This window comes from Scomber japonicus, chromosome 14 (assembly GCF_027409825.1).
Source record: "Scomber japonicus isolate fScoJap1 chromosome 14, fScoJap1.pri, whole genome shotgun sequence".
In the NCBI taxonomy this organism is placed as follows: domain Eukaryota; kingdom Metazoa; phylum Chordata; class Actinopteri; order Scombriformes; family Scombridae; genus Scomber; species Scomber japonicus.
This window is the reverse complement of record NC_070591.1, coordinates 29,233,007-29,305,095: the sequence shown is the minus strand read 5'-3', so window position 1 is coordinate 29,305,095 and position 72,089 is coordinate 29,233,007. Positions and strand designations below refer to the sequence as shown.

Sequence of the window (72,089 nt, the reverse complement as noted above, 5' to 3'; positions counted from 1 at the left end):
TGTGTGTGTGTGTGTGTGTGTGTGTGTGTGTGTGTGAATGTGTGTCTCTTTACCAGTGTGTTTTGAGCATATGTCTATGTGTTTCTACGGTTGCACGTGTATGAGTGTGTGTGTGTGTGTTTGTTAGAGAGAGAAGTGTGCTGCTCTCCACCAGCAATAATATCGCATACATTTTAAAGGACCGTCATTATCGCCGTGGGTTACCCCGCGGCCCCCCATCACAAACCCCACAAACCATTTTCATTCCAAACTTATTAATATGCAAACTTATTCAAATGAGATTGTAATTAAGCATCTACTGAGTGGGAACCCTTTTCATGATAATTTATGATAAACTCCTCGCCACCTTTGATTGAGATTGATTTTTGGCGCAGGCAAGCCGACCTGAATACAAAGCTACACCTGAGAGACCTGGAGGGAGAATAACACTTTTAAAACAGCAAACTTATTTCATGGCTGATTGTGCCATAATCATCTTGGAGGAGTAACAAAGATCTATTTGAATAATGCATTCCCACTGTGCTGGCGATGTGCTCAGCCTAAAAAGAAAAAAAAAAGAAAAAAAATACTTGGGTATATCTGTTCTTGGCATCAAGGTGACAAAGTGATGTGTGTGTATGTGTGTGTGTGTGTGTGCATGTGTGTGTGTGTGTGTTTTATAATGGAAGGTAAATCAAGCATAACTCAGTTTACCCAGCATCTCATTGGAAGTGTTACAACCTTTTCAAACTCAAAGTGACACCTTGTGAAAACATCAGTTTAAAGTCATATATGTGGTTTGTTGGACTTGGCGCGATCATCTGAACAAATGTATTGTATTTACAGTGACATCACTAATTATATTTTCCTTCAGGTACATGGAATAAAATGTTGATCCAGCACAAAAACCCAGAGAAATCAGTTTTCCCACCATGAAAGGATTATAAGTCGGAGATACACCTCCATAATAAAGTGGTGATGAAGGCGCCACATCAGTGTTATTGACTGTTGTATCTCCAACAGTTTAGTAATACAGTTCCATAGAGTTGGGGGGGATTGGGGGGGGATTTTGACCATTTCTCACAAGAGAAATGGTCAAAATCAGACGGTCAGAGGCTGAGATGTCCACACTTCAAGCTCCAAAAAACAATGTCAGGGTTATCCCGGCTCTTCTTTCAGACTTGACAAAGCTTCCCAAGAGCCACAGGAGACATTATCCAACAGTTTTTCACATGCTGAGTAGCACACTTTGTGTCGAATCAGTTGATTTCAATGTGTAAAGTTGGTGGAATGCCCCTTTAACAACCAATTGTGTGTTCTTTTTTTGTGTGTGTGTGTGGATGAATTTAGATCTGCTATTCCAGGTATCCATTGGCTACCGTTTCTTAAACAAACAAACTCTTGCTGCAGATGTGTAATCCAAACATCACCTTTGCTTTCATTTTTGTAAATATCTTCACTGCTTAGCAATGCAGGATAAGTACAGAAACTCTGTCACCTCATGAGAATACATTAATAACTTTAACAATAGAGAATGAAGACTTGATGTTCACTATACTGCACAGCTCAAGCAAGCATTGAAATGACTGGGGCTGAAAGTGTTTAGCTGTGCGTAAACTTTACATGATCTGTTGTGAATAGACTACAACACATTTTAATAATAGGAAACAGGTGCTACTAATAAGATTAACAATGGTTCTGTTCTGTTTAAGTGAACAGTGAACCAGCATGTGTAATAGCAGGACTCTGAAGACTGAAGCAGGTAAAATGGAATTCAGCCATCATTCATTTTATTATTGACACCTGTGCTTTTGCTACAATGACGTGTCCAAATGTCTTTATTGAAAAAGGCTTACTGCGTTTGGTTCTTTAAGGGTGTGGATAGTCCAACACATTTACACTCAAAGGTGTCACTTGTAGTAATAAGGCCTGTGTGACCCAATGCTGCAGTTATGCTGTATTTTGTGAGTGTGTTTAGCTCCCTGTTTTGGTTTTTTGACTTCGACACTCATGATACTGTTTCCAGCAGCAGTTTTCAGTCAAAAAGCTCAGATAAAACCACTGAACCCTACTTGCATAGTTCCAAACAGCAGGCACGCAAAGTTATCAACTAGTTGGTAAAGACAGTAGAGCATTCAACAGCTAAAGAGCCTAAATGTTCCCTGGTGGAGACAAAAACTGAGCTAAAAGGAAAGTGATTATTGGACGTCCACTCTTCAGTTGACCAGAAACACAACTCCAAATGAATTCTAATGTTCTAATGTTGCTCTGTATCTGCTGGATGTGTGAATATACAACTACTAGCTCACAAATTCACCACCTTTAGTACGTTATGTCAAAATATCTTCGGTGAATAAGCCTGTTGTGTTTACAGCTTGTTCTGCTGCTCCCAAAGTTAATTAGTCAATGCCTGTTTAACTTTGTTCAGACATGTGCCCCAACTGTTGCTTTCCAAATAACAAACGGGAGTAAATTAAAAGAATTCATGTCCACTTTCTTTTTTTTATGCTAGTTTCACAGCTTTGTTCTTCACTGTTTGTTTTTTATTTAGCTCTGAATGCAACCTTGAGCAGAACCCAGTTTATCATCTGACATGATAATCCACTCTCTACCTAACTTACAGTCCTCCTCGGAGCATCACGCGACCCACATCAGCATCCTAGCCCCACCGTTTGGGAAGCGGTGTTTTGGATGCAGATGGTAATCGCCTTGGTAATTAACACTCTCTGAGTACCGGTGGGGGATGAAGAGAAGGAAGGCATTGTTGTTTGAGGAACAACATCAAAGACAAAGGTAGTCTCTAGCAAATGATAGTTGTGTAATTGCCCTGCGGTACCTGCGAGCCGTATGACCGCATACTCTCAGAGCTAGTTAAGAGCCCCAGGTGAGAGAAGAGAAGGGGCTGGATCTCTGCATCCCCCCGGTAGTCTGCACACACACACATATATATACACCTGCACAAATTGAATAGAAACTTTGGGATCAACATCAGAGATGCTTTTGTATTTTCAAAAGTATATTGTTTATTGGGGTCAGAATGATTTAGGGGCGGTTCTTGAGATGAAACAAAAGAAAAACAAAGTGCTGTTTGTTTGTGCAACTACAAACTGTAGTTAGCATAGAGAATAAATCAATAAATTCTTCTCTGCCAGCAGTGTTGCTTTGTTGTTCTTTCTTTTCTTTTTCCAAAGGCAGGTTTCTGTTGGACGGAGAGTGTTGCTGTGAGGAGGTGTGCATGGCTCAAAGGCTCCTGTCGGTGAGGTGTGTAGAGTAGTTTCAGCTGTTCCCATCCTATGTACGGGCCTGTCCATCCATTTGGTGTGTTCTTATGTGGAAAACCTGAAAACAAGCTCTCTATGTGCACTTTCTTTTGTTCTCACATTTCCAAAACTTAATTTATGCTGAACATCCCAATACTGATGTCCTCCATGCTCCATCCCTTTTGTATACTCATGTCTACATCCCTACTTCACAGATTAGAGGAAGAAAAGAGAATGTTACCTTGAATGTGCACAGACTATGGAGATGCGAGAGTTACGCCAACGTGACTTTGACTTGTTGAACTTTCCTATCTTATACATGCATCTTGTACTTGAGTATTCCGCATGCTGAATTGTCTGCGGCTTATAAGTGCTCATCTTTCCTTTATTTGAAAGTAGGGAAGGTAATCTTATGTTGCTTGACTTCTCATACACATGGAAGAAACAAACTGGAGCTTTGATTTCTTGCACAAAAAATATCTTCCTCAACACCTTACTGCACATTGAAATATGTTGACACAATTCATCGTTTAGGCTCAAAAATGTACTTGTTAAAAACTCTATTGTTTCTAGTACCGAATCCAGTACCCAAATCTAATCTCCAAAAACTCAAAAAGACTGAAAACCACTCAAGTATGTTTAGTGTATTTTTATATATGCTGCATTATGTCTGGATATTCTACACTACCACCTACATTGGCACTTAGCCTTGACATTGGATGTATACAGACATAATTTCTATGGATACTTGACTTGGATGTAACATTGCAACCACATGTAGATTTATTATTGTGTATGTTTGCATGTGTTTGGTGGTTGTATTGGTGCAGAGTGCATGTTATACAAGGCTATGACTTCCATGGCCCTATCTTGTCTTCTGGCTTACTTATAGGCATGTTAGCCCAGAAGTATAATTATTAATTTATTATAATCTATGTTACATGTTTTTCTGATGGTATTTTTTAGCTAGCAGGATGGGGTCGCATATTTGTTAAAGACCGTGTAAAGTGAATTCAGACATTTTCTTCTAAACACATTAAATGGGTTATAAATGTAATTCTAAAAAAGATGTAAAAAGCATTTCAACCATTTAGATTTGAATTGTGGAGCTACGCTTCACAAACTGTGTTTCAAGATTTCTGTGTTCAGGATTTAGTGGGCGGGTCTGAAAATCACCTCCCCATTACATAATGCGGCAGTGATAAGCATAAACCCGCCCCTGCTGCTGTAGCGGTATAAATGAATTCAGCACACACTACTACTACTACAGTCTACAGTTAGCCGAGTTAGCCGCCGAGCTAGCAGCCGAGTTAGCCGCCGAGCTAGCAGCTGACGTTCATGTTTCTGGTAGAGGTGGTGAGGAAATAGACACTGGGCAAAGGTGGAGAAGGGGGGAAATAGGATTTATAGTTGCTTCTTGATTCTTTTTCCAGTTAGTCATCTTGAGAAAAACTTGTTTTTTATGTCCTTATCACTGAGTGGTTTTGCTAGCTGGTCTTTTTAGCTGGTCATGCTGGCCATGTGGTTTGAAGAATGGCAATGTCTGTTGATTGGTCATTTCACAATTTCGATCCAGACAATGCTTTGACATTTGTTGATTTGCCATACAAGTTAGTTCAGGTATTCATGTCCCCGTCAGTATGAATTTCAGTAACTTGATGAACCTCTGACTTTTCACTTATTAGCATGATTGTCGGGTCACACTTTTTTGTAGAATTATAGAATTCATAATTATGATTAAGTTGCACACAAATTTCTAATAGCAAAAAAAGATTAGACAATTGTGTGAAACTCTGTCATAATCAGAATAGCCTATTAGATAATGAATCTGGACAGACATGGATGTAATCTGCAACTTGACAGGTTGGCGGAAGCACAATTGTTCTGGTTTACTATGTTGGTACAATTGTTTTACCATACTTTCAGTGCAGTAATAACCAGGACATTACAAAACATTTTAACAATAGCACAATTTAGGATATATAGAAATATTTAGGATATTGTGTTAATATAACACTGGTAAAAGTTTCCTCTTTTTTTTAAGGTAAACTAGGTTATTTCAGTTACTGCACAAAGAAGTGGAATCTATTTGCAGTTTATCAGCCTAACCTGCTTTGTGCTGAATAACATCTGAATCATGTATTCTCTGAACCCCTCAGGAGCAATTAGAACACAAGCAGTGACACATTGTGAAAATTACTTAAAGACAAAATTAGCATTGCTGTGTGCTGTTTGCCGCCTGATTTATGGCTTTCAAAATCCCTTAGGACCAATAAAAGATTATGTAAATAAGCTTCCTTTCATGCACGACGAAAACATATCAAGTTCTGTTTTGCAACAACAGATAAAATATTTCAATATTTTTTTTGTTCTAAACAAGTCAACAAAAGGTAAGCATCATAATACTCAGACCACCAATAACCACCATCTCTGAATGAATAATTAATGCCATAAGACACAAGACAAATAATATGTGCCATAAAAAGTGAATTTCATGGACCAATCCAATTCTGACTGAGTGTCTGAAATAACACACAGATGCTTCTTTCAGTGTGTTTTTGGTTTGCCCTCCATTAACTGCTCTGCTGTAAGGGGTTAGTCCATTGAGCTAAATAATTATTAACCAATTTCTAAACTGTCATGTCTACCTAAAGAGAAAGTTGTAAACAATCAGGTGAGAACATTTTTTATTGCAACACTGTATTTTAAAATTGTATTCAGGATTTAGACCTGAGCATAGTACTGTGATGTTGTCATTGAAAGTCTTGAATGATGTTGCCACTGCATTAGATAATAAGTATGATTGTGTTGCCATTTTGAAATATTCTCTTGAAACACCTGGAATCTATTAGATTTGTTGAAATATCATGTAATTTATTTGCAAATTATCTTAATTGTAGCTAATTCAATTTTCAAAATCGTTATCAAGGTCACAGCTAATTGGGGGTCCATGTCACAAAAACATAGAGAAGAATAAGAATATACAAGAGAAAAAAAAGAGGTGATGATGATCAGTCCAGCTTTATGAGTGTTAACAAAGGTGTGCCACATGGTTCTATTCTAGGACCACTTTTAGTTTTTAGAATGACTTGAGAGAAAATGTTAAAAACAGTTCAGTTTATCAATATGTAGATTACACTCCTCTCACACTGATAAAATGCACACTGCTTTCTAGAAAATTGAATTGAAAAGTTGCACTGAAGTGAATGTCTTTATCCTTTCTTTCTTTTCTTTACGTTTCTTTCATGACGACAAGCTGTCCTTCAGAAACATATTCATGAAGTGGCTAAACCCTTAAAGGCAAAACAGTCATTTGTTCATAAAAATATTCTATGCACACTCCTGCCTAGACTCTCAAGCCTGGGGATGGCTTTAGAACACGTCTTTGTGTACTAAATGAGAAAGTTGAGTGCGAGTCATTGCCAGTGAGTAGAGAGTGATAATGAATTCCCAGACTATTTGGTCCTCAAAAATCACCATGTTAATACTGAGATTGGGAAACTGGCTTTTAAATACTATTCCCCACACAAATGGGACGGTATGCAGAAGCTTGTAATATTAGACAAGTTAATTCTTTTCATTTGACTGACATGGAGTGGTGGTGTAGTGGTTAGCACTGTTGACTTACAGCAAGAGGGTTCTGGTTTCAAATCCACCGACTTGCTGGGGTCCTTCTGTGTAGAGTTTGCATGTTCTGTGCCTGCATGTAATCTAGCTTCCTCAGACAGACCACAAAACATGCAGTTTAGGTTAATTGGTCACTCTAAATTGCCCATATGTAAGAATAGTTGTTCGTCAACTATATGTTAGACCTGTGATGTACTGTTGACCTGTTCAGGACGCCCAATGTCAGCTGGGATCCAACCCCCCTGTGACCCTCTAGACTTTAAAGGATATGTGGTTTGGAGAATTAACTATGCACATTTTTGAATTAATGTTGTCCCTTATGCTAAGTTCTTGTACTGTATATGTTGATAGTGTAATGTTTGTGTGCTTTTATTGTTTTTCTATTTATACTTTTATTGTTCCTGTTGTTTTGTCGTTAATGTATACTGTAACTTTCATGTGCTTTTACTGACTGTAATTAGGGTGTCCTTGTAAAAGATACCTTGCTCTTAATGACCCTCCCTGTTTAAAAAAACGTTATAATAATTTGTTGTGGTAATATTTCCAGTATGTGTCAGCTTATATGAGACTTATTTTTTAGGTAAGAAATGTTATCATTGATTCTTCACATTCTTAGAAACCTAAAAAGATTCACCTTGAGATTCCTTTGAAATTTCATAGAAATTTAATGATCTCACATTTAGACACTCAAGTAGCAAAAAAACACAGTGAGCACAAGTCTTGAAAACATCTTAGTACTGCGTGTGGTGTCCTGTCCTGGTCAGGCCCTTCTTTCAAAACTGCAGTTTTTAATAAGTAACACATGAAATAGTATAGAAAAGTCAGAACACCGACATTTTTATAAACGGATGACTTTTTTTCACACTCAGTTGAGACTCTAAAGGTACAAAGGACCTGATGTGATGTGTAACTTCTTTGTTGAATGAAATACAGCAGTGAGGGCAGTCCATGAACTGCCAGACAAAGCCACATAGAAGACTAAGGAGTGAAGGGAGACATGGTCAAGCCTGTATGCAATCAAGCTGCTCAAGGTGTTTGAGGGCAGAGATCAATAGCAAATATTTGAATGGTTCTTGCATATTTTCTTCACCTTCTCTCTTTACGTTTGTCATTCTTACTCCTCTGGTTAACACTGGACTTGGTGTTTTCTTGGCCAAGGTCAACCGAGTGAAAACATCGAGCTGTGAATGGGTCAAGTGCAAAAGCATTTTGTACTGGGGACTAGGGCTGGGTATCGTTTAAAAAAATGACGATACCAGTACCAATCCATGTACCCTTAAAGTGATACTGATACCAACTGAGTACTTCATTAGATACCCATCACACATTTAGGTCTCTGTCTTTTATCCAGTGTAACAGGCGTGTATTTTAGACACACTTTAAAGCGTTTAGGTGGCATCTTGGCACGCTAACTCAAATTCACCACCACAGACGGGTTGTAGCTGCTGTGGCAGTGGACAAATCACATGTCGCATTAAATCCAAGAACACTTTGATTGGCTCTGAGCAAGTCCATACAAATAGTCATATTTTCTAGCTCTGGGTGTAAAAAGGATGGATTGCAGGTATCGTTTGACAGGAGACATTTAGATACTACTTGGTATCAATTTATTTCGGTCAATACCTTAAAGGTATTGAGTACCGATACCCAGCCCTACTGGGGACGCTGCTTTTTATGACACGTCATAAAGGCAGTTGAGCAAGGGCTCCAACCTTTCTACCACCTGATAAGAAAAACTTTGTCTTTTCACTTTATCTTCACATGTGCAAGAAGACTGAAGAGCTTCCAGTGGTATTGTATTGATAATTGTCCGGAGAGGTAATTCATATTGGGTGTTTAGCTTTTGGAAGTTATGGCTATTGCCAGCTTGAGCAAATACAGTGAAGCTGTGAAGGTAGTTGAAGTAGAAGTTTGTTTCTGTTTTCAACTGTGAGGTTAGATTATGTGATAAAATTATGGCTTTTTTTAAAGGATGGGTTCACAATTTTTCAATTTTGTCTCAAAACAGCAGTCAGGTACCCAAATGAACACTGAAGATGTCCAAATGAGTCAAATGAAGTCTTCTATGTGTCAATGTTACAGTGTTACAGTGTTTTTAGTGCCAAAGTCCCTCTTCTTGTTACTATACTTCCACTACAGCTCAACAGGGAAACACTGTCCGAGGAAAGTTCATGCCAAAAGGACTGTAAATGTGTCAGATATCCACTTTGATATGACTAACTCACACTGCTGAAGCTTTTAGATGCATTTTTGCAGATATTTTAATAATCAACATGAACAGAAGGAATGATTACAGTAGAGCTGTCAAAATTGTTCAATTGAATTGAAAAATGTTTGATTGTTCCCTCTAAAAAAACACTTGTACAAACCAATCAAATATCTATGTTTGCACATTATATCCATAAGAAGGCAAACATATTTTTTAAGAGATCACATACATACCTAGATATTACAACATAAACAAATATAATAATGACCTATACCATAATATTGAGTTTAAAAACTGTGAACCTCTGTCTTTCTCTGTGCCATGGTTGGTGCGATAATGACAACATGCTGTGTCTTGGAGCAATATCAAATCAATGATTCATAATTAATGTGTTATTTGATAGTCTCATTTTTATACAGATTAGATAATATTTATTCCAAAGTATTTCCAAATGGGGCTTTTTAGAATACTCAGAGTACAAATCACCCTCTCTGTGGCTGAACTCTCTGCCAGTATAACCACACAGTTGTTGTTGAATTATTTGTACTTAAGTTCTTTTACTTGTTTATGAAGCTTTAAATAACTTTGCTCCTCTCTACATCAGAGATCTTCTTTCATTTTATGTCCCAGCCAGATCATTGAGGTCCTCCACCATTTCTCTTTTAAATGTTCCTTATGTGTCCTATAAAAGTACTGACTAGGCTGCCTCCCGTTTTTATACCCCTAAACTGTGGAACGCACTGCCTCTGGATATTAAAATGGCTCTTTCTGTATCTTTAAAAGGAAGTTAAAGATCCATTTTTTAATCTGGCTTTTAATTTTAATTTACTGTAATGTTATATCTTTAGTTATTTGGCTTTAATCATTGTTGTTTTTATATCATTCTATCACTAGTGCTTATTTTATAGATCCTATCCTATTATATACAAATATATGAAGCTAATATAAACAAAAACAAACATTACATTCTATGTAAAGCCTATTCTAGATCAATTTATAAATCAGAAGCTCAGACTCACCTTATAGTCCACAGTGAACAGCAGCAGCTCAGGTGTTAAGAGAAGAATGAGAGAAAAGAAGGAAAACAGGTTAATTAGGCAAACTTTAATAACTAGATCAGTTCTATTAAATGAATAAACTGGTGTGTTTGTGAGTCAGAAGCTCAGACTCTTTTCATCCACAGTGAACAGCAACAGCAAGTATCATAATAAGATAAGAGCAGAGAATTAAACATAAAGGTAAGAAAATGATTCAAACTATTAAATAAGTGATATTATACTGATAAACAGGTGTAGCACACAGTATGTAGTTAGTTTACACAGTAATTAACACATATACTGTAGTAGCACATTCAAAAAGGTCACTTTTTCAGCTCAGCTGCTAAGAGAAGGATGAGAGAAGAAAGGATAAAAATTGTTTATGAGACAAACTGAAATGATGAAATCAGTTCTATTAAATGAATAAACAGGTCCTCGTTACTCTCATCAGACAACCTTGGCCTTTTTTTTACTGGCCTCCTCCTCATGCCTCTTCTCCCTGTTCCTTCTTCTGGAGGAACCAAGACCAGATGTTGAGCTGGCTTCTACCAAACAGCTGTCACAACTGCATATATCATGGTCCTCAATAGACACCAGTAAGAAGAGTGTGGTCCAATGTTCTTCACATAACCACAATACTAAACACCTCCAGTTCAGAGATCTCAATGCCATCCTCTTCATCCAAACCCACAATGTCAAGTTCAGGCTCCTTGTCCTAATCAAGTCTCTCTTGCTGGTGCAACTGGCTGCTCGGGAGCAGCAGGAGGAGCAGCAGGAGGAGGGGCATGAAAGAAAGGGTGCAGAAAAGGGAGAGGTCCAGGAAGAGTGATGGAAGGGTCAAGGAAAGGGTGGGTGAAAAGAACATCCTGTTTCATTCTATTTTTGAAACTTTATTGTTTTAATTTGGAATTTTAAGTCTTGCAAACTGTATTCATTGTTGTCTATTTGCTATTAATGTTGCTCCACCTGTTAAGCTTTCCAATCTAACACTGCATGTACACAGTTTATAATGATAACCGTGGCAGATTTACCAGCCAAAATCTCAAAATAATGTAGTTCGCTAATGATATGCTACCCATTGGCCTTGGAATTAACACCGGGTTACTACTGCAGGTAATAAGCCAATTAGATAGGTAGATAAGCGCACTGCTGAAATCATCCCTCACATGATTTTGCAAAGGCAATGAAAACACCACGAACCTCCAAACTCTTTCCAAACATTGCTCTAAAGGAAACCTTAGAGAGTGACTTGGCGGCCTGCACTAGTTTGAACTGTGATCAACCAACATATTGATTCACTGATCTGTCAATGATATCAGGTCCAGTCTGAGTTGTACACCTCTGATATGATGGACATGATGCAGTATGATTTTATTGCAGAATTGATCAATACTTGCTTGTATGTGGAAAGCCTCTGAGCTGAATTGATTGCAATGCAACATTTCAAATATCTTTCTACTACCAAATACTATTACCAATGTAATAGTAAAAATAATTATATAAGAGTGAGATGATAAATGAAACTATCATTATATAATAGGTTAATCCAAATGGTACCAGCCTTTAAAAATCCTGTATTGTCTGGACCTTCTTCTATATTGTATGTTTATTCTGACTGCTGCTTAGTGTGCTAATACACACCAGAGGAAAAAATTCATAAGTGCTTTAAAGGGTTGAATTGATTGGGAGGAAGCTGCCGAGCAAATGCAAATGAACAAAAACCCAACCCCGTTATAGAGTCTCAATGCAAATCCGGATGTGCATCAAATTCAATGCAATGTTTGCATGAAACAAAGCAAATTACAGTTAAACAGCTACATGTCTCCAATTTCCACTTGCTGGGCCACATCAAGTAACGTGAAGGACTAAATGATGTTTGGTTTGGGGTTTTACATTTCAATTTAGCCCCAGGCCTGGAAGCCATTAAGGCCTAATCTGAATCCTGGTCAGTGCTTGCTCCCTGGAGCAGAAAGTATGGTTTTATTAGCATCAAATCATACACAGCATTGAGAATGCGCACACGCACAAACACATACACACACGCTCACACATGCATAGACCCAGCCCACGTCCAATAATGGCGAAACAGCATCTCATTACTGGCCATTAGATTTGTATTACTTTAATTTGAACTGGCAATACATCTCATATTCATAAACGGAACAAAGTCACAACATGAAATAGTGACACAGCTGCATGATGGGAGCTGAGAGACAAGGCTAGGAACAAATGATTCATAACATTAAAGCATTTGAAAATGTCATTTATGATTCTGGGGCAGAATGTCCGTAATTACTGACAAACTGTAACGCCCACTGGTGTGCTGACAGGTATATCTACTGCAAGGTAATTAAGCACATAAAATACATCAGGTTTATGAGTGAATTTTGTCTCATTTATCATCAAGCCAAAAATGTAAATTCATCTGTATGAGTGAGCAAGACAGAGAGAGTAGAAGTAGAACAGAGGGCAAAGAGAGTAAAACCTCCTCCTTCTCTTTGGCACCACGTCCACAATGAGTATCTCTTACTGATGGACACAGCACATTAACTGGCTCATTATCAGACTCCCACCATATGGACTTGGGCCGGGGTGGGTCATAGCTGTGGCCGCCCCGATCCGCGCCCCCCTAATTAGGACAATTATGCCATCTCTATCACGAGGGCCAGTTACACAAAATGGTGTCGCGCCCTCGCCGAGATTGATGTCACCGGGCCAGACTATGAGAGGCGGCGAGAGGGAAACGCCGAGTCGTTTCGGCAGGCGCCGCCGAGCTCGCAGAGCAATTACCCCAGGTGAGAGGTGGCAGAGTCAGAAGGGGAGGAAAGGGAGAAAGGAGAGCAAAGAGAGGTAGAGGGCAAGTGAGAGGAGAAAAGACAACAGCTAGAGAGATAGAGGAAGGCGAGGGTTAGAACCTGGGGCCACAGCCTGAGGTTACAGTATCAATGAAGTTAACATGGGGGACTTTTGGATCAATAGGTTGTGAGGCTGTACAGCAGTTTCCTTCTGGACAAGGACAATGGCTTTATTCAGCTGTTTAACCTCTCTTGGTCCCATTGAAGTGAAGAGTCATTTTCAGTGGATAACTGGTTAGAAGCCTCAAGTTCGAGGTTACCTTGCAGGAAGCTGTTAAATCCAACTTTCACTGTAACTGGCTAGTAAAATTATTGAGAGTGCACTATTCATTGCATTACACCCACTTGTAACACTTCTCATAAGCATCTCAATAAGTCGCACTGCAACCATATTCATACAGAGGACACCTTGATATTAATACACTGTATTTGTGCACAGTGCTGAGATAAGGCATACCTCTAATGCATTGGAATGGAGGCATTAACCTACTAAGAGGGGACACTCGCAAGCCAATGAATTTAGATGGATATGTGAATTGATGGAGTTATGGACTGATGGAATTAGGGATTAATATAGTTATGACATTCCATACAAACTGTTGGAACCGCACAGGCATAGATGATAGGTCAACCTATCTGGCAGACTACCAGTTTACACCAATGAAAGAACTTAAAATCTGTTCAAAATCACACATTACAAAATACAGATGCATTCAGAATCACATAAGAGAAGAAGCAGGTGTGTCACTGCAGTTGCATATGATATAAAAATATGGTTCTACTTATTGCTCTTGAGGGAACATACAGACCACAAGGACTTACAGCAGTTCTCTTTAGTAATTTACCATTGTAGGAATCTTGGTGTTATTTTGGACATATTAAATCAATAGCTTGGGCTCAAGAACATCCATAAAGTGAAAAGATTTGTCTTAAAATCTGTGGCAATGTGTCGACACTGGCATCCAGTTGCCTTAGAATTATAAGAGTACTCTACTAATCCAGCATTGCACTTCTCTAACACTGTCAGATTCATGATGGATACTTAGAAAAATCCCCCAAAAAACAAAATCGATGCTGCAGAATAAGTGATATCATGGGATATCATGGGAAGTGGGCCTACGATTTGGTGACCTCATATCTACCTCAGATTTTTCTCACTTTCATTCTTGTAGTCTTCGGCCCCACTTGACGCTGACTCAAGACATCAATCAATGACATCATTTGAGGCTATTAATCAGATTTAACACAGCTCTCTTCAGAGCCTCAAAGGGTCTTATACAATTTCTTTCATACAGCAGTAACCCCCAAAACCTTGAAACACACTTTGGTGTGGTAAATTGATGTACCATAAAAAACTGATGTATGAGATACAAATTTTTTTCATTTAATAGTGGGGTGTGGGAGCACCCTAGTGGTTGAGTGGTTAGAGCGCATGAAATATAATCACAGCGTCCCTGGTTCGAATCCGGCTAGGGACTTTTACTCCAAGTCATTCCCCTCTCTGTCTTCCCTGTCGGCCTCTCTGCCAGACTGTCTGAATAAAGACACACAAATTGGGGTGTGTTTTATACACTGGTGTCCTATACACCAGTACACTGCAGAGAGAGGTTGGATCTGGATTTGGTTACCGGTCTGTAAAGGGTCGTCCACACTAACAGCAATAACTATAACAATAACTATAAAGGTAAAGATGTGAGCACTTATTAATTATATCATCCTTCAAACTAATGAAATAGATATTGATGATGCTTCCAAAGTTTGTTGTATGGAGTAATACCAGAAAACCACTTACAACGACTTTGGTGCAATATGTGTGCACAGTGACAGCTTGTTGAAGAGTTTTTGGGACTTGAATGAGCATAAAGCTATAGACTGTACATATGTAAAGTTACTATGTTCTTTTAAAAGGTTTAATTGAAACTCATAGTCTAACCTGAACCCGGTCCAACTTAATATACTGGTCCAGTTCAGTTAATATACATTTTTTTTTTCATTTTTCCCATCATGAAACCCACCAAAATAGACTGCCTCCTATACATCGGTGTGACTTATCTACTGGTTTTTACAGTAGTTCCTCTTTGATTTTACAATTGTATGGATGACTTCCCCTTGGTCGTTCCAATTTAAGCGCAAAGTTGATTGTACCTTTACTGTGAGAGCCCCAAAACTCTAAAAATGACCTACCTATAGATATCAGAACAGTGTCCTCCTTTGAATCTCTTTTACAAATGTTCTTTTGAGTTATTTATCAGTCTTTTTACTGTGTTACCTGATCATTTTTTGCTTTTCAGATGGAATGGTTTTTTGGCAGGGGAAAAAGGAAGCAGGTTTACTTGGGCAACAATTGAGGAAGGACTAGGCAATTAAAAGCTTTCCTAAGCCAATTAGATATAAACCCAGTTACCAGCAAGTATTCAGATACACCATAGGCTCTATGGTGGAATAATTAGGCCTCATTCATTGTAAGTGTTCCATTGATCTTTGCACAAACAGCACACATGACTTGGAGCTCGTCTTCAATCCAAAGCGGACCCAGCTTCCACCAGTTTTCCTCATGACTACCTGATGTTCAACCAGTGATGTTTTATTTTCCCCCTTTCATAGCAGAATCCTCGAGTCTTAAATTAGGCCCTAAGGGTGCCTGTAGATCGATAGGCTCACTGCAGGTGCACGCCGACAGGAACAACACGAGTAGGCATTTTCCTTCTCCTTTCATCGGAATAAAACAAGCTTGATTGGGAGCGATGAGTGGAGAAATATGTGAGTTTGTGTCCACCAGTGGTTCTGGCGTTTGCATTTGTTCCAGCAGCCTGTGTTCATTAGCCAAGCGTGGTATTGACCATGTTGTACAGCAAAACGGAGATCAAGCTGGGTTACAACGGGGACGCTTGAATTCCCGAAAACAAACTGTTATTGATTTGTGTAAGTAAGTTGAATAAGCAGTATACAAGAGGCTGCTTTGAAGGCCCAATCCCATGTCAGAATCCAGCACCACCTCTGCTTCCATTTTACTGTATGTTGCTGATAACACTGACTGCCCTTATTGACTATTTGGAGTATTTATGCATAGGTAGAGTCCACTTGAGCACCAAGTGTAACAAGGGCAAACTAAGCTCTGTGTGAAACCTTCATTTAAGGATGACACATTTTCACAAGGCTGATACACAGAGAACTGAAGTCACCTATAATTCTCAATATAATTTAACCAGTGGAAAGTCCTCGAAATTGCATTTAGACCATAGCAACACACTAATGTCTGAAGTCATTTATTTATTTCATGGGAATGATGTTCTGATGACACACAGCTAGTCACTGGCAGGAACAACGCTGCCATAATCAGGCCTTTTAAATGAAACATTTAATTTGGATATTACTGAATAATTACATGAATGAATTAAATGTTTAATGGAGTGTTTTGTAGTGAACTACTGAAGGACACTAGTAGTAAACAGTACTTGTTCTATTCACAGAATGAAGTAAAAGCACTATTAATTGATATTCAAATGGGGGATTTCTTCAAATAATTTATTAATATGCCTTTGATATATCCGGGAATTAATGTTTGAATGAAAATGAATTCATAGTAACATGTTTAATGGTCATTTTCTTTTCAGACCTGCCTTTTATGCTAAGTTATTACTATGCCATTCAAAATAGACATGACTGAATTAAGGGATTATGAACCATCATGGTGATTAATGTTAGTAATGATGGTTTTGATGGTATGATGCATGACAAATACTCTGCGTTTAATAAGCATTTGTGTCTGACATGTTTTTTCACAACGGTAGAACAATTGCATTGCTAAAAATTACATTTATACCTTCTTCCTCGTCTTTCAGTATCTTAGAATATGGAGACATTGCTCATTTCAAAAGTTTAACTTATGGACTAAACATGTCTCCTACTTACAGTAAATGAACATATAGACATATTTGACCTTCTCATAGCCACATTCATAGCAAAGCCAATCCAAATACTTTTTATTCAGTTGTTTGTTTATCTATTTTATGGTGTTAAAAGTATACCGCTTTTAATCTGCTGATTCTCAAAATACTGGAATCAGTTAACAAACTCAACAAAGTTTTATTTAATTTTTAACTTGTAGAACAGCAATACCCCTCAGGTCACTAAAGCCTTAAAACTTCAATTAGAAATACCAAGGACATGAAACTTATATTTGATTTAACTTCATTCAAACACCAAATCAGAACATGTACAACCTTAGAAACACAACTGGATGCAGTTTATTTGCATTTGCTACACAATTCTAACATAGTTCTCAATCTCAGTGGGAGCATCACATATCTACTGCCATTCTGAGGGGTCGCAGCACAAATGTTTCACTTTTTCTGTTTAGAGGCAGGGGGAGATGAAATCCCACACATGGTCACTATTGCGAAAATTTAAAGTAAAATTTAATCAGAAAAAAGCTTTGATGATGTAAAACATTGATACCTCAGAATGGTGTAAAATTACCTACTTCTGCCAGTGCTTTGATATGCATTATGATATATTGGTACGTCATGAATTTCCACACCATTACATTAATCCCTGTCTGATGTCCATTCTGTCTGTTCTGACTGAGCTGCTTTTATCAGCTGCTTCACAGACTGCCTTTAAGTGCATGTTGATGAAATGCAGTGTTTGAGCTTAGACTGAGTTCATGTAGTTAATCTTTTATTAATTCATATATTATTTGAACATTTTATCTATCTATTTTTCTGTTTAATCAGTCTGTATAATAAGAATGTTTTACTTTTCAACAGGCTTTGTGAGCCTTAGGTTTTACAATTCCAAAGACACTATACATGAAAGTTAACTTATGGTATTAAATTGAAAATCAAGGTTTCACTTTAATTGCTTTTAATATGTTCTTTTTTTAAATTGTATTTTTATTGAAACAACGGAATTCAAATAAATTCAGGCAAACACTACAGTTCAAAATGAGCTACATATATGAGGAAATAAGGACAATGACATAATAAATTACATCTAAAGATAATAAAAATAAAAATAAATGAATACAATTTAAAACATAGTCAGAGGTTTCAGGGAACAGTGTTTAATAGTGGTTTATTCATTAATTTATTATTATTATTATTATTTTTACTAGTGTTAGTGATTGTAATAAAGAGTTCAATTTTAGGAGGAAATTGGCATTTGTAGGTTATGTTTTTTGAGAATTTCTACTTATGAATAAAACAATTTGCATAAAGAATTTTTTAACATTTTCATTGGTCAATATGAGTGCACGTTACCGCATAATCCCGCCTCTACTGCGTCTTTATTGGCTATTTGTTGATAAAAAACTTTTCCGTGTTTTCGATTGGCTGTTCCCTGTAGCGGGAGGGACAATTTTCAGGAAATGATTTGGTTTTTGTTTCTGTTCTGCACCACCGGCCACCGAGGAACAATATATGGAAGTGAGCTGAATATTTCACATTCATAAAGAAATATTTACGGTAACTCCCCGATATATGTGTATACACCGAGAGACCAACTGACGACACACGGCGTGGATTCCTTTCGGAGGTCGGTGCTTATATTACCATGTCAACAAATAGCTTCATACTAGCTGTTAGGTTAGCTTAGTTATGCGGTATATTACATGTTATTTTGCTTGTGGGGAGAAACCATGGATGTATTCTAGGTCCAAACGATGGCTTTAACACACAGGAGCTGCAGAGTATCAGTTAACTTCATTGTGTTTAACGTTAGTGGATGTTTGACGTGGAACAGTTCATTTACCTCAGCTATCGTCTTACTATCAACATGTATAAGCTTTACAGTGGTACGGTTACTAATGATAACAGATAACAGTCAAACACAGTATTATGCTTTATATTGGACAACAAGCTAACTATATTCATCACAAGCATGCGTCAGCTATCAGGTTTATATACTGTAATATTGCTTCTTGTAGCCTACCTTATTTTTGTATGTGTGTAAATTGAGTTTATGGCTGTTGGTTGTAACTTGGATAATAGCAAGCAGGAAGTATAGAATAGACACACAGTGTAAGAGTTTGCACACTTCCTTTTGGACAATTCAGATTGAGCTAGTAACTGGTTTGAGCAGTATGAGTTAGTTTAGGACAGCTGACATTACCAGCTGTGGAAACCTATGCTGCGTTCCATTTAGGTGGAAGATAAGAAGTTTACTGTGATCAAAGTTGTACCTAGGTTAGCCATCAGGGCCCGACACATACTCAATTTTTGTGGCCAATGCCAATACATACTTATATATACAGAATATGTACATAAAATGCTAAATTTTTGCAATGTGGTTATCAAACACTTGTGATAAAGACATGTAATGCAGGTATGATATTTTACAGTTTTAACTACAAACACAGTGCACTGAAACTGGGAATATAATAATCATAAATTCCTATAAATAATAAAGACATACAACAAAAAATTATGTACGTATATATATTAAACTTGAATTAAGAAAAATGATCAAATATATATAAAATGTTGCCTATATAACATTATAAAATACAGTGCATATCAGACAATATGCCGATACTGGAACATCTGTGATAGGCCAATATCGACTGACCGATATGTATATGTCTGGCTCTAATATCAGTCGCTTACATTATATTACACATTTCACTGTATTTTGCACATTCAAACACTGAAGCAACTGTCCACAGATAGAAGTTGGACAGTGCTGTGTGTACGACTGATTTAATGAGACACAAATATGACAAAACTGCTAATAAACAGGATGTTACTACAACTTTAACACTGTTGATACACAGGTCTACCATCTTTGATTCTGAGGTCGGCATTCCAGTTGAAATTTCCAACCTTGAACTCGGAAATTCCGACTTCCGAGTACAATTGGAACGCATCACTAGCTCAAACCAGCTAAACCAGCTGCTAGCTCAGAACTGGCAGCTGGTTTGCTGAGATGGTAACTGCTAGCTCACACCAGCTTAAACCAGCTCCACAGAACTGATCTACCAACTGACCACCAGCAGGGTCTTGTACCAGAGTTTTAAAGATACCATGTATATAAGGTGTTTGTCTGTAACTTGGACAATAAAAGAGTTTATAAATGGTTTGCACATATTTTTGTCTCATTTATATTTTATTAAAGATGTGCACAGCGGTTTGGCTGTACTCCCAAATCTTTCTCCAGTATGTACAAATGTTTTTTTAATATACCCTGACACATTTGTTTTGTAACTCGTGTAGTTTTCATGGCACCACCAAAGAAGAGCAAATTACCCAAACCACTCCCAGATGGCTTCATACTGACTGACACTGAGAAGAAGAAATGGAGGCTGGGGAAAATCATTGGTCAAGGTGGCTTTGGACTGATCTATCTTGGTAATGAGCACATTGTGTTTGATGACACGCCTGCATACACGCAAACACTGCACATTCACACTATGCAACATGAGTATGTGCACGAATGCTGACAGATAGACACACTTTGTTTCAAGGAGACACTTCTCTGATTTATCTGTTTTTTCTCCTGGTTGTGAGAGCTGTTTGAACAGATCAGATTGCTACTAGACTTTAAACATCTGACATGTACTGTGTAATAGTTCCTTAACCCTCTAATCTATGAAGATCTCTGTCATTAGTTTAGGTCAGGCATGTCCCAAATATTCCATATAGGTTCATGATTGATTCCAACCAATCAGGAGCACACCAGGATTGACTCTTTTATCACATGATCTCAGTCTTTAGACAGTTGATTGGTGGAATCATGTGATCTTGATTGGTTGGAACAAAAACCTGCAGACACACAAACTTTTACAGAATAGTTTGGAGACCAAACAACTGGACTGTGGTCCACCTCATAGACATGGTCTCGGTCCGCTTCTAAGTAACTGTTATAATTGTTATTTAGCCTTTAATGTTTAATATCTACAAAATGTATGCTAATCATTCTAGATGAAAGGGTAACAACGTTTTATGACTGATATATATGAATTTATTGACTCATTCAAGTAGATCCATGGATTCTGTTATCGTAAGCCACTTTTATCAAAGGTATTTAGTAAAGGCCAGTGTAGTGATCTTTGCGTGCTTGTGATTATGAACTGACCCCCTAGATCCTCTTTGTATGCAAATATCAAACAAGTTGTAGGATCTCATTACAGTCAGCTGTCTTCTGTGATTAGATCTTCTGATTGCAGAAAGAAAAACATGCACTCCAGATCAAGACCAACATGAAAATAACGTGACAATTTCCCATGATGTAGAAAGTAGAAAATATGAGGTGTGAGGTGTTTGTTGATTATGAACATGACCTTAAAAAGCTAAGACTTTGCGTTAATGTAGTGTATCTACGTTTTGTCTTCTCTTTCTCCTGTCCTCTCTTAGCCTCCCAGAACGTGGACAGACCTGTTGCAGCGGACACTGAATTTGTGATAAAAGTGGTGAGTACATTTGTGCCTCACACAGGCAGACCATCCATTTTTAGTGACCCATTATCGCTTTTTTATGAAATTTTAGTATATATGGCAGGATCCCTTTTTTGTTACCATGGTCACAGATAATGATGTATGTCCTAAGCAATATAGTTTGATTAGTTTGAACTTAACCAGACATTCTGTGATTTACATAAAAGTCAACATGTGTTTGACCAATTAGTGAAATGGAAATTTGATATATTATTCAATCTCCAATGCACACACCAATGTCTGTTGGTGTTGGTTACATGGATGTATAAAAAGAACTGGATACAGGAAGAGCACTGGGCTTAGAAGCAAGTTTGACATCGTGGCCAAACCCTGATGCACACTGGCCCAAAAAGACTTTTTCCTAAACACTCACATTGTGAAAGAGATGTCTGTAAATCAAGAGGATAACATTTTTTGAGCATCACAACTCCCCGCTGGCAGCAGTCCCTAGTGAGACTGCGAGACATCTACGTAATTTCTTTACAGCAGGAAGTGGCTTTTTTGGTGCGTCACTGAGCAACTTTCGTAGGAATGAACAGAGCCCCGCCTCCGACACTGTAGCCAGTTCACTTTATACATCCATGATTAGTTTCTCTGTACTGGTGGTGAAGCAGTCCCTTTCTAGTAATACTTCACTGTAAAAGATTAAAGACAAAATCCACAGTCCTTGTTCCATGTAGTAATACCATACTAAATGTAGAGCTGAGAGCTTTATTTCTTGATTAAGTCATTAGTCGATTGCCAGAACATTTTTCTCTCAACTATTTTGATAATCAATGAATTGTTTCAGTAAATCTTCGTGCAAAGTGCCAAAAATTCTTTGATTCCAGCTTCTTAAACTGTGACAATTTGTTGCTTTTTATTTGTCATATACTGTATGTTGTGAATTGCATGTTTTTAGTGTTTGGGACTATTCCTCAGACTAATTTAAACATGTGTAAAAATACCAGTGATATTTTATATGTATTTATTTTACACATTGATAAAATAATCAGCAGATTTATTCATAATAAGAACAATGATTAGTTACAGCTCTTATTAAGTTCAGCTGAAGCTAATATGAAGCTAATTCAGTTTGGCTTACTGCCCCTGCTCTGCAGCTCATAAAGCTAACAGTACTGTATAATATAAATATGACATTTTATATTTTATGACCCTTTGTCACTTTGAACAATACTTACTGGAGTTAGCTGAGTAAGATACTTCTGAAGATAGACTTGAAGAATCCAAACCTACCTTTAACATTCTAACTAAGAACTACTGAAAGTAATAAGAGAATTAGCTTGTAAAGTTGTTAATAGCCCTTTTACTAGAGAAGTATTACAAGAAGTAAGTAGTCCGGCCTTTGCATGCAAGGTGATTTGTTTAATTATAATTAGCATAGTGCAATGTGATAACGAAATAGTTAATACTCTTTGGTTCAATGTGCAGGAGTACCACGAGAACGGCCCCCTGTTCTCCGAGCTCAAGTTCTACCAGAGGGCAGCCAAACTGGAGAGCAGTGAGTAGCACCACCCGTCCAGCGTCACGGCAGCTCGCTGGAGCACGAGTGTGTTTGACTGATGAAGTGGCCGCAGACACAGAGGCTTTGCTGCCTGCCGCACAGTAATTAATAATAAGCCAAAGCAAACATGCACCTCAGTGGCAGTTAGCCCCCTCAAACACCCACCAACCCCCCTCCACCACTCTCTCTCCGCGCTTGTCTGTGCTCTTCTCCAACGCCTTCGTTTTGGAGAGGAGCAAGAGAGAGAAAGCCACTCACATGTAATGATGCCCGGGCCTCCGCTGAGCCCCTGACCACCTGCCAGCCTGGTCCGGCGCCAGTCAGGCCAGCCGCCATCAAGCCCAGAGCCAGGCCCACTGCTTTGTCTGGGGCCTGTGTGTGTGTGTCTGTGTGTTTGCAGTTGTGTGTCTGTACTCTCAGTGCTGTAAGATTGATATTTACATACATGCGTTATTACACTTACAAGGACAAATAAGAATAGCAAATAAACAACTATGAAAAGTTGCCTACTTTTCATTCATACTTTTCGCCTCACTTAGTACAGCTAAGAGTTCCTGCTATCTCTATACAGCCACTGAAGTTTTAAATCACACACGTTGCAATAAAAATGTGTAATAACATCAATGTGTGCACAAGCATTCATATAATGATTCCTTCTCTAATCTTGTTCAAGTACAAAAATGGATGAGAAGCAGGAAACTGGACTTTCTGGGCATCCCTACATACTGGGGATCAGGGCTGGCTGAATATAAGGACCTCAGGTAATGACTTGATATTGTAATGACTTTTTGTAATGAAACACGTTATCAGACGGTCACACTGTACATGTAAGTTAGAAGAACAAAGTCAGGTCTTTTTCACAGTAAAAACATCTTAATTTCTCTGCGTATTAAGAGCAGTACTGTAGGTTTGTAAAATGTTTTGCATTATGAAAGGATTTAAATGGAGGACATTGTTGTGACTGGAGCTTTTTATTTCTTTAAGTGTTTTGCCTTACACAAGAGAAAATGTCAGCAGGCACAAATGTTAATAACAAATCCAGCTCTTTGGTTGACTAAGGTAGACTTATCTAGAAAGACCTTCTACATAATAGGTATTTTACATAATGTAAAAAATGTTTGAACAGTAAACTAGATGCCCTACAGAACTTTAAAACTTTAAAAACAAGCCAAGCTGACCTTTAGTTTTGTTTCACACTTGATCCAGTGGGCATCAGTATTTATCTTTTCTGTGTTTTACATTTGGGTTCTGGTGAAAAATATGTTCAAGGCTAGTTTTCAGTGGTAACTCAAGGGACAATCTATACCCTATATCTTGAACTGTAGCTATATCTAACATGCTTGAAAGGTATTTAATGTTATCGTTAATGTAACTTTCATTGTTCTGTTGCCCACAAGTGACTTGTTTCAGCTCTTGACAAAATCCCACCTGTGTGATAAATGTCTGATTCAAACTCTCTACTTCCTTCTACCTGGTCTTTATAGTATTCTATAAGCCACCTATTCCTCTCCCACTCAGGTATCGCTTTATGGCCATGGACCGACTGGGCAGCGATCTCCAAAAAGTCTGCGACCGCAATGGAGGCCGAATCAAGAAGGCCACCGTGCTCCAGCTTGGTCATGGACTGGTGAGATCACCTTCATGGAAAAAAGGCAGACTCCAGTCTTTGTCTGTCCATTGATTGTTGCCTTCTGTAGAAACTGGGTGACACAGGTTCAGTTAGAAAATACAGAGTCAAAGATCACTCTGACATATAATGGTTCTTCTTAACCTTGACAGAATATACCACAATGTGTGTTTGTGTGTGTGTGTGTGTCGGTGTGTGTTTGTTACCAGGTGGATGTGCTGGAGTACATCCATCAGAACGAGTATGTCCACGCAGACATCAAAGCTGCCAACCTCATGCTGGGTTTCAGAGACCCTGAACAGGTTAGTCCTCTGAAGATCTTCACTAGTTCTCCCTGAAGTGTGTGTACAAAACATTATTGAAACCACTACCAAGCACTGGAGAGTTGCTTATTGGTTTAGATTGTGGTAACACACCATTGTACTAATGCAATGTTTTAAAATGTTACTCAGCCAATAAGAATGGAGGATAAGAACCATTTGTTTCATGTGACGACGTTGCAATTAGTAATTGATGTGTATGTGTTATGTTGTGCACTGTAGGTCTACCTTGCGGACTATGGACTGGCCTACAGATACTGTCCTGATGGAGTCCACAAAGAGTACAAGGAAAACCCCAAAAAAGGCCACAATGGAACCATTGAGTACACCAGCCTTGATGCCCACAAAGGAGCTGGTAAGCTTTCCACTTCAGAAGAGAAAACAGGCCTAGATGTATGCAGTTCTAAATCTGTGTGTATGTCTGGTTTATAAATATATCACTACAATGTCTCCAACAGACTCAACAGTACTCCTCATGGTGCTGAAATGGTTGTTATTATGGTAGATACATTAGATTTGAACAATAACTCACTTGTGTTGATCAGCTGCACAGTACATATCTCCACAATGAGCAGAAAGCCTGACAGGCAGCGGAGTGAAAGAGTTCAACCTTCCACTCAAGCCATCTGTTAGCTGTTCCGTCTGCTTAAATTGCGCTGTTGTCAAACAAATAAAAATAACGTCGGAAAAGTGTCACCCACAAATCTGTCAATGGACAGCCTAACTAAATGGCACCGGAGGATCTAAATTGCTACCATGGTTACGGTGGCATTTGCAGAGGATTTTCTTTGAGGTGAGTGAGCCTGTTGACCTGACCCAAGGTCATGCTTTCCTCTACTCATCAAGTTTTATAAGAAGATGAGTAATATAGGTAATATAGTCATTACCAGATATTCTCTCCATTGGCCATGTCAAGAACTCATAATGACTTTTCTGTACAGGGTGGATTCTTTTACGTCCTGTACCCTTTGCAAATTGAATCCTTAACAATTCTCCACATGTCAAGGTACTCAAAGTGGTTGCTTTTGTATTGTTGAATAAAGTCCTGGTTATACTTATTACTGGCTTACTTAAACATAAAGTTAACATATGAGAAAGGATCAGGAAGCAAAATAACTACATGAAGACTCTCTAGCAGTACATAGTGAGATGATTGGGTCAGCTTTAGATAACAGTCAGTTACACCCCCACATACATGTTTCCTGTCAGAATATGTACAAAATGACCTACGTGTGTGGAAGAATAAAATCCTACAGGCCATACTAGGCAGCAGAAAACACAGTTCAATGGGTCTTGACACCACAATCTCTCCTCAAGCTCGGTTTAGTTGCTATTCTGGAGCATTTGAACATATAACACAATCTTAACTTAACTTCAGGGGACAAACATGTTGGTCTCACTACAGTTTTGACGTGTGAAACAGTAGTTACGTTAACAGGCATTTCAAACGCCAGCAGCTCATTTCTTAACGTCCGATCAAACAAATCGACACTGGGAGATGCTTGAGCAATGGTGCGTTTGGTTTTAAAATGCTGTGTCTAGTGATTTTCTTGCAGTGAGTGGGGTAAGTAAAGGAAGAACAACACGGTGTAACCCCAAGAGATTTCTGTCTTAAAGAGCCCACAGTTGCCACTATACTACTACCACTACTATACTCCAGTATGTATATTAACCCCCACTATAAGCTCTGTCCTTTGAGTTTGCAGTCCTTGTGTATCAATAATGTAAAACAGCCTCTCCTCTGTCACCCGCTGCCTTCCTTGGCTGATATTGGGAACACATTAACTGGCAAATTGCCTACATGCTCCCTCTCTTCATTGACCATCGATCCTCCATCCGCGGCCCCTGCTGAATTCCCCCGGCGCCGCCTCTGTTTAACAATTCCCTAATTAGCCGAAGTCATAACCTGCATCGTGTATTCATCCCCCATTAATTAAGGGCTTTGATGTTTGGTTTAGAGCGAGGGCCGAGCCACAGATAACCTCTACGAGCTCGGCGCCGGCCAACTCCACTACCCTGCCAGTTTGATATTGCGAGTTAGCGCAGGCTCAGACCGCCTAATCGCAACACAACAGTGTTTCTATCAACGTGATCGATGTATAAAAAAAGAGAGACAAAATATTGTCCTGTCAGCAATAACTATAAAATGGAAAACATGTCAATTTTTAATAGAATTTTTGAAAGGAGGAAGGAAGAAAAAAACAAGAGAAAGGATTTGAAGGAACACTGTAAACTTGAAGTGCTTTCCTTGGAACTACAAGACGACTGGAAGCCTGACAGAGATAATTATTGTATCTATTTATATAACACAGACACATGTTCTCCTTCATATTCTCAATGTGTTTATTTGCTTTCTGGCTGTTGTCATCTTTGATACCTGATTAACAAGACAAGACAAGTGTTAAAGTAGGAGATTATGACCGAGGACCAGACCCCTTATATCTGCCCTTTGCTCACCCGATGGCGCCAATCCCTCACAAAGATGTTGACAGGTTGCCATGGTGAGGTTTTGGCGAATGCAGCTCGCAAGTGGCAGGCCTTTGAACCAGGAGCTAAACGGTGTAATTACCAGCATTCGGTGGGCGTCCAGCGGACAGAAGACCGTCTCCAAACGACAAGACTGTGAAGCGGAAGGGTTAAGAGTGTGACACTGCAGCACGCTTTAGGGAATCTGAATAACAATAGGAGATAATTAACAACACCATCACGCCTCACCTCCCTGTCTAAAGCATGTAGAGAATGTGTGTGTGTTTGTGTGTGTGTTCTGTATTTATGTGTTGTGTATGCGTGTGTACGTTTTCCAAGCATGTCCTAGCTCCCTTGATAGTGTTTAAGTGTACGTGTACACACGTGCATATCTCCCCACATTGTCATCTCTTGAATATTATATATAATATACATTAAGTACAGAAGAGCAGACACACAAAAGACCATTACAAGCTGTGATAAGGCGCCCAGAGCACACACAGAGGGCAGCAACGCTTAATGTAGTTGTTGATCTTTTTAATTGTTAATCTATTACGGTGCTCTGGGAGTTGAAACACTTTTTCCCACTGTCAGTATCACATGTATTTTTCATCTTTATTCCCCTTCAATGGCCTCTCAGTAGCAATGAAGTGCTGTATTTTTTATTTTTTAACAACAATAGGAAGCCAGACTGTAAATGCTGGCTTAGGGCATACTTCACACCCACAAGGGCAAACAGACCTAACTTTTATCAGAGTTGTTGAGATGAAGTGTAACAGATGATGACAGTTGGACATTTTGTGTTATGGTTGACACTTGATGTTGTTTTCACGTCGCAGGTTTGCTCAGTCAGTTTTATTTCTCTTATGTCCTAATGCTGGGATCAGACTACATGATATTTTTGTCTTTTAAAATGATCAGTGATCAGATCAGATGATCAGATAAAGGCAGTAATATCTTCATGTATATAGGCCACAAGACATGACGGACTTCATGTTGGATGCCGACTAATGATAGCGTGCCATCTTTTTGACTTGAGTGACATACAAAGCTGGTGAGTAGAGACCAACTACACTGTTCCACCTGACAGCACCAACAACAAACATTTTTGTATGTGATCACAGTTTTATTGAAAAGAGAACCTGGGTGTGGGTGAGAGCATACATGTGCGTAGAGGGTGACGTGATAAATTTGGTGTAATGCTCCTGACCTGAAGATGGTTACTGGTTCATTTAGTGAAATAAACAATGAATTAGCTTTTTCGCTTTGCAATAGAGCGCTGTGTGCTCTCATGGGTCAACGTCACAGAAAACATAGACATAGTCATCAACAGTTGTCTTTCACTATGACACAATACATCACAAACCAGCTATTATTAGATGCTTAATTTGCAGAAAGAAAATAACTCAAAAATGTATCAACAGATGAGATAAGTTAGGAACCTTCCTGGACAGACAGATGTATATTGAGAAGAGACTGACAAAAGTACTGATGGCAAAACCATTCAGTCATCTGCCATGAATTTTGATATTGTTGAGTTAATTAATCCTCTGTGTCCATGAAAACCAGACATACCCTTGAGATGTTTCAACATCTGATTTTGGATCAAATGCATGTAATCAGTCTTTTTCATGCCTGTTATTTGTTAAGGTATAAAAAAAAATGTCATGGTCTTTAACAGTAGATGATGAGAGCTGTAGAGCCTTCAAAGGCATTGAGGGAATGATTAAACTGGTTCTATAGAAATGACACATTTCAAACATGTTTAATCTATTTTTAAGCAATAAAAAACAAATCTCTTACAGAATTTCCTTAGAATGTGTTCATACTCTCAAGGTCGGGTTGGAAGGACATCAGCTAACATCTCTCTTTTCAAAGCCCTTCCTATGCAGTCCCTGTCAACAGCCAGTCTTTAACTACTTCTCCGACTCTGATCATCCTCATTGATCATTCAGCCTCCCTGCTGGGTCCAAGCAGTTTAGTGTTCCAGCTAACCTCGCAGTATTTTCAGTCAGACACTCAACATCTATTTCCTTGTAGTGATTTCCTTTCATCTTCTGAACTCTCCTCATCAAAACACCCCTACATCTTTACATTCATGTCTCGACGTCGGGACACCTAAACCCAGCTACGGTGACCTAATTAAAAACTTCAAACACAATCTCATCCACTACAAAATTTTTGTTCTGGTGTAATCAGATTACTGCCCTCCCGTTCCGTGTAATCTTGTCCTGTGTGGCAGTGACCACGCTTCCTCCTTCAAGAACGGTCTGTCGGCTGTTGTGGATCAATGCTGGCCGTTGCTCAGGGAGGAGATTTCTCCCCTCTGATGGAGCCAGTCGATAGGTAATTTCTCCGGAGACGTGTGGCGGCCGTTACAGTATTGAGCTGCTAAAACTCCCCGGGCTCGACCCTTCTGGATGGACTCGGTCTACAAGTATTGATAGACCTCACACATGAATGTAGGCCCACGCGATCACACACATATACACACACACACACACACAAGAAAACGCACAACACTGGTGACTTGTCCTTAAAGGAATCTTTGTTTGTGGGGAGATCACACCTGTGTGATTTTTCTATATCTTAATATTAAATTCAGCTGTCCGTGGAGTGTGGAAGTGTTTTGGTGGTGAATTGATTGGTTTTGAAATGCCCTCAGAAGACAGAGACAGTTACAGTGCTGATATTCAGCTGATTACAGTGTTCCTAATAATCAAAAACTGTCCAGTTTGGAGCACAGTAGTTTTTCAGAGTTTGGCTTAAAGCGTCGTCCTCATCTGATCCTTTGGAACATCAGTCTTCAGCAGAGAGATGGTTCATTATGGAGGACACTCCTTCACTCACATTCCCTCCATTGCCTTTCTTTAGCAAATCCACGCTAGACACACTTTTCTATTTGTCTTAAGCCATGCTACAATGGTTCTAGGGATGGGATGGTCTAGAACCACTTCTAGACTGATCCATGTTGATAACTACTGGATAGTTTAACATGTAGTTACAGAATGTCATCCATGCTCCCCTCATCAGCCTTTTACTCTGTCTTCCAAGTTTAGAAAATGTCTACAGGCTCTAAGAAGAGTAGACTGTCAGTGTTCATCACTCTTATACACGTACAAGTATGAAAAGGGGTCAACAGTACACCATTGTTGACTTCTGTAACATGTGGTAGTAATTAGGCCTCAGACATTTCTGTTTTACTACCTGTCAGTGTCTACAGGGGAAATACAAGATACTACTGCTATCTGGTTTCATGAAATAGACCATTGTAAGTCTTGTGTGTGAGTGTGTGTGTGTGTGGGGGGGATTCAGACCCACCTGGGAACCAAAAAAGTGCACCTCTGCAGTCATCAGTATGTACTTTCACTGTCAGTGTGGCTTGGCTGAGTTCACACACAAACAGTCCTTAAATCAAAAGTAGGGGTGTGCTTTTAGAAAGTTTCATCTTCATCAGGCTCCATCTCCCTCACAACCTGAAGTGACTCAGTATCTGTGCTCCAAGGTTTGTTGATTTATTCTTCTTTATGAATCACTCACCTTCTTTCCCTTGCCAAAACTGCCAGTGGTACTTTGTTTCCAACCTTGACTCCTCTGGGGAAAGTTCCGCTATTTCAAAGTAGTGTATAGTAACTATTTGTAATCAGACTGAAAGTATTATTGATTTGTACAGCTGCCTCTTCTTACTTTTTGTCATGAAATGTTAAGAAAATAAAGTATAGAGCAGCAAATGATTTAATGATTTAAAAAAACCTTCTTTCTTTGTGTTTATGTAGCTCCATCGAGACGTTCTGACCTCCAGATTTTGGGGTTCTGTCTTCTCCACTGGTTATGTGGATCTCTTCCTTGGGACACATTTCTCAATAACCCAAATCAAGTCCAGGAGGCCAAGACCAGGTAGGAAATCCCTGTTTCCACTACAGGAACTTGCCATAACGTCACATATAATCATCATTACAGGTTCTGACTTTCATTCCTAATAAAATAAGTCAAACTTGAGCGCTGACATCCAGATTCCAGGTATTTTAATCTTGTCTGTTGGTCCGCCAGTTTCATAATCCTTTAGGGCCGAGCAAATGTCTTAACTTAACCAGTTTATGAAGGAAAGAAATTGTTACTATGTTCTTTTGCCCACTGACTATCTTCTCCTAAGTAATAGTTGCTCTCATAAGGTTTCTGTCCTCACCCCTTTGCTGTTTTATCTCATCCTTCCTTCTCAGACTGATGGATGATCTGCCAGACTCGGTCCAGCAGCTGTCAGCGAAAGGAGCCGGCACAGGTAAGCCACGGCTGTGGGACATCTCCAGGTTTCAAGACATCATTTACACTTCTGAGGTTAAAGCGAGAATGTGGAAATATGTGAATGTGGAGACGAATGTGGAGACGGGCCAGTAGAGGAAGTAGAGAGAGTCTGTCTAATCTACTGCTCTCTTAATGGAGATCAGAGTAAAAGCCACTGCCAGGACTAACAGATTAAGATGACACATTTTAAACAATAAAACATCTTTAGTGTGAAAACTGATCAAATGTTCCAGAAACTTGTGAGAATAACTTTCTGTTTCTCTTGTTTTTCTTTCTGCTAATTTGTGTGATGTATCCAGCTGGCAGCTGAAATTAAAACAATTGAAATCACACAGGCTGCACTCTCAACAGTCTGATTACCCCAAAGTGTTGAGAGCTTTTTGAATACAAACTGGGTCTTCACGCTGTTTGTAGAACGTTAGACTGTGCCCTGAATGTCTTCTGCTGTTGGAATGAATGAAACTAAACTGTCGACTATTCTGGGTTGTGACACTCGGGCTATGTTGTTTGTGATTTTGGGGGTTTAAATGTATATTCGACATATTAATCAATCAGTCTTTATTTATATACTGCCAAGTCATCACAAGGCCCTTTACATAGAGTAGGTCTAGACTGCACTCTTTAATTTAATTTAAAGTGACCCAACATTCCCACATTAGCAAGCATTTGGGCACAGCAGCAAGGAAAAACTCCTCTTTAATGGCAAGAAACCTCCAGCAGAACCAGACTCTAGGTGGGCGGTCATCTACCTTGATCTTGAACTATGACATTTCAGATGTGATAGAATAGCATTGAGGTTAAACGCCTTTATTTTTACCTTCTAAACAAACCAAAGTAGTAAATATCTGGTGTTCAAACTGAGAGGGTCTACACAGGTTGATTGGGGTACCAGAGAAATGATGACTTGTGATCCAGGAAGGCCATGTTGACTAATAAAAATCCAGATGACACAAAATCAGCTCAACAGTGACCAAAGCCATCCGACTTTTGGCGACGCAACTTCTACAGTGTGTTCAGCGAGTGTAAAGAAATTGGGGCACGGACCCTCGAGTCATTATACCAGATTAATTACATCCGTGGGTGTGACATCTTTCACCACTGAGTTACAGCGAGCAGCTCCAGGGGTCATTCATAAAACTGATATCCTATTTATGTTACACAACGTGAGAAAGACGGCGAGCTTCCATTGGTCAGTGCAAAATTAGCAGTCCGTCAGCCTCTCCGAGCCAGACAAAAGCAACAATTTATGACCGCGATCCGCTGACATGATGCACCCATGAATTTTAAGGCTTATTCGATGCCAAAACACTGCATGAAGAGGGATTTTACAGCTGTGTAAAGGTGTCAGAGGAACAGTCTCCTGGAGGCCAGACATTACAAGGTAAACAGCAGAATGCACTCGTGTTTCAGAGTTTTCAGAGTTTTCAGACTTTTCGGTAAATGCAGCATGTTGTGGCTTCTCCCCGTGTTCGCCGGAGCCCCCTCCCGCCCCCCCCCCCCCTCCTGCTGTGTCAGACAGCAGTTAAATACCGAGGCTAAACAAGGCTCCAGACTACACGGAGATCAAATCCTCACTTCGCTCCGCCCAGAATAAAAAGCCTCCATCTCTCCCCTCGGTTACCTGCAGCTCCAGAGTAACTTTGTACCAATTAAACAGCTGTCCCATTGACATGCCTTTCAAAGTTTGTCGTGTTTTATCTCTCCTCTTTTATAAGGAGAGGTCACACCTGTGTGAGGGCTTAGCGTGTGATGTATGGTCGGGACTGGGTGCTCCTCTGCTGACAAAGCCCAGCTGCCCGCCACAGATAAGAGCTGGGGTATGCATCAACTAACTGTGTGTGTGTGTGTGTGTGTGTGTGTATATATATATATGTGTGTGTGTGTGTGTGTGTGTGTGTGTGTGTGTGTGTGTGTGTGTGTGTGTGTGTAAGGAAGAGAGATACAAGTTCTCCTGCAGTATGTGTCATACACATCGTCCGGCCGGTGTGTGTGTGATGCATCGAGGCCGGCTGTGTATGACACTCGCACACATACACACAATGCATATCCATAGCTACGCGCATGTCTAATCTACTTTCTGGAGGGAGATCCATTGCCAGGCAGTGCATTATCTGGACTGTGAGACCTTCAGTTGCACCCTGCCTCTGCTGCTGCATGACTCATGTCTCACTGAAATGATTTCAGAGTGAGGATGCAGCAGAACTGAAACCCGAAATCGGTCGAAAATAGGATGTCACAGTCAGTAAAGTACACTCACAGCAGAGCACGTATGTTACCAAACAGCTCGACCCCGGCTTTTCTAGCAGATATCAGACTTGTTGTTTGACATTCGCTGTGCTCCTGTCCTCAGATGAAGTGGCCAGGTTCCTGCTCTATGTGAAATCTCTGGGCCACCAGCAGGAGCCAGACTACCAGCATTTGAAGCATCTGCTGGTCAGCGGAGGGAAGGGGAAACTTGACTTCTCCCCGCCTCAAGGATCTGCAGGAGAGTGTAGTACCAAGGTGTCAGATCCTCCTGCTAAAGGCAAGGTGAGAACATGGCGAAATAGAGAAAAGTGAATATTTGATTAATTTTAAACACAAGTGACAGAAATGTGAAAGATGTCACTTCTTCTTGTGTGTCAGAGAATATTTTCATCAGGACTTTATCTCCCCTTTCTCTGTCTTCACCTGGTTTAAGCTGAGTCCTAAATCAGCTCACATCAAATTTTAACCCAGGACAGTCCATCAAATAATTGCCATCATTTTGTAAAGTGTTTTATACATATATATGAGTTTTATTTTGTATCATATTTGATACATCCAGAATTTTTTTCAATTTATTTTTCATAGAATGTTTTTTAAAATTAAAAAAAACATATTGAATACAATATTTTAAGTCCTTATAGGCCCTCCATAGAGCTCATATCAGCCACAACATGAAATGCAATAAAATGACAGATTTACAGATAAATGAGCTCTTATGCCTGCTGTAACTAATTTGATACACACATTTTCAACAGGAATTTACCATAAAATAAACTACAAAATATTTAGTAACTCAACATTGCATCAGTCCAGTAACTGTTCCTATTGAAGTATCAGTAATTATTTGAATGTTTTTCTTACCTTAACTATTCCCAAATTAGCAATAATATCCAGGAATCAAAATTGTGGCTCACTGATTGACAACGTTCAAATAAAAGGTCCCCTGGTGGTTTATCTGTATACTACATGTATCTGAACGTGTAAATCAGGTTTTTCAGGAAAAAAATGATCCCACTGATGATGTCGAGGTCTGTAGAACTCATGTATCAGATACGATTCACTAGGCTTTACAGGGTTAAGAACATTTTTGGTAGCACCTTGTTGCCGACCTGCTGTGAGAAGGTTGCCACGACGATGTTCTTTAGCACCACAGCAATGTCAAGTGCAAATCACTGATGTGTTACAGTAACTAGTGAAACATTAGAGTGTAGCTCACTGAATCTGATAGGGTCTTCATTTCTTTTTAAATTTAGTAAAAGTAACCATGAGAGAATAAGAACTGAACTAAATATCATACCTATAGCTGTACAGTGTGATCCCATTAGTGCATTTAACCCATAAGTATTAGGAGCAGTGATCAGCTGCTGGGGACCAACTCCAGTTTTATGGAGGTGCTTTTGGTCAAGAGCAAAGTTTTTGATGGTGGGAGGAAACCTATGCAAACTCCATGGATCATCACCATAACTTCCTCATTAAAATCAGGTATTTGAAGAACAGTCCAGCCTCAGATATTAGTGAGTACATCAGCGTCATGTTACACTACTCCCAATAGATGTCAAGCTACTGTCAACAACTCTATAAAGTGAGTTGTGCAACACTTAACGGTTCAGTTCTAGAGGAAGTGTTGAGTTTCATTCTTTTATAGAATAATATGATCCAGAGTAGAAGGTAAGCGAGTGGAACCACTGGCGTGACTCTTGCTCTGCTGATGGAATTAGTGCAGTGGAAATGAATATATTAGGACAGCAGGTCAACATGGAGGAAGTTTTAGGCTAGTATTAATGGGGGGGGGGGGGGCGGTCTGTTCTAAATGAAGAGCTGGATCTTTCTGTGCTCTCAGATTCATTGAGGTCACGTTTGGCCCCCGGCAGCTCAGGATTTATGTTAAGTTTGAATGAAAATGAAGTTACGATGATATGTAGCCATGTCAATCAATAGTAGATACATTATTATGTACTTATTAATACACAGGGTTGTGTAGAGTGGGTTTGAATCATGATAAACAGCTTCTAACATTGTCTCACGGTTGTTCATTTACAGCATAAATGTAATCTGTAGAGTTATTTTACATGAGAAGTGTAGAAACTGAGTGACCATTTACTTTTGATGAGTCTCTTAAGCCGAGTGTAGAAACGTGACGGCAGTGAAAAGAAGGTTCCAGCCGAGGTGAACATGTCATCCATCGGTGGGCAGTTCCACAGCTGGAGGAGGACTGCGACTCTCCACAAATTTTCCCCCAGAATCACTTCTTGACCCCCGGGGCCCCCGGCGAGCGCCCTCTCAATGGCCCAATTTGAAGAAGTTGATGACACACACTTTAGAGCGGCGCGGGGCGTCTCCAATTATGCTCCTGATTTTCCTCTCCTCTCCTTGTGTCATTTCATTTCCATGCTAAAGTGCTGGCCAGTTTGATCCCTAGTTAAACAGAAGTGGCCATTTAGCGGGCGGTTTAGAGAGGAGAGTGAAATGTCAGCAGAGATAAAGGCCGCTCATTGAATCATCTGCCACCGGTGTTGACTCTATATTCCTTTTTTTTACACATGATAAAAAGTTTGATTTAATAGAAAGTGGTCTGATAGGAAAATAAAGTTGATACATGAACACTCTCAACTTATTTTAAGAAGAATAAAGCTGCTTATTATCTGTCAGCAGAAACCAGGACGCCCCAGAGGGTCCAAAGCCAAGCCTGCACCTCCAAAGGTGGAGGATGATGATGATGATTATGATAGTGAAGAGGAGGAGGAGAGGGAGATGAAGACAAAACCTGTGGATGCCCGCTACATAAGAGGACCACCAATCACTAAATCACAAAAGGGAAGCTCCGAAACAATCTTGTATTTAGATAGTTAATAACATCCAGTCTGATCATATATATATTAATAGTATCTGCATTGTTCTTTAGTATCAGACAGTCTTTACATTATATATACATATACATACATATCTTTATGTCAAATGGTGTAACCACAAAGGAATGATGAATATTAAATATTTTATGCACCTACAGTGTATTTATATATTTAATATAAAAAGTTGATGAGGTTTTTTATTGAATTTACTGTTTTAAACAAGTTGAATTATTTGGTACATCGTTTTTTATGGTTACACCACTTAGACATTTTTGCCATAATCCTCTAATATATTCTCTCCAAATGGATTTAAAGCAGAAATTTGATGCTGGGTCCATAAAAAAAAAGAATGTGTGCAAGTTATTCACATGTTTATTTTCACATTTTAACCCTTTAAATTTGACTAAACCACATGGACACTAAAAAACCTCATTGACCCATATACACACAGATTAGTTTTTAAGTGGCTCATACAATCAACTGAAGTAATTAGTGGTGTTCATCAGTGTTTTTGTACGTGTCATGTGACCAGAAAGCAGATTGTTATTAATGTGAATTTTTATTGCTGTTCACTTACAGAAGGAAAAAGGAAAAGGAGTCAGAAGATCAGCGAGGGCGAAGCCTGAACCTGTGTCTTATGTTGAATTTGATAGCATAGATGAGGATGAGGATGATGAAGACGAAGAGGCCAGACCCAAGCCCATCCCTGCATGCTATCGTAGAGGCCCTCCGACTGGACCCAGAAATCAGCCTAATGTATGACTGTTTTTAACTTGCTGTGTAAAACTCCATGTATTCATTCTTCCATTCACTACATAGTTTAGTTTGAGAGTTAACAGTGTTATAAAAGCTTCAGACCTTTTGATTCCAGTTCACAGGAAGGTGAACCCAATATTCCACTACTTTATTTCACATATTAAACACACACAGGCAGATTTCACTTGTTAAAAGAGCAAACACTTCAATTACCTCTTTAACAGAGAACAAATTCCAAAAGGAGCTCCGAGGGGTTCACTGACGACCTCACCCCGCCCTACTCACTGAGACAGGAAGTCAAACAGCAGCTACGTCCACAGAGGAGAAAACATCTGGCTGAAAACAGTCAGCCGGCACATGTGGACTGCAGGGAAAGATGGGATGAAAGGCATGTTGTGTACAGACAGCAGCAGTGGATTCACAGCGAGTGCTCCTATCAACACACATGTAGCTGTGGTAGAAGTGAAGTGAAGGCTGCTCCCACACAGAGGAACACACTGGTACAGTACTGGTTTGTCTTAATGGGAGTCTTCCTTTTCCTGGGAGCTGCTACTGCCTTTATATAAAGCAGTGAGTGTGTGTGTGGGTGTGGCTCAATCCAAAATGTCCAGATTCAAGTTATACACAAAAATGCCAAGTGTGTGTGTGTGTGAGGGTGCTGGACCATGAGATGGGAACTCAGTCCTCCAGTGTTTCCATAGAGATGAATTGAAATTCCTTAACACATCTGGTGAAGATGCTCAGTGAGAGTTTTGCCTTTACATGAACTGTAAAGTATTATTATTATATTTACATTCAATTATCACTGAACTTCACAATATAAACAAAAACCCAACCTCTGCCTTTCAAGTGGAGCTGAATGTAATACACAAGTTATTAAGCTTTTCGGCCTGTTATACCTCTCTACAACAAAAGTAAATATTTTACATATCATTATAATTTTTTATTATTATTATATTTGTTTAGTATTAGCATTCTTTGTAGAAATGTTTCATTGTCACTTTAACCCTTACATACTGTTCAGGGTCAAATTTGACTCATTTTGACATTAACAGCTGTAAAAACACCACAAATGTCTTTTATTCTGAAATTTGATGTCTTAGGTTAAATAGGACATGATATTGTGTGATAGTAGCTATTTCTTCTCCAAAAAAGAGTGGTGTAAAAGCTAAAAAATACACTCTCTCTGCTCTCTGAAACATGAATCAATAAATCACACATTTATTGATCAGTCAGATCAACTATTGATGCTTTCTAAACACATCTGTGGCTATAGATGCTTTTAATGAGGGGATTGTTAGACCTGGAACATACTGCGAGGGTGTAGAATATGAACAGTGTGTAAGGGTTAAAGACTGTTGCTGCAGGCTGGGAACATCTGCAGGAAGACCTCAACACTCAAATCTGTGAGTGTGGTGAAGTCTGGACATTTGAATTCAGCCTGTGTGTGTGTGTGTGTATGAACAGGTGATGGGTGTAGGGCAACGTGGCTCTCCTCCTCTCTGGTGGTATCACCGTCTTTTCTAAAGCTGTTTCTCCCAAAACTGAGATGGATCCACTCCTCAAGACTTCTGGGCTGCCATTCTCACAGTAATGGGCTGAAATGAGGAAGAAGAAGAAGCTTAAGTTAGTGATATTGATATATATATATATATATATATATATATATATATATATATATATATATATATATATATATATATATATATATATATATATATATATATATATATATATATATATATATATATGTATATATTTTTTTTTAAGAAAAAAAGAAGAATGAAGTGACCTTTCGCTGTCTAACTGAGTCACATGAAGGACTACCAAACACTTGAAATCATACGCACACATTAAACTACGAAATGTTTTATGCTGTGCTGCATTCACTGACATCGTGTATAACATACTGTACTCCTTTATAACAAAAGTAGTAGCTTAAGGAGGAGGCGGCTGAATGGCGGCACATTGTCCCAAACGCACTCTGCAGCCTTTCACAACACAGAAGGCTTCATGATGTATAGAGATGTGCTAATTAAGTATGTGGAACTATCTATTGACTCTGCAGTGAAGGCCTTTACTGGAGCTGTCAGTTAGTTAGGAGGAGGAGGAGGGTGCGGGGTGTACCTTGCTGCAGTAAGGACACTCTCCGAAAACAATGTTGAAGCTCTGCCTGGTGGAGGGCAGCGCTCGCAGCCACTGGAGGAGAAGAAAAGGGACGAGAAAGAGCACAAATCGTTACCTTGGATTTGGCGTGCCGATGTCAAGTGATAATAAGTCTTGTTTCAATGTACGCTCATTACTGCACACTTTCATCCAAAAAAAAAAAAAAGGGTACCTTCAAGATTATCCAACACTTTGAGGCATTTTGAGGGCTTCTTTTCACTTTGCTCTGTACTACATTACACCACTTTATCTATTGGAACACTGACATTCACTTAGTTTACATCTGTGATAACAATGTACACATACTATATACATTCTATTAGGAAGTGAATTCACTGCTTGGCTGCCTGCTGGCCTCAGCTTGCTGTGATAGTACTATGTTGAAGCTCCATTCAAATCAGTATTTAAGGTGTTGATTTTGATTGAAAACTGTCTGTGTCGTGTTTTTTCTTGCCTGATGTATCAAATAAATATTTTGCACAAATGAATATTCACTTTGTGTCCACTCATTTAGTTTATGCTCATTATGTTATTTTTGTATATTCCAATTTTATGATATAAATCTATTTAAAATCTTCCTAGTTTACATCAATCATATTCCAATGACTGTTAAATCGAAATTATAAATATGTAAGCAGGCTAGTTTAAGCAGTTAGATGATGTTTGTGAACTCAGGAACAACCTTGAGTATAAAAGCAATAAAAGTGTGTCATAAAAAAATCACCAAAAAAAGGCAGATTATTTATTTTCTGATATTTAATATAAATATTAATAGCTTTTTAAAGATGTCATCTTGTATTCTGGGAAATTGATGTGATGTACATTTTTCACTGTTTCCTGACAAATCAAATCAAACAATCAATCACTTACTATAAAGAATTATGACTGAATGATGAACTGATTATGAAAATATAAGCTAGCAGTTCTCTTGCCTAATTGGTTAAGGCTACATGTACAGTTGCCAGGGGAACATTTAACATATATTTAAAATAATGAGTTTAAAAGAATTTTGTGTCATTTCCATTATCCACACAGTGAACATGTGGATAATGCTCAGATTGACACATCTGGTTTATACTTTTCCTGTCAGCTCTTCCTGTACCTGGAAGGTGTGTATGTATGTATGTATGTGTGTGTGTGTGTGTGTGTGTGTGTGTGTGTGTGTGTGTGTTCATACCTCATACAGGCAGGCCTGGTGGAAGGGCTGACCACAGCGAGGGTCATTACACACCTGATCAGGAATTGCAGCCTCAAGACGATAAGCGTAACAGATCCCACATTCAACACTGAAGCTCTACACACACACACACACACACAGACAGACACACACACAGACACACACACACACATGATTGATTGGAAATATACAGCATGGTTTCCTCACATGCACTTCTACCACATAGATACAGCTGCAGATGTTGAAGTTTGGGGCTTCTGTAACCTTCTAACACACACACACACACTTTCATATTTTCTCTGTAATGAGAAGCTCCTGTTTTTCTGGAGCTATCCATTAAGAGAGAGGATGGCAGGTAAAAAAAAAAAAAAAAAAAAAAAAAAAACCAACATCTGGTCAACTCAACTTTTTAGCACTCCTCTGAATGTTAATGAAGCTGAAGCATTAATCACCGCGGCGACAGCGGATAAACACGACGCCCTTTCAACCTAAACCGCAGAGAGGGGAGGGGTAAAAAAAAAAAAAAAAAAAAAAAAAAAGGAACGAGTGTTAAAAAAAAAAAAGAGATAAATGGTTTTGCGTGATTAAAGAGATTTGATAGTGCGGAGAATTCTGCCATCTTTGTTATTCTAATGATCTTATCTGTAAACAACCCAATTAAAGGAGAATTTGTGCCCACTTCTTGGAAAAACAAAACAGAGAGAGAGAGAGAGAGAGAGAGAGAGAGAGAGAGAGAGAGAGAGAGAAATGGAAATAGACAGAAAAATAGGCGTCAGTGTACATCCGCCCCCTTATAACTCGAAGCTCAAACAGACACACAAACAGGATGTAAACACACACACACGCATGCACGCACGCAGCTCTTTGAGGTAATCGTGATGGGGAATGGACATGTTTGAAATGGAAAAGGGGGCAACTGTGTGACATACAGATTTTTCGTGGGTGGCAGGTGACGGGAATTCGATCTCCAAAACATCCCGGAGGTTGTTGAAGACGCTGGAGTCCGGGTTCCTGCCAGCAGACCACAGACAGCTCCTTCACACACTAATTAACCACATGCAAATGAGCCTGAGCAAAGACACTGGGGGATGATTAGGAGACTTTCACCAATGCTATAAAAAAACAGTGAAAAAAATAGAAATGTTTCTGCTGCTGCTTTAAACTGAAGAGTGGAGAGGTTTTTTTTTCCTGAGAAGTGTCACACAGGAAGGCTAATGTAAAAAAAACTTTAAAATGAAGAGCAATCATGTCTTTTTTTAAATGTTTGTACAATCAGTGTTTAATGTGGTATGTACAGGTTTACTCAAAGCTTCACACGCTCATAAGATGAGTTGATGTAATGGTGAAAGAAAGCGGGGTAAACACAGGAAATATGTGAGTCTTAAACTGCTAAATGCTCCACTATGTTCACCAGCTAGTCTACACATAACTGTGTGTGTTTGCAGTTTGTCTATGAAAACTAGAGCTGAGTATCAGACCTCCATACCTTTAAGATATCCACTGAAATAAATCAATACCAAGTAGTATTGAAACGTCTCCCATCAAATGATACCTCCATCCTTTGTGTACCCAAAGCTAGAAAATATGACTATCTACAGATTTGGAGCATTTTATATTTAATAAATATGAATAATTTAAAGACTTTCAAAATGAATTTGTGTAAAAATCTAATCATTTAGATGTGATGGAGTGGTGACTTTTTAAGCAATTTAAAGCTTCTATTCACATGATGGGTATCTAATGAAGTACTCAGTTGGTATCAGTATCACTATAAAGGAACTTATATTGATACTGGTATTGTAATATTTTAAATGATAGCCAGCCTTAATGAAAGCAGCTGTAGCTGGAAACACATTTACAGGCAGCAGAGAGACTGAGCTCAAACAGTAAAGCTGTAAAACCAAAACAATGAGCTGAAAGATGCTAAAATGTAGAGTCAGGTGATACTTTCTGATTAGTGCAGATGGTTTACATCATCAGTAGGATACAATGGGCTCCAGATTACAGGGCAGGGAGTAAGAAAGTCCCATAATACTGAGAGTAAAAATAATACACTGTTAGTGTTGGTCATTAAATAGATATGTTAATAATGCTGAATCATATCAATTAAGCTAACTCCATATGTATAAAGCAAAACCTTCAATAACGGATTTTGTTCATTTTTTATTATAATTTGCTCTGAATCGTTCATTTAGAAGATGGAACATTGGAAAGGGCCATGATATGATTATATTAGTTAAAAAATGTATATTGAACATAATATATTGAGTACATATATTGAATTATCAGTCAGTCATAAACCCAACAAAAAGGCTGATAGATGAGAAGCAGCAAAGATCACTCACCACAAGTGCATGTTGGCGTTCAGCTTGTTCCTCAGAGGAGTCACCACTGCAACACACACACACACACAGAAATGATTTGATATGTGATGTAAGTTATACTTCTTATATTTGGAAAAGTATGAGACTGTATCGACTGAGCGCTCCGAAAATTAGACTATCTTTAAATGAAGAATCATTCTAGTCTTTGACAGAGCCGGCTCACACCAGACAGCGGTGTCACGTCTGTCAGATATGAAGCATCATTGCTTCCTCTGTTCACAGGGGAGCTTTGTCTGCGTGCGCCACTCATCACTTTCACTATTTGTTATTCCTACATGCAAAAAGCAATATTTCTTCGTGACCCCTCGTATTGGAGGGTCGCCGCCTGCCTCCGCGTCTTAGGTTAGCTGAAGTGTGTATGTGTTTAATATCTTTTTGAGTTGCATTGCTAGGCAACAGGCTAGGAGTTTGTGTGACCTTGGGTTTACAGAAACAATGGCCCGCAATTGACAGGGACTTAAATAGAAAGCGCCCAAGTTCGCCGGCTGGCTCGGGTGTCGGCGTGGCGAGAATGAAAACATGCCATTCTGGAAGCGAGTCCTCTGACACGACGATAGACAATACAGTCAACACAAGCGGCCCCGGCTGGAGTCGAGACATGTGGAGTGCTATTCAAACCTGGCAGCAGTCTTACTGATCTGATCTGAATAATGGTGAGCGCAGGCAGAGTTTATACTTCATTGCCTGGGTTGATCCTCAGCTGGCAGGGAACGCTATCTGATGGCAGCAATCAGGACACAGTCAGTCCTATTAGTGATGAAACAATGAGTCCATTAACTGATTATTAGGACAAACATCTACTAGAGTATTTTGATCATTAATGAATGATTTAATAAGAAAGGTTCCAGCTTCTCACATGGGAGGATTTGTTGTTTTTCTCACTGGATAAACATTGAAAATAGAATATTTTGGGGGTTGTTACTACTGACAATTTATACAATACACAAATAATCAACACACTAAACCAATAATTAATTAACTGTCGATTCAACAGCAGCTACAGTACATAGAATCAGTTAATCTGAGTGGAATTATTGAAACCAGTGTTTTTTTCTTGACAGCAGGTGGCGTCATTGTTACCACCTCACTTTAAAACTTTCTGTTCGATTTACTCACAAAGTACTTGGTAGGCCTGTCACAATAATGATCGACTTATCGTACAATAATGTGATTATCAGCATCATCATGTCTATAGATGGACTTATCATATGATACATGGACATGACCTTTGACCTCAGTATAGCCACACTTCACATTAGCAGCTAAGAGACTATTCATGTCGACATTGGCTAAGCTAGTAGTGTCCCTCTCTGTCCCCAACTATAATGGCAGTCTGTGTTTTTACTCTCCAATCCCACCCCCACCCCCCTTGCATTATTATGCTATTATATTATCATTATATCAGTGGTATGAAATGATCTTTAAATGACAATAATATCGTTTATCGCGATTATTTCTGGGACAATATATCGTCTAATAAAAGTAGTTATCATGACAGGACTGTACAGTACTTGGTGGACTTTTTTTCCTCCATGACGGTTCCCTAACATTCTGATGGAGGATTGATTGAAGGAGCTAGTAGAGCCTCCATGCAGCCTGAAAAGAAGACCTGCAGAAACTATTCAGGGCTGAAAATCACCTCCTCTGATGGTGATAGGAAACAGAAATGTTGTTGTCCAGAAATGTATTATTCTACTAGAATAAAAATCAAAATGCAATAATATTGGATATTGATCAAAATGGAAGGCAATATCAGTTTTCCCATGTCACAAACACTATTTTTAAGCCTTGTATATATTTTTTGTAGTGTACCGTCTCAGTTAAATCAGTTAAATTACACAATTTAGGTTTAGTGAATTACAAAAATAAAGGCTCTTTTATACTTTAGTTACACAAATGGAAGGCTTATACACAGATTCCATTCTATTGCATTTGCTTGTTAATATAAATGCATGTAAACAAACCGTATTCAGATGTATTTTTTAGTCTGGTTGAAGAACTGAACTTGATTCTGTCTTTCCATTTATTCTTTACATGACTGTCCTCACCCTCAATGTATCACCTGCTAAATCCTAAAACTAATTTATGTAATTATTTATTCACGAAACCTCGTGGGTCCACGATAAGTGTTTTATTATGAGGAGAGGATTTCACATGCTATAATACGGCGTGTCAGTTTCTGGTGTGTAATAGTGCAGATACACTTCTTATGCTCTTGCACTGCCTCAAAATGCACTTTGAAGTGTTGCCATGTCTCTGGGGTCCTACCCACCATGCTCGGCTCCCAGCAGGCAGCACTCTGGCAGCATCTTAGGGTGTCTGGGATCCACCTCCACTTTGATGGATACGTTGTTTCCTGCACGCACACACACACACACATACACAGGAATATATATATATATATATATTAGCCCCAAACAAACAAGCTTTTTTTAGCATACATATTGGTTAGTGGATGTGATACTGGGCTCTAAAAATAAACTGTCTGACTTGAATTAGCCTGTGTGTTTTAACAGTACCGATGGCGATCCTCCTCATGGTGTCGGCCCGGCTGGGTTTTTCCGGTTCCAGAATCCAGGTCTTGCTGTCAATCTCATCCAGGACGTCCCAGAAGTCGGTCAGGGACTCTAAAACCAGCAGGAACTGGCTGTGAAGCTGCTCCAGAGTAATCTACCGAACCAAAACACAACAGAACAAGCACATCTGTTAGCAGCTGCTTAGCATACAGGCATATTCCAAGGTTCTGTAGCAGCCTGTTATAAAGTATCTTTTCTTCATTGTTCCTGAAGGCCACCATGTCCAAATTGAAGCACTCCTTTCTATCACTGCGAGCGTGTGGTGGTCTAGTTTCCTTCCTTCATTCAAACAGAAAGGTGTCTACTGATGGTTTGTGAACTTGAGGGTTTGCTCAAACTGTTTAACGTGACTTCCAAGAATTAATTCAGTATTAGTAGTAGTATAAATACGCTTTTTTAGCTTCTCTTTCTGAGAGCAAAATTAGATGTTCAATACTCAATGCCATGTCTCTGTGTGGCATTGAGAGTTCTACAGCATAATAAACATTTCTAATTCAGTTATTTCGTAACATATAATACATTTGTGTTTGACATGTTTTATGTCTATAATAGCTTTCTTTAAAGTCCGTGTAAAGTAAGAATAAATGTGTGTTCTGAGTTTGACATACCACAGAAAAGTGTGTTGTTAACCACCCTGCCAAATTTGAATGATTAAAAAAATATATGAAATTAGGCTTCAAAGTTGTGTAAAAATCAGTCTCTTTCTCTGCTCCCAAACGCTGTGAGAGTGCCCGCCGAGTTCGCTGAAACCCCGCCCCCTACCAAGTGTAACCTGTCAATCAAAGTCACCATCTCTACCCGGAACATGGACGCTAGGTCTGAGAGCTTTCTGCTGCTAGCTCAGCGGCTAGCTCTGTGGCTAACTCAGCTAACTGGCTAACTCAGCTAACTGGCTAAATGGAGACTGTAGTAGTAGTAGTGTGCGTTGAATGTATTTATACCACTACAGCAGCAGGGGCGGGTTTATGCTAATATGATGTTCAGACCCGCCCACTAAATCCTGAACACATAAATCTTCAAACACAGTTTGTGAAGCCTAGCTCCACAATTCAAATCTAAATGGTTGAAATGCTTTTTACACCTTTTTTAGAATTACATTTATGACCTATTTAATGTGTTTAGAAGAAAATGTTTGAATTCACTTTACACGGTCCTTTAACTAGCTGCAACCAGTAGTGCGCAAGTAAACACACTCAGTACCATTATTTGGACCTGTGTTGCTGTCCGCCTGGTGAATGAAAGTCCACTCTTCTATTAGCTCTGCCAGTCTCCACCAACTGATACAAATATCTAGCTTTTTACTTGCGAAATGCTCTGCTAGCTTGCTGCTAACTGTCAGGGCAGATACTGTCAAGTCATTTTACAAGCTTTTTTGCTATGAGAGCCAAGAGAGTCAACCAAAACAGTAACAGACTGTAAATCCAATCCATGAGAATCTGTATCAGTTTTCAATTATTACTGATTTAAACTGAAAAATTCTTATTGTAACATCTGCTGAGGAGCAGCAATTACAGGATGCTGGTGCATTTAATTCTGTTGATAACCATGGCGACCGAAAAAATCTGTGCATTTGAAAATCATTTGAAAAATCAGAAATTTCTGTTCTGTTCTGTTTGCACTTTTAGATCTCAGCCTTATTTTACCGTTTCCTGATTGCTTTCAGCTGTATTAGAGCAAAGTTGTTACTTCTGGTGAAAAACATTTGTTGCTGCTGCTTCATATTAAAAGCTTTCAACTGACAAACTAACAGGGCTTTTATTTTGAAGAACTTTAAAAAATTTAACATATTTAACGCAAAGTTAGCAGAACTTGTTTTGTGGCGCTATTCTTCAATGAAAACAAGTCCACACGACAAGATTTGGAGATATTTGGAGATTTTTGTTTAGCAGATCGGTAATCAGAAATATTGCAGAGAGGAAGAGCTCTGTGGATAAAATGTAGTTGTTAACAGCTAGCGTTATACTGACTGATGTTACGATCTACTATGATCCATATCATTTTCTCACACCACTTAAAATACAGTCCAGTCACTGTTAGTATGTATCTTACTTCTGTTGATAATGATACAGTTTGATATTGGTGAGATAGCAAGTGGTTGTAATTCACCATTAGGAAGAAAGAGTGCATCCTTTAATTTTATTAGTTTAATGATGACATTGAAATAGCACCCTGAAAAGCTGGATATTTTACTTTGGATCCAGCTAAAAGCTCATTTGTTGCAAATGGAGGGAAGTGAGAGTGTAGATAGCAATTGACCAGTTGGTAAAAACTGAAACAAATTAAGGCACACACACACACACACACACACACACAGGAGGAGAGAAAGGGAAGCTGATAGAGGTGTGGGAGAGCAATACAGATGGAATGAGAGGGAAAAAATTAGGGGAAAAAATGAACCAAAAATTATGGGTCATTGTGCCAGCACAGTGCACACAATTAAGCATCGTCCAGGTGCTGAGAGCCTCGGCAATTACAGCCCAATTAATGCCAGTGGCATGATTACGGTTACAGCTCAGGATAACTACGCACGAGGCCTAGTTCAGGAAGATATTAAAAAAAAAAAAAAAAAAAGGAAGAAGAGCTGGTAATTGAATTCCTGCTTTATCTGAGAGAAGAACGTGAGAGACTGGAGAAGATATGAAAGAGACTCAAATCTGAGCTGAGATTTACTCCTTGGCCATCTCAATCAGTCTGCTTTATCTATTTATGATATCTCTGACTGACCTCAATTTAGCTCCTGAAAGCAGCCGGCCTGAAAGAATTCACTCCTCCTTACATGGATGCTACTAAACTTCAATTTTGACACTTATTTCCTGCTTATTCATTTCTTACCTAAAAGCTTCTGGTCATAAAGGAAGTCTTGGAAAAAAAGAACTACTACTACTACTCATCCTATAAATGATATAATATATAATCAGGTTCTCTTTTCAGAATGTGGTATTTTTGCAATTAAACACATTGTAGAAGTTGTGGCTGTGTCCTCAATAACAGACACGACAGTATTATTGGGCAAGTCTATTTTTTCCTCTTCAAGGAAGGAGACATCTTTAAAGAGATACAGAGTTGGGAAGTACATCAGCATAATGCAGATATTACATGTCATAACAAGAGGGTATGATTGTGGATGACTATGCATGAGGTATGATCTGATCTATCATGTGCTGCTTACTTTGGGATATAGACATATAGAGGGGCTATACACATTTGACTTAAAATAAAAATGTTTTTGGATGCCATGTACAATATGTGAATTGTAATGTGTCTTTATTATCATTTTCATGTCACAGAGGTGTGTGAGGATTTTGCTCAAGTCGATACAACCTACAGCCAAAACAGCCTCATACTGCTTAAAGGAAGTCACCTATAATCCACAATCTGACATGACTAAATGTTTATGAGAAACATCAATTCTTTATACATTTTAAAACTTTGTTTTGCACATTAGAAGTTAAAATATTGCACTTTAAAGGATCAAATATTGATGAAATATACTGCGTTTCAAGTGCTGAAAGAGTTGATGAATTCAAAGAAAAGTCATGAGGAGTGACTACTATTTTCTGTTTCTTATCAATATAAAACTTCAAACACTTTGGGTTTTTTTTTGTTCTTGCCTGTTAATCCAACAAAGTAAAGGACTACTACTATCACATTCATTTTGCAGACGGCTTTATCCAAAACAACTCATGCAAATGTATGTAGCGACTTGGTTTAGTGGCTTGCTCAAGGACACATCAACACTCCTATGAGTCAACATCCTAAAATAAGTCCCAAATTTGAAGATATCTATTTGGTCAATGTTAAGTTGAAATAGGCACCATTTGTTGTTACTTTTGGAATTTTACAGATGTAGCGATTAATTAACAGTGAAAATCGTAAGTTTTATGTAAACTATTAGTTTCATACCTTAAAGGACCAGTATGTGCAGACTGCCCCCCCCCCCCCCCCCCCCCCCCCCCCCCCCGCCTTCCAAGCTTGAAGGAGAACCTACAGTGGATGAGAAACTCAAGAAAAACACAAAAAAAACTCTACTCTGTAGAACCAGTGTTTTGTTTGTTCCTTCTGGGTTACCGTAGAAACATGGCTGGCTCCATGTAAGAGAACCCACTCCCTATGTAGATATACAGGGTTCATTCTAAGGTAACTAAAACACAATGATTCTTATTTTCAGGTGATTATACACTAATTAAAACATACTAATATTGTATTTCATTTCTGCCACGTCTATTCTGCTAGATGCCACTAAATCCTTATAGTATTGACCATGACTACACAGACAGAGGCAGGACTGGTTCACTGTTCAGCAGTGGTTATGGTGTCCACTCTTTAGCAAGTCACTCTCATTCACTTTTTTTTTATTCACACTTAAACTCAAATCTCTGAATACACGCAGTTTTAGTTGTTAAAAATCACCTTTGCATAATCTGTGTGCACAAAAAGACACAAACTACACACACACAGACAGACACACATACACACACTCTGAGGTTTATTTCTCTTCCCATTCTAGTTCCACACAAATGCACAGAGTGGCACGTCTTGGCCCTGCAATGGGGCAGGCAATAATTACTCATTCAAATGAACATGTCAGGACTGCCGACAGACAGGCCCTTCCCCCCCGCCACACACACACACACACACACACACACACACACCCTTCACACATCAGACAAAAAAACACACTTGGCACAGATGCAAGCGCACACACATATATATACACACACACACTTCATGTTGCAGTGTGGGAGAGATCCATCAACGGCCCAGCAGGCAGACAGGCTCCATACGGTAGCGCTGTTCTAAGCTGGTCCTCACTGTACGCCTGCCATGTATCAGCTCAGCAACACACACACACACACACACACACACACACACACACACACACACACACACACACACACACACACACACACACACACACACACACACACACACACACACACACAGATCTGCCCACACATTAGCATCCTTCTCCTCAAATTCTCTTTCTCACTCTTCTCTCCTCTCTCTGATTTTTGCCTACACCGTCACTCACTCACTCACACACACAAACACACACGCACACACTGACAGCATCCTTCTGTAATATATTTGAAACACTGCGAATGGACCAGTGCAATACTAAGATATGAAGCGGTAGTTTTTATGATGGACAAAGTGACTGTTGGTGTGACTACTAAAAAAAAAACAACAACTCAAGACATCTCTGTGAATATGTGTGTGTGTGTGTGTGTGTGTGTGTGTGTGTGTGTGTGTGTGTGTGTGTGTGTGTGAGTTAGTAAGTGACACACAGACTCAGAGGCAGTGACAGAGATGAAAAGCAAAAGCCCGAGTGAAAGAAGCAAGACGGCAAACAACAATAACGAGGAGGCAAGGAGATACAAAGAGCCTGCAGCTGGTTTTACATCAAAGCCGTTTGGTGCCAATTATAGTGGACTAAATTTAAGGGGCTGAGAGGAAAAAAAAAAAACGTCTTAATACAGCAGGTGGAGAAGTGTTTTGTCAAATTATGCAATAGGTGGTGGAGGATGAGTCAAGTGTATTTGTGTAATCGCAGTTTCGGCCTCAAAGGGTCTGAAAAAATGTCATATCACAAAACAATAAATGTGAGACATCACCTCAAAAAATATCATGTGAATTTGCTCAATAAATCATGTGACAGATTCAGCTCATTCTTCTCTAGAAATGTGCTGTATTACACATTGATCGACCATGATGGACAACAGTAATGGGAATGTATGACATGAAACATACAGTATATAAAAGGATAATGAGTACATGTTGTGCAGATACTGAAAAAAATTGGGATGTAAATGAAATCCAAATGATCAGATTGTAAACTATGAATAAAAATGCTGAAGGTATGTATGACTGGACTGCTTTTAACCCCTCACTCTGGGTATATGAACCCAGCTTCATGCAGCCTGAGAGGAAGAGCTGCAGGATTATGGGTGAAGTAAGTACTGCCATGTCAGCAGTACAAAAAAAAGAAAAAGAAAGAAAAAGACCCAAACAAACAATTACAATTGCACTTTACACTTAACCACAGTAGTGTCTCTATCTCTATGTAGCACCTAACCTAATATAAAACTTCAATATAAAACTGCCAAGAACTTTTGCAATAAGCGCTACTGGATGAGTTATTGTAGAGCATTGCAGAAGTTAAATGAACTTCATAATAGTTCAAATATGTAAAACCCTGAGGACATTAGTCATTTTTTTTTTGAATTGGAAATTTTGAGTCTGTTATTATGTAGCTTCTTTTGGGACTTAATTACAATGGGCCTTGTCTAAAATGATGAGAAATATAGTGGGCAGCTCATAGTACGCATATAGACACCAGCTGCATTAAATCACCGATAGTACTCAATCAATAACAGAATATAGCAGTTTGGCTTTTAACACCTTAGTGACCATTTTCACATTTGTTGTCATCATCTAAATCCGGTCTTGTATTAACACAGAAATAGGTTATCATCTTTAAGTCATTGCTGAATGTTAATGCTTGTAGTATTGGTTTACATTTATTGGCAGATTTTCACAGATTTTTTTGAAATTCAGACATTTATAAAACTGTTTATATTTTAATGTGTAAGATGCTTACTGTATGTATTGTGGGCAGCATGGTGGGGCAGTGGTTAGCACTGTTACCTCATAGCAACAGGGTCCTGGTTTCAAACCAGCCAGCTGTGGTTGCTTCTGAGTGAAGTTTGCATGTTCTGTGCATTCCTCCCACACACCAAAAACATAGGTTATCTTAGGTTAATTGTTGACTCTGAATTGCCCGTAGGTGTGAATGGTTGTCTGTCTCTATATTATATGTTAGCCAGGTGATTGACTGGCGAGCTGTCCAGGGTGTACCCCACCTCTAAACCGCCCAATGTCAGCTGAGATTGGCTTCAGCTCCCACACAATCCTCTAGAGGATAAGTGGTTAAAAAAAAAAGAAAAAAGAATGAAGATACTTATTGTGGTTTATGGTCAAAGACACCTAAAAGAAAATTGCCTATTAAGAGCTGATACACTGGCAGTAGTGAGTGCATCAGTGTATAAATACCTGTGGTGTCCAGGTTATGGCCAGAGCAACTGGAAGGTCAGCCGAGCATTCAGGAGCCTCTGCAGGGTGCTGTGAATGAAAGAGAGGACAGTTATCTATCTTAAAAGTTCATTGATTCTTTATGCAATATAAATAATGAGTGATCATCTGAATCCCTGCGTCAGAAAGTCTCAGACAGGATGGCAGGAACTAGTTTTCATTTACTGTGACAAAGTATGATATTTTTTCCTCTGTCTGTCTCTGTAAGTTTTTACTACATTTTTTGGGGTTACATGTAACACCTGTACATGTGCACTGGTTAATCCTCACCTTAAAGGACTTTTTCAGTGTAACATTAAAAGTGAAAGTTCAACATTAAAACATAAATCTAACTTTAGTATGATATGTCTGGAATGTGCAGCTTTAGCCTCAGTCTTTAAGCACAATGGACATATGGACATGGATGATACCATTAAGTGCATATTTAAGACACTGTTACAGGTTTCTGTTTTAAAAGCAGTCAGCTGGAAGCATTAAAAACAGCTGGGGGTAGTTATTTCAACTATTGAGCTAGCTAGCTAGCTATATTTATTTTATTGAATTATTTAAATAGTGTCTTTTATTTGAGTATTTAGAATTTACAGTAAACCCTTGCATCAGTGCTCGCCAGATTTAATGTGTTGCCAAAACCTCATAGAGTCCTTTATAATAAGATTTGGTCAGTATATAAAAGACAGACTTCCTCTCTTCTTTCACCTTCAACATCATGCAACTTTCCATCCTTTCCCCCCTGCTCTTCCTCTCCCACTCCCCTGCTACATAAGCCTCCATGTGTCCGTGCCAGCGCTGCGTCCTCCCTCGCTGTGCCTGGTGAGGGATGACCTGGCGCTGAATCTGGTGGAAGCAGCTGGAACACAGGGAGGACTGCAAGCTATTTTTACCTGCTGCCAGAGGAGGTGAGGAGGGCCAGCTGGGCAGGTGGGCGCAGAGTGGGGTCTCGGCACCCCTCCCATGTCCCTGGTGGATGTCATCTGGGTTTAGGTAAGCACCACCTCATCATGCCCACCCACCCACTATGTCCAGAATACACAACCCCACTGTGTGCTACTTACACTCCTGCCAGCCAATAGATGCTCTTCTCTGCCTTAGAGTTGAGGTGAGAAAGCTAATCCTACTTGTGCAATAGTAGGTGTGTATTTTAAATATTTTGAAATGTTTGCTGACATCTCACTGTCTTTTTTTGCTAATATTATTATGTTATATGTTATTATTATTATTAGTTATGTTAGGAAAACATATTTCTATTCTGACTTTGGGTCTTATTTTTGGAGTTTTGGCTATTGTTCCTCTGGCAATAATTTGAGACTTGATAATTATGTCCATACTACATATTACATTAGAATTTACAGTAGCTATTGTGGCTTTGAAAACAAACATTAGACCTTCATTACACTCAACCTTGAAAACTTCAACATATAAAACTTGTAAAACTTTTTTGGCTGCAGTACCACAGATGGCCACTGGAGCAAATGAGCACATTGGTTTTCTTTAAAAAATCAGTGTAGAAAAGTCAAAAAGTGGAGAAGATAATCTGGCTGCTGTCTGCTTGTTTACAACCTGTCTGATGGGTCGTGTTTCACTGAAGTGACTTAAGTCATTGCTGATAAAAATAAATACAAAAATTATGAAAATAAAACCCAAGTTGCAATACATTGTAATTGAGCTTTAAGGTTAACAAGAAGTGCTTCTGTTTACCTTACTACATTTTTTATATGGATTGTGGTTCTCAAACTGGTGCCTAGAGACATGTGGGTATCCTTTAGCCAGTGTGAGGGAGTTATCAACCAAAAATCATCATGTGTTCCTGAGACAAAATCTCACTAAACACACTCTGTCACCTCTCATCTGACAATTTGGACACGCAAACATTTCAATCGCTCTGCATTAACGCTACCATTCCACCATCCTGCGTTTAGCTTTACCAACAATAGGTAAGAGGGGTTTTGTGTACTTCTCTGGATATCGTCGAATGGAGGCAGCATCTATGCAGATGAGCGTGGGTGTATTGGTTTTCTGTATTCATCGAGAAAGGTTTTCCATCATGCTGAGGTCTATGTGGAGATGTTTTATCTGTGCTACATCTCAGTCACAGCGGGTTATCATGTCTCTCCACACCCTCTCTAGTTTGACCTAGATTTAGGGGCGCAGATGTAAATCACTGATTTGCTATCAGCAAATTGAACATCGGGTATGCGTTCAGTGAAGTCGGGCTGTTTGGATTTGGATTGGCTGCAGGTCAACATCAAGCTGTAGAGCATTCCATTTGATGATGAATAATTTCCAGAGTGAAAATTATCCACTCCTTATAGTAAACTGTGTGTGTTCCTGTGCGCGCAGGTAAGAGTGTGACTTACCTTAGACTTGAGGTTAATAGTGAGAATGTGTTGCCTTCCACAAGAGTCCTCCGCCTTCAGCCTCAACGTGCGGAACTCGGTGTCTATGAACAGCAGCCTGAAAACGGACACACACACAATGCATGCACGATAAATCAACATAGTGAATCTGCTCACAGAGAAGGGGACGCGTTACACTGTAAACTGACAGCAGCCATCATCCGTCATTAATCACGGCTGCAGAAAGCTATATTGAGACATCAACTCTGCCTTCAGATTTATCACTCTGGGTACAAACACAGTGACATTACATGAAGCCACAGCTCGTCATTCACACCTGAATCCTGCAGGAGAAAACTACAAGCTTTACACGTCTACATTCTAATTTGCATTCTTCTCCAGAAAGTGCCTTTTTTTTACTGCTCTAATGGAGGAATAAAACAAATCCAATCACGCTGAGCCCAAAAGCATTATTGTCATACTGAGTCACCAGAGAAACACTTTGGATTTTGTGCTCCCTAACAAAAACTGTAAGCAAACAGACTGACGCCATGCACACTCTGGTAATTGCACTGAAATAATTAATAACCGAGGGCTCCACTGCCAGCACATCAACTGACGGCTACAAAGAACAGGAGTGAAGCTCAGCTCACACACCAAGCCTTCATACCGCTCTGTTTTAATACAGCTTTCATTAACGGCACAATGAAATAAAGCTGCTAATGTGCACTAATTGACACAGTCACATTCAAAAGATGACTGTGAGGAACAGATGGATGTTTGTTACAACAAATCACATTTATTTAAGGACTCAAAGCTCAAAGCCTATGGTTTCCCACCACTGAATAGGTGAGGGTTCACCCAGCCTTAAACTCTGAAAAAAAATTAATTGGTCTAGATCTTGTTTACCTTCTGATTAAGAAAAAGTGACAAAAGGCAATTCTAGAGGTGAGACTGCATGCTGGGAAATGTAGGCATGATGTTTTTAGAGAGTGAATGACAACAGAAACTATTGGCTTTAAGAAGTGAAGGAAAAAAAGCCCCTTTCTCACATGTATCTTATTAAGTTAATGTGATGGCAATGTTATGTGTTGGCTTCATGTACAGTATGAATAAGCACTCAAATCACTGTAAAAAGGGCACAATGACAATCTTAAATTAGTTCAGAATTGATTATATTTCTGTAAAATGTTCAATGTGGCATGAGTCTAAAGTAAATGCCATCTTATCAGCGCAAAGGTAGCAGCAGCACGAGATTAAATACACTCAGTATGAGATTGTTTGCATTATCAAGAACGCTGTAATAAACCCATCACTTAATTATCAGATCTGATGCACAGCAAAAATCCATTTAATGAACCACAATCTGGGAATGTGCCAAGTTTAAGTTGTTGAGGAGAAGTGTCTTAGGTCAGATCAGTTTATAAAATATGTGTGGTATTGGTGGAGGGTAGAAGATGCTTAAAGAACCCCTCTTACAACCAACCTCATCAGACTAGGATTGAAATTAACCTCCGTCAGTTGTTTGGTCTTTAGAACATCACTAACCAGTGAAAAAACATCCATTACAGTATCTGAAACTCATGGTGGTTAAATGTTTGACACTCTAAAACTCTAACACAATCAATTTACTTAAATATACGTAAGAGTGAAAAAAGATGCAAAATCTCACATTTGAACCATCAAATTGATTATCAAAATAGTTGCAGATTCATTTTTCTGTGAGTAAAAAAGAAAATGTTCTTCTTCTTCAACTTAGTAATGATCTCTAGTAGTACCACTGCTCCTTCTCGTGCACCAGATGCAAAGTATTGTACATACTAGTTCTTTTTGTACCGGGTCTGTCATGTACAGACATGACAAGCAAACACCAAGCTCTTCTAAAATGATGTGTCTGCAGGTGACCTTAGGGTGACTACAAATTATCAAGCTTAAGTCAACCTGTAAATCAGACCCCCCTCCTCCTCCCTGAGCTAATTATAACATATTGAGGCAGAGGACAAAACACTGATGTGACCGAGAGCGTGCACCAACACTGCTTGTCAGATTTACTGCTTCCCTCTGCCGCTCCACCACACTAAGAAGTCCCATCCTCCCTCTCTCCACTCCTTCTCCAGTTTCTCTCCGGTCCATTTCCAATCTACTAAGACAGACAAAAGACTGATCTGAGACAAAGGATTTGGACAGTCCCCCCTCCCCAACCCCACTTCCAGATTTACAGTACATTACGATGGACGCTCTGTGCCGGGGCCTGACGTGGGCTGTATATCTGCTGAGGATTTATGGAGTGTGTTAGAGAAGGAGTGATGTGAGCGGGGTGTGTTCGGGGATGACACACACACTTAGGGGAAGTGATGGAATGATGGCAGACGACGTCCGCTGTGCCCGGCTCGTAAAAGTGTCTGCTCGCTCGCGCACTCGCAATCAAACACGGGTGAAGGGCGGCGGTGTTGAAGTGTCATACTCGCCCATACAAACACACGATATCATGATCGGGCCGATTCGACTCTCTTTCTGCTCCTGCTGTTGCTCAGTTTCAACCCCCCCCCCCCCCCCATCTCTACTCCATCTCCTCCATCTCTAAAACTATCTCCATGTGAAGATCTCCCGAACACATCGCCCAATCTTCTCCCTGTAACACACACACACACACACACACACACGCACGCACACAATTTGAGTGTGTCGATACTGATAGCGGTGCTACCTGCCGACAGCAGATTAAAATAATCTGGCAGCAGTGGAGAACTTCTTCAATAGACAACACTCTGTATCCTCGGGTACACATATACAAATATTACAGACCCATAAAATACCCATTACAGCCAAAAGCAATAAATACACAAATCTGTCAAGCAAGACCGGTTAATAGACCTGTGCAAGCGAACAAAGTGACAAGCGTCCAAATGATCAATAAAGAAGTTGAATCATTAAAATAAAGTGCTGGCGCGTTGCAGAACGCATGAATAAAAGAATTCCGGCTCTATGAAAAGGAAAATCTGTTTCACTTTCATCCCATTTGTGTCACGCCACCTGAGTAAATCACTGCATATACTCTGGTGCTTCTGTAGTCTGTTAAGGATTAATTGGCAAACATACAGTATAGAGTATTTTCAGATTTTTTTAAAAGCCCATGCCATGTGATTATAAATGTAATTAAAAATGACAAAGACATTTAGACTTGAACAAAACTTTTACCACCCACTGTTTCAAATACCAAAGAAGAAGAAGTTTCATTTATCTGTATTCAGTGACAACACCCCCTATTGGTGCTGGTACTGATGGATAATATTGATTAACTTGAACAGCATAATATCTGTGTGAACAACACTAAAATTTGTTCATTACAGTATATCAGTTCAATTTAAATGGCCTGAGAAGGAATTAACCAGCATGGGGACTGATGCTGTCAGCAGGTGCTAAGTTAGTCAGCACCCCTAACATTACTTAATACCTCTATATGTTACTCAATGTTGTGATTCAAAGCACATGTTAACATACCGCTACTAAACCCATGATAGAAAGACAGCTAACACTACCTAAACCTCTGTGTTTGTATAGGAGTAGGACAGTGGCCCTGCACAGGTGTTTAAATAATATATAAACAGTATTAACGTTAACAAGCTACCTGAACTATCCTCCACCTATTCTGCATTGTATAGGTACAATCTAGAGCCTGACCGATATATCGGTCAGCCGATATTATCAGTCGATATTGACCTATCACAGATATATCAATATCAGTGAATATGTGTCCGATATGTGCCAATTTTTTTTTTTAGTTATATAGATAGTATTTTATGTATATTTGACCCTTTTTCTTAATTCAAGTTTAATATTTGCATATGTTGTAGTGCATGTTATTTTATACAATAAAGTAAAATACCATACCTTTATAACATTAGAGGGATCATTACAAATAAATGTTTATCTATATATCCTGTACATATAATATAACAATCCAATGTATAAGCCAATTTTTTACTTCCTAATATTGGTATTGGCCCCAAAAATCCAATATCAGTAAGACCTTAGTACAATCTAAATGAATCTTGAAAATGTAACAACACAATCATTGTAAAACTGTGCGTGTCAAATGGAAGAAAATATACTTGAAGTGTAAAAGCTTCATATCATATGCATGCTTGTGTAGGGCGAGTCAGTCAAAAGCATTTATGCTGCCTGTGCAGACAGCTGTATTGGTTCAAATAAAAGCGTATCTGTTCTGTCAGACACTAGTGAAACACATGATTGAAATACACGAGTGAAACAGCTCCTGTGCAGTCACTCAACTGATACTACTGGAAACACCAACTCTGAGGCTTGAAGCTTAGATGCTATCCAAAGGCTGGACAAATATGAAAATTAGCTTCAGTATCATTATAGTTTATATTTACTTGAACAAAAAGTGAAGAGAATTGAAGTTTTACTGAGTTGAACTTTAAAAATATGGTACCTCCAGGGCAGTTTGTGTTAAAAAGCTTTCCAAGCAAATATAGCTGTAAAACAATAAATAACTAGCTTGAAAAAAAGACCTCAGGAAACTGTTGTTACCAGACAGTTATGAAATTCATTCTGTATAAAGAGACCAGTCCTCACTATCAGCAAACTTTAAGGTTTAGTTTTTGGAAACCAAAGAAGTAACAAAGTCTTATCGGTACATCACTAACACACACACACACAAACACACACACACATTTCCACCTCCTCTCCTCTGGGGTCTCACGCCCCACGATAGCAGGGACTTGCATTCTGCCCCTATTTGGCCGTGATGGAAACAGCGTGACAGTCAGGCGTCCTGCTGGGAAGACTGATGAGAGCATCCCATTTGCAAACTCCGCAGCCAAGTGAGCTGCTTCCAAACAGTGCACTACATTCACTTTTTTTTGCCTGTGCGCGTGTGCTCCTCTTTGAGTTTTTTTGTGTGTCAAGTAAGTGATTCATGACTGATGAGGCAAACACATGTAGTGTTGCTTGAAAAATATATAGCATACACAAGGTATGTTAAAGGAAATAGAGGACGATGCACCTAGCATGCATACAAATGTAATGCATGAAAACAAACTCATTTCATAAAGCACAGAGACTCCTATATATTCATTAGCCTGGTTTACAGTCTATCTGTGTTAACCAGGACATTCTCATTACTTACTGAGTGTTACTGCATAACTCCTACCACCATTTGTGATTGCATGCATCACATGATTATATGAGTCATTTATTAGCTGGCCTAATAATGTTACTAAAACTAAAGATGAAGAAAGAAATAAGGGTTTAATCCCTTATGCCTTGTCTTGGTTGGCCCAGTAGAGCCCTGCTGTCAAAGAGCCACCATAACTGGCCTCAGAAGAGCAGCAACACAGTGTGACAGAGTGACAACACTGTGATAAGAAGAGTGTATTCCAGCTGTGCCCTGTAATAAGGCCCAGAGCTTCCGGGGGGGGGGGGGGGGGGGCACATTTCGGGGGCCACCGAGTGATGGCAGCTGACCTACTTGACCTCATTTTCCATTAATTAACACATGGTATGCCATCTCCAGCCAATTAAAGATGACCACACTCTCCAAATGCAGAGATGGGAGACATGGAAAGAGAGAGAGAGAGAGAGAGAGAGAAAGAGAGAGAGAGAGAGAGAGAGAGAGAGAGTGAGAGAGAAAGACTCACTTACCTGGCCCAATCAGCAGACAGAATTACAACTGAAAAACCCCTGGTGGCTATTAGCACGGCCCATACCAATTAAGACGCTAAGCGAATCTCGAGTGCTTTGGAGATTGAGGCCCACTGTGTATAATGCCTCCTAACCGTAACGCGACACTGAAAATGATGTTGGTCCCATTTCCAGCATAAAGCATACCTTCACCCCCTCCCCCTCCCCCTCCCCCCTCCTCCCATCTCCTATTAAAACCTGAGAGTCTTCAATTAGAGCCATTTGCATTTTGCTAATATCATAATTGTAGCCGTGGTCATTAATAGGAAAGTGGAAAATGAGTGTAGTAGTCAAGGCTTAATCCGAGCTGGGGGAGAACGGATATCTTCCCTAACCCCACCCCTCCTTTTTCTCCTCTCCCGACGAGTGGAGTCGGGCGGTATTAGCGGGGCCCCTGTCAAGGCACGTGGGCTGACAGTTATTAAATGTGACCTGGATTTAACTATAACTCAATAACTAAAAATAAGGAAGTCATTAAGAGCCATTTGTTAATGTGGAGCTGTGTTGTTGCAGGGCTTCTCCGATTAGTTTATGCTGCTGGAGGAAAAAACACAAGCAGTGCTCCATATAGTCATTTAAAGCAGCAGGTTTTTCCACATATATATCTATATATAGACACAGCTCAACACTGTTAGGTATGTTATCTTACCTCTAGGGACAGTATACAAAAAATAAACCCCAAATAAGTTACAGTTTCACATGTATTTTTCCTTGTCATTTTAGCAGCTTACAATTTTTCCCATAAACTTGGGTTTATATTTGGGTCAGTAACAAATAAGGTTTGGAAAGATGAGCATCTTAAAATAGTTTTAAATCAGGTTTGTTAAAATTTTTGCTGGTTTTATATCATTTGAAATGATTTGCACTATTTTTTTTAACCAAAAGTAAGACTGTATGCTCCTGAAAATGTCAAATGGTGTAACCACAAAAGAATGATACATTTTCAATATTTTATCCACCTACAGTGTATTTAAGTGGACTTAAATAAAGCATATAAAAATAGCAAACAATTGAAATAATAATTGAATTTTTTTTTTAAATGTTTCCTGATCTCCATTCCATTAGCTTTATTTAATATAAAAGTTATAATGTAAGATCATGCCAAACTAGTTGATATGGTGTTTTATGAGACTTTAGCATTTTTAAGCAAGATGAATTATTTGGTACAAAGTTTTTATGGTTACACCACTTAGACATTTTTGCCATAATCCTCTAATATATTCTCTCAAAATGGATTACAAGCAGAAATTTGATGCTCAGTCCACAAAAAAGAATGTGTGCAAGTTATTCATGTGTTTATTTTCTAATTGTAACCTCTTTAAATTTGACTAAACCACATGGACACAAAAAACGTTAATATTTGGATAATAGTGAAAGGCAAATTACTCTCAGAGCATCCTGGGACCATGTGAGCGAGGAGGGCAATATTACCATCATGTTCATTTAGAGAAATAATTATGTAATCATCTTGATTTTCACTGTAAGCCAATTTTTAAACAACTATTTACATTCACGTTGTATTGTGGTAATTCATCCAGCAAGCTTTGCAGTAATGTCTTATCGCTGTGACACGGATCACAGTTACATCTTTAACGACCTTCTCGAAAAAACAGGACGATTCCTCTCGAGAGGCTTATCCTGATACACTGACAGGAAAACATGATTGAATTTTTGCCATGCTTTAATTGTCAGCAGTGTATAGAAATCTGAGCGTGTCTACATCCGCTACGTTTTAGTGTCTAGTTTCTCTCTCTCTCACATGCTCTCTCTTTTTCTTTGGCTTCCCATCCCTTATTTCAGCTGGGGTGGTGAGGGGAGAGAGATAGATCATGTCCAAGCCAAAGTGTACATGATTTATGAACATGCATGTGGACCATTTAGCTAACTAAAGACTGAAACAAGTGCAGATTCGCAGTTGGTTAGTGCACATCGCAATGAACATGCACACAAGATACTCACACTGACTGGTGCTTTCAACCAAATATCGTACAAATAAATAAATGAATAAAACAAATAAAATAACACAATAGGGTTGGATGATTATCAACAGTATATTTTCCAACTGTCCTATCATTGTGTTTGTTTGCTGATACCTGACTGATGGTTGTTGGGGTGTGATCTCAGCCCAATACTATGTCAGAGATACAGCTGCCGATGACACTGTGCTTTGACATTATCATGTCTATATATGGATTTATCATATGATACATGGACATGACCTTTGACCTCAGTATTGTCACACTCACATTAGCAGCTAAGAGGCTATTCATGTCATATTGGCTAAGCTAGTAGTGTCCTCCATTCCTCACTGTGTCAGTCCTGAGTGGAGACTGTAGAAGAATTAAAGGTAAATAACTCTGTCCCCAACTATAATGACACTCTGTGTTTTTACTCTCAAATCCCATCCCCCTTACATTATTATGCTATTATATTATCATTATATATATAAAATGATTATCAAATGACAATAATATTGTTGATCGTGATCATTTCTGGGACAATATATTGTCTAATAAAAGTAGTTATCATGACAGGACTACTTACAATGACATAGAAAGACAACATCTTGACTTTTAAGAGATTTCAATAAGCAAATATTTGGTATTTTTCTATGATAAATGACTTAAATTATCTGATTGTCTCATCAGTAATGCAGACCTATTAAGGTGTTGTATATTGTTCACAGTGTCTGGCACTGTACATTTTGTTCCACTGTTGTCTCTCCAATCAATAATAAAAATTTGCTGGGCACAGTCAACTGTTCCAACATCTGTTATGTTACTGTCAAAGCTTCCTCTTAAAACCTGCTTACTTAGCTGGTGCTTTTGCTCCTAGTGGCCCACTTACTTGTCCCACCCAAGGGTTTCCATCTCAGAGATGAGCTGGGAGTAATACTGCGGAGGTGGGATTGAGCGGCAGTCGGGACGGCTCTTCAGGCCCACTTCCTGCGACGACAGAGGGAACACGTCTTACTTTAAGCCTAGATTACCATGCACACATCACATCAGCACCATCGTCTTCCTACTTAAAAGCAAACATAAATACAGAAAAACTGTATTGTTTGGTGGAAAAGAGGCCGTCCATTAATCTCACTACATACATACAGTATATTCACCTGCACCTCACAATCAAGGCTATTGATAGTGCCTGAAGGTTCCCATTTACGTCCTATTCATAAACCAACAATGTCAAAGTGACCGAGCTAACCACTGTGTCAATCCCCTCCTTACCAAGACGGTCTTCAGCTCCAGAATGAAACTGACAAGATCAGCCGACTGCTGCAGCCTCTGTGAAGAAGTCAAACAAGAGGGAAAAGACATCCTTGAATGGGAAGATAATGAAGTGACACTGTCTATTTTTTTTTCTTCTCCTCTAGCCAGCCATTCAAATCAAACACAGTGTTTGTGATTAATGGGGGCTGCCACCTGCTTTAATAATTAATGATAGCTTAAAGGCTGTGAAAATAATGAACTTTGCAGCCTGGGGTGAAATATCAATCTCATCCAAATAACCCTGAGGGGCCACATAACAAATAGGGACATTTTCCAGGCGATGTTAATTAAACAGTGAAAAATATTTTTCTCTGCTTCAAGAGTGAGGCGAGCCTGACGGGTGACAGAGAGTACAGGAGCGACGCCAGGCACGACGCGGCCGGCACAAAGGGAGCCAGAATGACATGACAAAAATGATAAAACGCAGAACAATCAACACAAGCTCAATCAGACAGTAGACACAATGCAATAAAAATATATTATGATGCAACTTTTGCAGTAAAAATACAACACAGGGTTTGGTCCTGGATGTGAAGTTACCTGCTTCACTATGTGCTCATATCCACGCAACAGGTCTTTCAACTGCCAACAGCAGTGCAGCCTACAAGAACATAGTTATGCATTGTTACATCCACTGGAAATAGTAAATAAAACACATATTATTTGGGCACCATTTTGTAAAACTTGTATATTTTCAAGACAATATGACTGGACTATGTATCTTGTAAAGACAGGGTGAAATTGTCATATATACTTGGCCTGTTTGAGTTGGCGATTTGGTGGTAGTAGTATTCTCATTCTGAAGTCTCTCTCCTGTGAAGATATATCAGTGTTACATTAAAAAGCAACAAAACAATAGTATAAATAAAGTATTTGTAATACTAAATCATGTTAACCTACATTATCTAAAACTAACTTAATAGAATAGAACATGTGGCTTGCCAAACTCCATTCGAATATTGGGTAATTTAAGGTTTCTTATTGATACATGTTTATAAGCAGAGTGTGTCATACCACACTGCCAGAGGTGGAAAGAGTATTGAAATATTTGACTCAAGTAAAAGTACCACTACTTAAATTTTACTCGAGTACAAGTAAAAGTAAAAAGTAGCTTGTTAAAAAAATACTTTGAGTAAAAGTTACTTAGTTACTTTTATAACGGGGTTGGGTGGGTGGGGGTGGGGGGGGGGGGGGGCTGTAGGACAAAGTGATGGCTCATAAATCTCTAACTAGTTGTTTTAATTAAAGATAAAGGTATACATTTACAAATTCAGCTTCAATGACAAAATATGTCGACACACAACATTTAAAACATTTATGGAGATATGTGTCATTTTAGTGAAGACCATCCCATAAAACATTTTCAAATAACACAACCATTAAATTGAAGGTGGCATAATTGTGGATTCTGTAAACCCAGAGCAATTTTAGACTTTTTTTTGGGATTTTCTAACACCCCTAAATTTGATATCAGCAGCCCTAAAAATAAATAATAAACCCTCCATAGTCTCTAAATATTGTGTGGGAAACACTGAATGATTATTGGGGTTTTTTAAAACACTTGCAGGGCATTGAATGTCAAATTCTCATTAGGAGCTGAGCCCCTCTAAAGCTCTGATCCTAGTCCTACAATCACCCTGTTGTAAACCAACAGTCATACTGCATATCTATGAATCACTATGAGTCAAAGTCACCAGAGCAATAACTTTTCTTTAAATTACCCAAAGAAGACCAAACTTTTAAGTACCCATGTTTAAAAGGCTGTGCCCCTGTGCTTAATTCTCTCATTTCCGACGCTGTCCCTTTCACTGGAACGCATCATGCTCAATGCCTCGTCCTACACGAAGAGTGAGACAGATGACAGCACAACGTCTAATGGACATTTCTTTTAGAGTTTGTTGTGTTGTGTTAGAGTTTATATGTCGCTATGAGAGCTAGCTGCCCGGTGTAACAGGTTGCATGAATGTTAAGTCATTGTATCATGCTGGTTAATGATTCTGTACGATACTCTTTGCTTTAAAAAAACATTCGGTCAACATTTTTTACTCAATAACGGATGTGATTTAAAATGTAGCGAAGTAAAATACTTCACACAAAACATACTTAAGTAAAAGTAAAAGTACAGATTTTTAAAACTACTTTAAAAAGTACAAGTACACAAAAAAGCTACTCAATTACAGTAACGCGAGTAAATGTAATTCGTTACTTTCCACCTCTGCACACTGCCCCTAGTCTGAATTAACTATTCAATTCAGCTTAAACCAAACATTAGTCATAACAGCTATTGTAATAAAATATCAAGTTTGCAGTTGCTTTGCATGCTATGCTGAGTCTGCATATCTATAATAATCATTGACGTTAATAATAATAATAATAATAATAACGATGACTTATACAACATAGTTGTGTAAGTATTGGAAGGTAAAGGTATGCCGAATGTAACAGCAGCTTCTACAAATGTGTTAAATGTCTAAAATTATATTCTAGCAGGTATTAAAATGCGTCCACAGCAAGCGATATTTAAATTGACTGATTTTTTAATGGCGTTTGGTGAATCAGAAAAAAAACATCCCACTGACACATTCACTTACCTGGACTGTGATGAATCCGTCATAGATAGTTTTGTCCTTGTTGAGAGGTAGAAGCAGCGGGTTGTCTTCTACTAGTAAACTCTCCATCGCACTAACGTTATCTTCTTTACACTTTCAGTCAGCTGTCAAACAGCAGAACTACTTCCTCAGCTAACGCTAACAAGCAGACAGGGTTAACTAGCAATGTGTTTACGACTTGTAAATGAACCAGACATTTGAGTGTTAATATTTCAACTTATGCTGTTGAAAAGCAGAGTTTACCATGATGTCAATAAATTGTTGTAGCTGTAACTCGTGTACGCAGGTTGAGACAGAAAACTCCACATCCCGCCATGAAAAGCAAAACACACCGACGTCACGACGCTGCCTTCAATGATTGCCGAAAATATCGGAATTTCGACCTTAACACTTGTTGATGTGACGTTAGATTGAGTGTGCGTTAATATATATTTTATAATTACGTTATATTGGCAAATATTACTTTTTTACTGTTAGTTTTCACTGTTACATTTTATTTATTTTGTCAGTTTTTGTTACAATCAAAAGTGCAATACGAAATCTGCTTCACAACTTCGAAAGAATATGACTTTGAGCACTTGAAAGCATCATTTGAGGCAGTTGAGAAGTTGTTCATAGACACTATAGACTCCTTGCCATTTCTCGTTGAACACATGTTGTTTGATAATATTAGTATATTTTATTAATAAAGTAATTAAAATCAGTCTAGATCAAATAGATTTAGCCTCTCCTGCATATGATCAGGCTTACATGATTTAATCCCATTATTGGCCAGCATCATCTGCATGGTTTGACAGAGAACTTATTCTTGAAAGAGGAAGTTCTCTGAATGAAAGCTGACGTAAAGATGAATAACCACAGCAGTGTCAATTTATTCTGCAAAACTGTGCCATAAAATGTGTTATCAGGTAAAAGTAGAGGGAGGTAAATTGTGGCCTAAAGCTAAGCAATAGCAATAGAATAAGGCAATTAATAGAGTAGACACCTCCATCATAACAAATGGATAAAGATTTATGCAAATTCCTAATACTCAATTATGTTTTGTGGTTTTAGGTGTCATCTTCAGTTTATGAATGTCTCTCATTAAAATTATTTCTCACTTCTGTCTCAACTTTCATTTTTATTATTTTTGGAATAATATTGTAATAACTCTGACCACATTTTAATGCGTATAAAAGCAAAGCTGTAAACTACTTGTAAACTATGAGTTGTTTCTACTGTATTCATTCTATAAACAAACAGGTAGATTGGTTTCATTGGTGCCCCTTGTGGTCACTGTGGGAAAAACACCAGATGCCACTCAGACGCCAGGTATAAGGTAAATGTAAATTTTCAGACATTGTTAACTAAAAATTAAAGTTTAGAATTTAATTAAATGTTGGTATTTTTCTCACGGCCTTTTTGTTTTTGTTACAAAGTGTCTATACTCATTGACAGCAGCGTCACTGTTTGGTTAGCGAACTGTTATTAAGCAGAAAAGCTACGTTAGCTAGCATAATAGTGAGTAGATGAGATGGGTGGCTAATTTTCATTTGATAGTAACTGTAGTAGATTTTTTTTAGCTGACAGTCTCTTATTTTGAAATATTTGCTCTCCCAGACAAACATGGACATGAAGGTGGGTTTTTTGGGTTCATATCTGGTAATAGTCAGTTAACCTAACTAAGTTATGGCAACTGGCTCCCCATTTTGACAAATATTATTATGGTTTATTTAATAGGGACAGATACAATATACATAGACAGGTAGAAACAGCTGTCCAATGCAAGTATCACAGTGTTTATAGCAGATGATTATTTGCCACACCTGTCCCTAGAGTGGATTTTGTGAAAATAAGAGATTAAAATAGTAAAGTAAGAAGGAGGTAAACTGAAAATAGCAAACTTTAAATCTAATAAAGCACAAGAAAAGTACAACACAGTACAATAAAATACACATAAAATTATTATAAAAAACTGTTGAATTAACTGGGATTTGGTGAGTGTATGCAGCAAAGTTTAAGTGGTCAGGTATCTAGACTTTTGTTCCTTTCATAGTAAAAGCAGTCTGTACAAAAGATAATAAATGAAAGCCTGGCTGGCTCATGTATAAACCGGGTCATTAAATTGACTAATATTCTACTTTTTGAGGAGCAGTTTTTGGTCTACTGCTTGGGACTTTGGGTATATTTCCAGTGTCACAGACTGGTACTTTTAAGTCAGTAGTATTTATATTCAGTATAACTTTTTATGATTATGAATATGAAAGAATATGTATCGCTCACTAAATAATTATCGCTCCAACACCTCTCTTGATGTCTAGGTGCTTGAGAGTGAGTCAGAGGCAGGAGCCGGATGCAGGGACAGTACAGAGAGTCACTGGCTGCTGAGGTGAGTGATGAAAGAGATGTGACAGTAATAATTTGTGAGTATTTTCTCGTCATTTGGATGTGATTACAAAATGTTTCCATAACTTTTCATGCTTATATAACCAGATAAAAGTATCATAGCACCTAGTAGAAGGCAGCAGGATACAGGAGATGACATGTACTCTGTTAAAAATTTGATGATAAAAGCCCAAACTAAACTTTTTAACTCAGCATGGCTGCAGGGGTCTGTGGAGGTCCATGTGATGTCATTTTCATCATCTGCTCTTCTTCACAAGGGATGTGTGGACCTACCATAAGCAGCCCTAAATTGTACTAGGACCCAGCCAAAGCAGCATTAGTACCCTCAGGGCCCCCTGAGCACTGAAACTCATGTCCCCCAAAACAACTTTTATTTCATTCTGATTGGATTACGCTGCTGTCAGGTAGAAATCATGCAACTCCATCTTTAGTTTTGGACATACTAGGTTTCTGATAGCAACCATAATTATAGACATCAAGTGAATGGGTCAAGCCTTGTGTTGTATTTCTGTAGAGCTCAACAACAAAAAACACAACAGCACATTTTTTTCCCTCCCCTTTCTGCTCAAGGGCCCTCGGGTACTTTCCCAGATTGTCCGTATGGTAGATCTGTTCGTGGACCCAACTGGTCCAATATTATCTCTAATATTTCAACCCACTTGTTCTTAACAACAACCTCATAGTTCCAAACAAGATTGACTCAGTTTATCAAAATATGTTGAACACTTTTTATCCATCAGTCACAAGTAGGCTTGTCACCATAATTATGTGATCAACTTATCGTACAATAACCTAAATATCAGCATCATCATGCATGGACTTATCATATGATACATGGACATGACCTAATATAATGGTATATACCTCAGTATTGTCACACTTCACATTAGCAGCTAAGAGGCTATTCATGTCATATTGGCTAAACAAGTAGTGTCCTCCATTCCTCACTGTGTACATCCTGAGTGGAGACTGTAGAAGAATTAAAGGTAAATAACTCTGTCCCCAACTATAATGACAGTCTGTGTTTTTACTCTCCAATCCCACCCCCCACCCCCTTGCATTATTATGCTATTATATTATCATTATATCAGTGGTATAAAATGATCTTCAAATGACAATAATAATGTTTATCACAATTTCTGAGACAATATATCATCCAATATAAGTAGTTATCATGACAGGACTATACACAAGTCTCTGACTCAATGACAAATGAGAGATGCCCTAATATGAGGCCTTGGGGCATCCCATATATTCAATATTTTTAGGTTATACTCTTATACATTTAAGCATGTAAGCCCAAATTGCACTATACACATTATATGATGCTAACAGTAAAGAGTGATCCAATGTGTCCAAAGCTTTCTGCTGTACAAATAAAACCAACACAATTTCCTATCTCAAGGTTTAGCTTCACAAAGTCAAAGAGATACAACAATACACTGTCTGTGTGAAGAATAGTGAATGGTCCTGAGTTGGTTTGGAGCCCATTCGGCCCAGTCTTGGACGGCACACACTCGGTCTTGTCTCAGGCTTACGTGGTTTTGACTACAGCCATACTATTTAGTGTTAATCTGCACCTTTTTGTTTGGGCTTGAGAGAATCATTGTACACACACACACACATTTAATGCCACGAGACGGGTTTAAAAGAGAGGCAAATCAAACGGACACCTTATGATTTTGGCTCGCGCTTATTGTCTATCTGCTAACTTAAATCCATCAACCCATGTCCACCCCTTTTTTTTTTCTTCTTTTTTTTCAAATTAAATCGCCTCAACATATGGCAAATGGAACTCTGGAGATATAGAAAAAAAAAAAAAAATCTTATTCTAATCCAATCAAAACACGATTACTACAAAAGCACACTCTTAACAATGCACACTTGTCCTTCAGTTTCCTTTTTAGCTTCGGTATTCATTCCCAGAGCCGCGAACAGAGAATAGGAATGTGTGATTATACTGTATAGAGCTGGTTGAGGGGAGTGTGTCAGAGCGTGCATTGCCACACAATGTGCCTGGAGAGATTGATGTTTTTGTCATCCACCTGCTTCAAAGCTGTAAAAAAAAAAAAAAAAAAAGCCGGCTGATGCAAATAGAGAAACCTAGCCAGGCAGGCTCACAAACAAAAGAGGGAGAACCTCAAACTGCTCCTCTTTGCACATCTGTTTTGGGAGACATATCTGAGGTTTTGTGTTGTGACGCACACACTGGGCTCACATGAACACTGAATCTGAGTGTCTGGGAGTGTGGGTAAGTGTTGAATGCCCTTTTTCTTTTTTTTAGGGAAATGGGAACAATTTGAATCTTTTTTTTTTTTTTTCATATAGGATGCATCGGCGCAGTGGGAGAGCGGTGGAGAAGCGGCAAGCACTCTCTCTTCCCTCCCCTCCTTTTTTCCCTCTCTCTCTCTTCTCTCTCTCTCTCTCTCTCTCTTGTCTTTCTCTTTTTTGGCTCGCCCTCTTCTTCGTTTCTCGCCACGGAAACAAGAGAGAAAAAATATTCAGCGGGGCGAGAGCGGCTTGTGTTTTTTTTTTTCAGTCTTTTTTTTTTTTAAACGGCATTCCAGTCGCAAAAAATGTCGGGGCCGTCAGAGTGTAAAGCATCAGAGGATAAGCAGAGGGGCAGATGCGGTATAGGCGGTGAGCTCTCTGTCGTCTTCTGTCTCTGTCTGCTTCTCCTTCTCTCTGCCTCTCTCTCTCTCTCTCTCTCTCTCTCTATGTGTCTGACCGCTCTCTTCCCTCTCTCTCTCGCCGCCTCCTCCTCCTCCAGCGCCCGGGCTCCGTCTGGGAGAGGAATGATCTATGGTGCTTTGTTTATCACTGGCCATGGTCACTTCTCTGGAATGCAATTGGCTGGAACTACACCGTGTGGGTCCTGCACCCTGCGTCTCTCTCTCTCTCTCTCTCTCCCTCTCTCTCT

General features: G+C 39.0%; 2 protein-coding genes across 2 annotated transcripts; one reads left to right on the top strand and one right to left on the bottom strand.

The window, feature by feature from the left end:
* Nucleotides 1-18,368: 18,368 nt before the first annotated feature.
* vrk2 (VRK serine/threonine kinase 2) lies at nucleotides 18,369-38,054 on the top strand. Its single transcript, XM_053332662.1, has 14 exons — nucleotides 18,369-18,502; nucleotides 20,179-20,313; nucleotides 21,319-21,374; nucleotides 22,830-22,899; nucleotides 23,576-23,663; nucleotides 24,421-24,529; nucleotides 24,739-24,831; nucleotides 25,072-25,204; nucleotides 31,092-31,212; nucleotides 31,536-31,594; nucleotides 33,968-34,146; nucleotides 36,517-36,698; nucleotides 37,274-37,469; nucleotides 37,694-38,054. Exons 2-14 carry the CDS (start codon nucleotides 20,184-20,186, stop codon nucleotides 38,033-38,035), a joined length of 1,758 nt encoding a protein of 585 aa, XP_053188637.1. The 5' UTR covers nucleotides 18,369-18,502; nucleotides 20,179-20,183; the 3' UTR covers nucleotides 38,036-38,054.
* Nucleotides 38,055-38,961: 907 nt separating this feature from the next.
* fancl (FA complementation group L) lies at nucleotides 38,962-67,055 on the bottom strand. The gene is made up of 14 exons (XM_053332719.1): nucleotides 66,767-67,055; nucleotides 64,930-64,988; nucleotides 64,716-64,776; nucleotides 64,134-64,190; nucleotides 63,751-63,848; nucleotides 55,219-55,315; nucleotides 52,826-52,894; nucleotides 45,716-45,866; nucleotides 45,469-45,552; nucleotides 43,158-43,203; nucleotides 41,742-41,823; nucleotides 40,813-40,929; nucleotides 39,597-39,668; nucleotides 38,962-39,067 (listed from the first exon to the last, which is right to left on the bottom strand). The coding sequence occupies exons 1-14, from the start codon at nucleotides 66,851-66,853 to the stop codon at nucleotides 39,032-39,034; spliced, it is 1,116 nt and encodes a 371-aa protein (XP_053188694.1). The 5' UTR covers nucleotides 66,854-67,055; the 3' UTR covers nucleotides 38,962-39,031.
* Between the last annotated feature and the right edge of the window lie 5,034 nt (nucleotides 67,056-72,089).

Coding starts and splice junctions, on each gene's coding strand:
- vrk2 (XM_053332662.1), top strand. CDS start 20,184: ATGGCACCACCAAAGAAGAGCAAATTACCCAAACCACTCCCAGATGGC. Junction 31,213..31,535: donor GTCCAGGAGGCCAAGACCAG/GTAGGAAATCCC, acceptor CTTCCTTCTCAG/ACTGATGGATGATCTGCCAG. Junction 37,470..37,693: donor GACCCAGAAATCAGCCTAAT/GTATGACTGTTT, acceptor CCTCTTTAACAG/AGAACAAATTCCAAAAGGAG.
- fancl (XM_053332719.1), bottom strand. CDS start 66,853: ATGGAGAGTTTACTAGTAGAAGACAACCCGCTGCTTCTACCTCTCAAC. Junction 64,777..64,929: donor CGCCAACTCAAACAGGCCAA/GTATATATGACA, acceptor ATGTTCTTGTAG/GCTGCACTGCTGTTGGCAGT. Junction 45,867..52,825: donor CCATAACCTGGACACCACAG/GTATTTATACAC, acceptor TTGGTTCGGTAG/ATTACTCTGGAGCAGCTTCA.